Raw genomic sequence first — 65,547 nt, 5'->3', positions numbered from 1 at the left:
TCCGGATCAGAACTAAGTCCGGACCTGTAAGGCAATTCAAGGCCCCATAAAGAGCTGTTACTACTGCAGGAACAGTTAAAGGAGAAACAAAGACACTGTGTGGACACTGATGAATTTAATAAGAGGTGAGAATCCCTCTGTCCTCTCATTCTCCCTCTTCACCAGCAAGGTCTCCCAGGCCTCTGTGGCTGGAGGCAGAACAAGCAGCAGTGGATGGGGATCAAATCAGGGGTCACTGGAACTAACACAATCCTTTCCAGTCTATGGGACAGCAGGGGCAGCATCCCAGGAGCTGGGACAGATGTCACCATCTGTGAAAGCTCATGGAGACTGGGGGGACTCCCTGACCACTGGCAGCTCTCACACAGTGTGTGCACTTTTCAAAATAGCCAATGGGTGAGCAGGGGAACTAAGGGCTGTGCCCCAGACCATGTCCACTGGGACCCCATTTCTGGGTGTCTGGAAGAGAAGGTGACGGGGTTCGCCCAAGGCAGGTTGTGCCTGTCCATCCTCTTTGCTTTCTGTGAGGAAAGGACAGGGTTGTAGATGTGGGGAAAATATTGATGGTCTGTTACCTGGAAGTCAGCAAGGCATTCAGTGTCATCACCTGCAATATCCTTGTGTCCAAGGTAGGATATTATGGTGTGTGTTAGTGTGCAACTAGATGGCTAAAAAGCAATCTGGATGGTTGGGCTTGGAAAGGTGCTGTAGAAAGGGAGACACGGATGGAATAAACTGCCAGGCAGGGTGGCAGGAGTTAGTTCATCTGGTCCTCAAGGACAGTAGCAACAGTCCAGATCAAAACCCACTCTAAACATGTAAAGAGATTTATGCAGGGTGCATTGTGCCTGTCCATCCTCTTTGCTTTCTGTGAGGACAAGTCAGGATTGCTGGATGTGGGGACAATACTTGTGGTATTTTACTTGCAAGTCAGCAAGCCATCCATCATCATCCCCTGCAATATTCATGTGTCCAAGGCAGGATATTATGGTCTGCTTTGCTGTTCAAGTAAATGGCTATAAAGCAAGCTGGATCTTTGGGCTTAGAAGGACAGTAGGTAAAAGGAGAAACTTTCCAGTCCTGAGGACAGTCCAGCACTGGAAGCTGTTTCCCAGGAGTGCGCACTCACTCTGTCCCAGAAAGTGACCAAGATGTGTTTGGATAAAGCCCTGAGCAATCTGCTCTGACTCTGCTGTGAGCAGGAGGTCGGTCAAGACACCTCCTGAGCTCCCTTTGAGCCTGAATGACGCTGTCCTTCCTTCTTCTTCATATTTTCCATTTAGGGACAGCTCTCAGGTTCTCCCTGAGCACAGGAATAATTCAGAGAAGGTCTAGGGCTGCATTACAAGTGCCCCCAAACAGCCCTGACCACAACTTTTGCATCCTTTTTCTGTTGCCCTGACCCAAAATCTTCTTTTTTGTTGTCCTAATGCCTTTCCAGAAAGAACTGCTCATCTTGTTAACCCTTTCAGAGCAGGTTGTTCAAGAGGTGTCAGCATCCATGTAGAGTCTGCACATCAGCCAGACACAAATCCATCATTACAGAAATGGAGACGAGGCTCTTGACCAGCTCCTTGCACCGAGCAATTGGCACAACTTGTCCGCTGAGATTCCAGGGAACATCTGAACTTTAGTAAAGCGAGAATTTTTAGTCCTCTCTGAGCATCCTGGTTCATCTCCTGACCCATGTGGTGCTTCAGGCTGTGAAGAGAATCAAAACCAACTTCTTGACTGTGGTAGTTCCATTTTACATGGTGCCAAATAGGGCAAATGAAGGGGGCTTATAACTCCAATCTCTGCTGCACAGTTGGGACTTCAGAGATTAGAAATATAGGGAATGATGTTGTGTCAGTGCACACCACATGAAGATTCTGGCTTCCTTTGTGCCTTTTCAATAAGCTGGGATCTGTTCCTTGGCTTTCTATGGCTACAAAGGAAACAACTCCCCTATGCCACCTGCCCCTCACACCAGAAAAAGAAAGGAGAAAATGTATGGAAGAGGGATGAACTGGGAGAAATTCTGACCAACAGGTGTATTCCTTCAATAATAAAAAAGGTAGAAGTGAGAGAAAGCACTGTTCTAAGAAGTTCATACAAGAGGCCAACTACTGTAACACAACATATATTTTGAGAAGTGAGAATGACTGCTGGGAGCTTTAGTTCCTCATCATAACCAAGAATACGGAGTGTTCTGTTATGTTTTTAGTGATAGTACCACTATTCAAAAACATCCTTGAGAACGCCGCTGTCATCCCTTGGCTCCAAAGCTCAGCCTGCTCAGTGTTTGACAGGACTGCTTCAAACATCTGTGACCCAAGTCTTTTACCCAAGGAAGGGAAAAACTTCCAGTGCAGGCACCAAACCAGTGCCCAACCTGCCTGGAGAGCCAGGACAGTTGTGCCACACAAGAGCCACCCTGGACAGAAGCTACGGTTAGTGAGAATTGACATTATTTAAACTACAATCATAGAATCACAGTGTTATAGAATCATTTAGTTTGGAAAAGACATGTAAGAACATGGAACTCCAACATAAGAACTCCACATAAGAACTCCAACAATAAACCATGTCCCAAAGTGCCACATCTCCACATCTTTTAAACACCTCCTGCAATAGAAGCTCCAATCCTGAGCTGACAGGACACCACTGGCTGCAGTTGGACATAAGATACTGGTCATGGCTGTGAGTTCAGCCCTGACTGGCAGAATGTCTCACACCCTCACTGAGGAGGGCAGGGGGCTGGGAGATGGGAGCACGTTTCAGTTTCCAGATCCCAGCACAGAGCCCAAACCATCCTGCCCTTGGACTCTGGATCCCATTTCCTGAGATGCAAAGCTGGTGGGACTTCTGTGGATAATCATGTTAAAAGCATGAAAAGTCCTTCAGGTGTTTGTATAATTTGTCTAGGAATGTCAGTTTTTAAAGAAAAATAAAAGTTTAACATGCTTACATTTAAATATCTATAAAATAGTACATCTGTGGCTGCCCCTCTGGCAATGACAATTAAACAGGTATTTGCACTATAAGGCTCCATACCCCATCCACAAGCACACATCTAAGTGGTTCAGATGAAGGGTGGTGTGGCAAACGTCACCCTTTGTGTCCCCAGGTGATGGACACTGCTCATGTGCCTCTGCAGAGAGTGGCAGGAGCTGGATCCCCTTCTCGGGACAGACTCCTTCCAGGAGAGACACAGACACAGGGGAACTCATCGGGGCTTTACGGCATTTCACTGGGCATCAGTTTTGACATATTGGGTGCTGTCCTGTGACTGCCCTTTCTGCACAAATGATCATACAAACACAACCATTTAGTGAATCATGGTCATGAAGGGGCTGTTATGGACAAGAAAGCTCACCATGAACTCTGGAGAGAGCGAGGAAGTTCATAATCAGCACCAGGAAGAACCAAGAAGCTCGAGGCCTCTTCTGAAGAGCAGGAGGCCTGAGCAGCCGTGATTGGCCGTTGTAGGTGTGGGAGAGGGTCAGGGCATGTCAGGGAGAAGCAATGAGATGGCTGATGGCTTCAGTGAACCCTTCCAGCCATGTCTGAGCCCAGCAATGGAAAGCAGTTGATGTCTGCAGGTGGAGGAGGAACAGGAGCAAGATTTTCCTGGGAATACGGAAGGAAGAAAGGCCTCTCTTGGGCTAATCATGTATGGCAGTGCCATTTGCATGCTGTGGGCATGGCTGTGCCTGGGAGATGGGGAACGGCTGCTGCTGGAGTGGCTATGCTCAGTCATGGCCCATGAGCTGACCCTGCTCTGCTCCTCTCTTACACTGTCCGCACTTGGATGGTCCTCAGGAATCATCCATGAGCCTGGTGGATCCATGAGCCTCTTGGACTGATGGGTATGGATCCAAATAGGGGATTCAAGCAAGTTTGGGACTGGTACATTAAGGTGACTGGTGACCATTGCCAGGTGAATGAAAGAAGCAGGATGAGTATGAGGAGCTCACAGGCATTTCCAACTCCACAGAAAACCAGAGCCTTGCAGTTAAAGCAACAGCACTTGACATAAACACCACCCCCAAAACACAAAACACTCACACTGACCACAGGAAAAGCCTTGAAAAACATTGGAGAAAGACCTACCAGGTCCCAGGGGTCAGGGCTCAGCAATTCTGGTGATGAACAAGCATCAAGGGCTGACATGGCATCAGAGCCACCTCCACATGGCCCTCATCACCTGGAACCAGTTTCTCCTAGTCTTTCCTTCACCAGCCTCCAGGGACAGGGACCTGCTCTGGTTGTTTCCTTCTCAACTGTGTCAGCGATGGCCCTTCATGGGGTCCAAACACCCTCAGAAACTTGGGGTTTGTTTCTGCCTTTCACTTCATTAGAGGTTTGTTCATTCTCTCAGTATCTGCAGTTCAGGCTCATGGCAGCAGAGGGCTCACTGACATACAAAATGCTCCTACAAGCCAATGCTCTGTTCATCATCTTCCTAAAGGCTTCAAGTCCGATGTGGATGATTAGAGAGATTTCAGCAATAGCCAAACAGAGAGAATTTCCATAATAAATAGCAATAAAGCCACATTTCTTCTGTTTCCTTCCCTGTTCGCCCTTCCCTCCCTTTCCAGAACAGGTGGCATCAGCAGCCTCCAGTCCATATTGATGTGTTGCGTCTCCTGATAAAGACTGAATATGTCAGAAAAGTGGGTACCTAAATCACCATATGAGTGAGGAGACAGGCCAGGACACCCCATGATGAGTCACACTTTTCTGGACCAAGAGGTGGATGTTCCTGGGAATCTCAGGTGCCACAGCACAGTGATACTTGTGTTCAGGAGTTGGTCAAGTGACCCATCTCCTGTTCTGTAATGGTGTCTGAGGGACTCTGCCGCCTGCCAGGGTCAGCGCTCAGCCTGCCCGGGAGATCCCATGGCAGCAGCTGTGGGGGGAAGGAGCGACCCCCGGCAAGGCAGGCAGGGAGCTTGTGGGGTTGAAGGGGGCTGTGTGGGTCAGGACTGCTCAGAGCTCCAGATCCCCCCACACACATGGCAGAGGGTCCTTCTGAACAAGGATATCAAGACAGAAACAGCTGCCAGGGAAGGAGTCTGTGCTTTCAGTTTTCCTCTCTTGGTCGTCTGGGTGTGCAGTGGAGATGGGGATTTATTTCTGTCTTTGGAGAAGACACTGAGACCCCAGGTCTCGTTAGGACGTGTCTGAGCTGCTCGTGAGCCCCTGCACACACAGAGCTGCCCCTGGGCAGTGCCAGGAGCCGTGAGCAGGACAGAGCTGAGCACACAGCGGGTGGGACGATGTCTGTGACACTGACAGGGAGCAGACCAGGGACAGACACACAGCTGCAGGCAGCACAGACATAGGCAGGGAGAGTTAACTGCTACCAGATATGCCTACGGACGGGATTTAGGAACCCCTCTGTAATCCCTTTTAGTGCAGACACATTTCTCAGTGCAACCCCTGGTCTCCTCTCCTCCCCAGCAGACCCTCTGCCCCAAAGCCATGGGGTCCAGGTCATGAGTCTCCACCTCAGCAGTTGGACCTCCAGGTGAAGGTTTCCTGGAACGGGGTACTCAAAAAAGGTACTAAAAGTACTTGCTCTCCATTTTCATTATGTGAGTGGCAGCAGCACAGCCGGGTCAGGAGAAGGTTCCACAGCATGCCCGTCTGCCTTTCTGTCCTTGCTTTATTTTCTGGTAGCACTGCAGTGTCCTTCCCTGTTTCTCCACCTGTCCCTGGTGCTCTTGCCCTCTGGTGTTGGGGTGTGAGTGTGGGTCACTTTTTGTTCTGATACCAACACATGGGGTCTTGACCCATTGGTGTGTTCATGGAAACCAGATGCCCAAGCTGCATTGTAAACTGTGATGAACTGTTTTTTTCAGTTGGTAGAAACAGAATGAGCGGAAACATCCCTCCATCAGGTAGGGGGTTTTCCATGAGAAACAGCATGTTTATTTTCATCAGAGAAGTCTCCCCTAACAGGTAACTGTCTTTCCTCCTTGCACAGGTCCTCATGCCCACAGCAGCCAATGTCCAACAGCAGCTCCATCACCTAGTTCCTCCTCCTGCCGTTCACAGACACACGGGAGCTGCAGCTCTTGCACTTCTGGCTCTTCCTGGGCATCTACCTGGCTGCCCTCCTGGACAACGGCCTCATCATCACCACCATAGCCTGGGACCAGCACCTCCACACCCCCATGTACTTCTTCCTGCTCAACCTCGCCATCCCCGACCTGGGCTCCATCTCTATCACTGTCCCTAAGTCCTTGGCTAACTCTTTGTGGGATACCAGGGTCATTTCCTACATAGGATGTGCTACACAACTCTTTGTGTTTGGCTTTTTAGCTTCAGCAGAGTTTTACCTTCTCACCATCATGTCATACGACCGCTACATTGCCATCTGCAAATCCCTGCACTACGGGACCCTCCTGGGCAGCAGAGCTTGTGTCCACATGGCAGCAGCTGCCTGGGCCACTGGGTTTCTCTATTCTCTGCTGCACACGGTCAATACATTTTCACTGCCCCTGTGCAAGGGCAATGCCCTGGGCCAGTTCTTCTGTGAAATCCTCCAGATCCTCAAGCTCTCCTGCTCACACTCTTACCTCAGGGAACTTGGGCTTCTCATGTTTAGTGCTTTTTTTTGGGGAGGATGTTTTGTGTTCATCGTGGTATCCTATGTGCAGATCTTGAGGGCTATGCTGAGGATCCCCTCTGAGCAGGGATGGCACAAAGCCTTTTCCACCTGCCTCCCTCACCTGGCCGTGGTCTCTCTGTTCCTCAGCACCGCCATGTTTGCCTACTTGAAACCGTCATCCATTTCCTTCCCATCCCTGGACCTGTTGGTGTCTGTTCTGTACTCAGTGGTGCCTCCAGCAGTGAACCCCCTCATCTACAGCATGAGGAACAGGGAACTCAAGGAGTCTATAAGGAAAGTGATGACTGTTCTCTTTTCAAAAGCTGTCATGAAGTGACCTCCTGCTTCTGCATGTCACTCATAATGTAATGCATTACTAGTTCAACCTGAGTTTTGTAGCTTTTGTGTTTGTTTTATTTTTTTTTGTTTTCTTTTTTTGTTTTGTTTTGGTTTTTTTCTCTTCAGTATTTGCTTTTCTTGCTTTTATTAATGCTATCCACAAGCAAAATTATTTGTCTTCTTATGGCTGTGTCCATATCTACCTGTCTATTGTGTCCCATAGTCTTTGTGTAAATAAGGCGCTGTACTCTCTGTGTGTATAAATGAAATAAAGGACCCGGCACTGCCTTGTTTGCCCAGAATCCTCTCTCTGGGATCTCTGGGGCTGCAGGAACCATGTCTGTGTGCTGAGGGGGAGTGAGCAGGAGACACCCTGAGCTGGGTCTTCCTCCCACCCTGACCAGCAGGAGCCTGCGGACTCACCTCATGGCCCTGGGCACCACAGCCCACTTGCTCTGCAGAGCAGCACCGCCAGCTCGCAGCTGTATGGAGCGTGGGAAGGGGGGCAGGAACAGCTGGCCAGGTCAGCATAGCTCAGCTCTCTTGGGAAAGGGCTCTGTGGGGAGACGGGATGTTCCAGGAGAAGAGTGGGGCACTATATGTGTGCAGGAAAGACATGGAAAGAGAAACCCTTTGCTGCAGGTGGCAGCTTGGGGCAGGTGGCCCTGGCACTGTGGCCGCAGGACCTTCCTGAGGATCCCCTAGGCCAAATGCCTCATGCTGTCCTGGGGAGCCAGTCTGGACCTGGGTCTGCGAGCTGCCTGTGCTGGAGACCCACTCAGCTTGCTGGCTGGATGAACATTCTCACTGTTCTTCATTCTCACTGGTCCCCACTGCTGTGGGACCAGTTCCAGTTCCAGTGTGGCTGCTCTGCGGGCTGGGCTGGGGAGAGGGCAGGGGGTGGCACAATTCAGGAGGGGGTGGGAGGGCTGAACTGGCAAATGCCCCAGAGAAGAAAATACTAGTGAAGGGTTGAAGTGTGTGAGTGTGCAGGGCTGGCACACAGCAGGGTCCTCTCCCAGCCAGGCCTCCTGGGAGAGCCCTGAAGCACCAGCAGAGCAGGGGCTGCTGTGTGCCCATGTTCATGGGACAACCTGGGGAAACTGGCCCAGCACAGTCACCACTGACCAGCCCCTCAAAACCACCATTTCCAGCACTGGCCCTTCACCCCAACTGAGAGAGGTTGTTCATCCCTCAACACAAGGACACTGAATCAGTACGTCAGAAGTAAATGTTTCCATTGTATGGATGAGATATGAGCACGCATATCACGGACATAAGATGAACCTGATTCAGTACAAACACCATGAGCTATTCCTGCAGGTTCCATGAAGACCCGAATGCAGCCCTAGGATGTGCTGCTTGAACTGAGGTCCCCATGTCCATTCCTCATGACGTGGGACATGAGGATGGCCATGCCTAAGGATCTGGACATGCTGGATCATGGGGCTGAGGCCTATTGTCTGAGGCTTAACAAAGCCAAGTGCTGGGTCCTACACTTGGGTCACAACAACCCCAGGCAGCGCTAGAGGCTCAGGGAGGAGTGGCTGTAAAGCTGCCTGATGGAAAGGGACGTGCGAGTGTTGATCAATAGCTGACTGAATATGAGCCAGAATGTTTCCAGGTGGCCAAAAAGGCCACCAGCATCCTGGCGTGTATCAGGAATAGTGTGGCCATCAGGTCTAGAGAAGTGACTGTGTCACTGTGTTCAGCACTGGTGAGGCCACACCTTGAATTCTGTGTTCAGTTTTGGGCCCCTCATCTCAAGAAGGACTTTGAGGTACTAGAGAGAGTGCAGAGGAGGCGACAAAGCTGCTGAGGGGCTGGAGCACAAGTGTGATGAGCAGCGGTTGAGGGAGCTGGGGTTATTCAGCCTGGAGAACAGGAGATTGAGGGGAGACCTTCTCACTGTCTACAACTGCCTGACAGCAGGTTGCAATATGGCGAGTCTTGGTCTCTTCTCCCAAGTAGCAAGTGATAGGACAAGAGGAATTGGCCGCAATTTGCCCCAGGGGAGGTTTAGATTGGATATTAGGCAAAAAGTATTTCCTGGAAAGGGTTGTCAACATTGGAACAGGCTGCCCAGGGCAGTGGGGGAGTCACCAGCCCTGGAGGGGTTTAAAGGTGTTTAGACGAGGTTCTCAGGGACATGGTTTAGTGCGAGAGCTGGGCTGTGGTTGGACTCAATGATCCCAAGGCTCTCTTCCAATCACAGTATTCTATGGTTCTATGATTCTGCCTCAGATGAGAGTCCACAAAGCCAACTCAGTTATGGTCACCTGGCACAACCCTGACATTTGTGTGTGTGACTCCGGGAACAAACCCCACTGACCCAGTGAGATTCACCTCAGTTGCCCTGTGATTCTGGATTGTGTTTTCAAAATGACAGTGCAATCGAGGAGGTCCTGGCATCCGTCAGACCCATCTTCAAGAAAGGCAGGAAGGAGAATGGGGGGAATCACAGGCTGCTCAGCGTGTCTCTGTCCCTGGGAAGGTGATGGGACAAGTCCTCCTGCAGCCATCTGCAGGCACTTGGAGGACAAGAAAGAGACTTGTGAACCAAAATGGGCAGGGGAAAGAAAGGCATGTTGTGTGTATGAAATTGTGCCAGGCCTTGGACATGGTCTCCAGTGGTGTCCTTATATATGGATTGATGCTGTTTGGGCTGAAGAAGTGGATGCTTGGTGGGAAGTTCACTGAAACATCAAGCCCAAATATCATCTGCGATGCAGTGTCCTCTGTGCAGTTAGTGTGTCATCCCCCAGTGAGCAGCACTTGGGCCAAAACTGCTGAAGGTCTTTATTCTCCCTTCTGTGCTGTGATGGAGATGATGCAAAGCTGTGCAAAGACCTTGAAGAACCTCACCTGGTCACCTGCTTTGGGAAGGAGAGTGAAGCAAGAAGATGTTCAGGGCTCTCTTCAAACCTGACTGACTCTATGATTGAACGAATCTTTCCCCTGGACACGTTTTTGAATAGAGAATATTTGCAGGAAAAAAAAAAAAAAAAAAAAAAAAAAAAAAAAAAAAGAGGCAGAAGAGGAGATAAAATTGATGTCAACATAAAAACAACAGTTACTGCAAAGAAAGTATCTCCACTAAAACATTTAGAGGGAAATACATTTGTTTAAATTAATAAAAAAAGCATACTATTATCTGGTCAGGCCCTGGGCTATGGGGAGGGGGATGGATGGGTTCGGTGTTATGAGGTCAGCTGAGTCTCAGGCACTCATAATCCAGTCAGAATCCTGTGGCTGTGAAGGGACGGTGGAGTCAGTTCTGTGTCTGGAGGTGATAGCCCAGCAGCAGGGACATGGCTGGGAAAGAACCTCTGCCCAAGGGCCCACAGGTCTTACCCAGGAAGAGAGACGGGTTGTCATGTCCATCCCACCTGAGAACATGACAGGACATGGGCAGGGACATGGTCGTGTCTGTCAGAGAAGCTGAAAGGCCAGCAGCACTCATGGGATTTAGAAGATCATGGCGAGGTGACTTCTCTCTGGTCAGGTAAAAGACCACAAGAAGCCTAACGGGTTGGGTTCCCTGCATGAAGGGCAGTTTATGAGATGGTCGAGCTTTTCTTGATAGTGGGAAGAAGCAGGAAAGAGAAAAAAGAAGTCTACTTGGAAGGTGAGGACTGGATATGAGGAGGAAGAAATGTCACTGGAAGGGCAGTGCTGTGGTGCAAGAGGTGACCCAGAGGGAGCTGGATCAGCCCATGGTTTGTGTTCCAAAGAGCAGCCGGTGAGGGTGCAGACACAGCAGTGAAGGTGCAGAGATGCTGGGTGAGAGCAGGTGGGAAGCGAGATGGGTGTCTGCAGCCTGCAGGGAAAGAGGGGCAGGGGCAGCACCGTGTGGAACAGCCTGTGGTGGAGATGGAAAAGGGCGCTGGAAGGCTGGAAGGGACCCACAGAACCCAGGTCTGTGTCCCCTTGGCCAGGGCAGTTGTCTCTGCCACTGACCCCAGGAGCAGACATGTTGTCCTCATGGCACTGGGGCCTCGCTGCCTCCTTGCAGCCCCATGGGGAAGCTGGAAGTTGTTGTCCCAGTGTTGTCCTTCCCTGGGCCTTGCACACCCACATCCCACGGTCCCAGGAAGAGCCCTGAGCCGTGTGTGAGGGACAGGATCCCCCTTCCCATTGCCTGCAGCTCATGGCTCCTCCTTTCTGCTGCAGAAAGCAAACCAAGGGGTTTCTGAGCATCAGAGCTGAAGAAAAGACTCAAAGGAGACCTCATGGTGGCTACAGCTTCCTCATAAGGGGACAAGGAGAGGAAGGTACTGATCTCTTCTCTCTGATGACCAATGACAGTCCCCGAGGGAATGGAAGAAGGGTGCGCAAGGGGAGGTTCAGGTTGGACATGAGGAAAAGGTTCTTCCCCCAGAGGTGCTGGACACTGAACAGGCTCCCCAGGGAGGTGTCACGGCCCCAACCTGACAGTGTTCAACAAGAGACTGGACAACGTCCTCAGACACACGAGGTGACCTGTGGGGTGTCCTGTGCAGGGACAGGAGTTGGACTCCATGATCCTTTGGATCCTTCCAACTCAGAACATTCCATGATTCTATGAACCACTCGGTCAAAAGTCCCTGTTTTCATTGTCCAGATGAGATGTAAACACACACATCATGTGCATGTCCACTGTGTGCATGTGGTGAGATGAACCCAAGGGAGCACAAATGCCATCAGCTGTTCTTTGGGGTGCCATAAAGGTCAGTGGGACAGAGATGGTGTTCAGGGGTCTCTTCCAACCTGTGTTATTGTAGGATTCCATGAATCTTTTCCTTGGAGATATAAAATGCCCCAGAGTAAATACAGCAGCTCTTCTGAGGAACGTTTCTCCACTCAAACCTTGATAGGGAATCTATCAGATATATTTGATGAAAGCAGCTTAGTCTGATCTGCTCACACACTGGACCACAAGGAGGGTGATGGTGGGTACGATGCTCTCTCTGAACAGGCCCAGAGGACCTGTTTGCTGTGTCCCAGAAACTCGCCTGGAAGGTCGGGATATGGAGAAGAGGTTTGGTCTGGGAAGGGACAGACAGGGGCTGGTGGAACTGGCTGGTGTGACCGTGAGACGTCTCTCCAACACCTCAGAAAAGTCCTGGCTCTCAGGGAGGCTGCATGGTCCTCTGAGAAAGAAAATAGCAAACATGACTTATCATGGAATCATAGAACAATTGTGGTTGGAAGAGACCCTCAAGATCATCGAGTCCAACCATAACCTAAATCTGGCACTAAACGATGTCCCTAAGAGCCCCATCTGTCTGTGTTTTGAACACTTTCAGGGATGGGGACTCCACAACCTCACTGGGCAGTCTGCTCCATTGCTTCAAAACCCTTTCTCTGAAGAATTTCTTCCTAATATCCAATCTAAACGTCCCCATGTGCAACTTGAGGCCATTTCCTCTTGTCCTATGACTTGCTACTTGGGAGAAGAGACCAACTCCCTCCGTGATAAAACCTCCTTCCTGGTAGTTGGAGACAGTGACAAGGTCTCTCCTCAGCCTCCTGTTCTCCAGGCTGAACAGCCCCAGCTCCCTCAACTGCTCCTCGTGAGACTGGTGCTCCAGACCCTTCACCAGCCTTGTCACCCTCCTCTGAACTCTCTCCAGCACCTCAATGTCTTCCTTGCCATGAGGGGCCTCAAACTGACCCCAGGATTCAAGGTGCAGCCTCACCAGTGCCCAGTACAAAGGGATGATCACTTCTCTAGTCCTGCTAAAGCTCTGATTGAATCAAGGCTTGAACACCTTGGTGTGACCCAGTTGGTGACAGGTTGGACTGCAGACTCCTGAGGTCCCTTCAACCTCAGTTCTCTCATGATCCCATTGTGATGTTGGGCTCTGTTTCAGACTGGAGCAGAGCAGGCGATGATGGGGCAGGACCCACCTGTGCTGTAGGTGACCATCTAAACCAACATCTCAGCCAGGGAACCAGCCAACACCTCAGTGTAACTCGCTCTGGGCAACGTGTGAGGAGTCCTGGGCAGGGCAGGTTCAGAGGGCATGGGGCGCTGTGCAAGACACAACGTGATCTTAGCTTCATGCCTGCAGGCCCATCAGATGTCAGTGGATGTCAATGACAATTAAAATAAGAACTGAAGACAAAGATCCAAAGCAAAGGAAGGTGTCAACATATTTTTTTTTTGTTTCTTTGGTGAGGTGTCTTTTGTTTGGAAAGGAAAGAGTTCTCCAGAAGAGGGGATGGATTCAGGACACAAATGTCTTCAGCTCCAGGGACACAAACACCTGTTGCCAGTGTAGATACCCCGAGAACCCCTGCCCAGGCTCCACCTGCACTGCACGGTGCTCTGGTCTCCCCAGGTCCTGTGTGATAGATGCCAACACCAGGACAGCACCTCAGGTACACTGGGGCGCTAAAATGGCCCTGGCTGTTTATGGTGAGAAGCTGTTAGCTATGTACTAAGGGTTGGAGAATATTGGTTTTCCCCTGTACTTCTATTACCAACACTCTATGATTTCATCTCCCTCGTCATTCAGGAGTTCCCACCTCTCCTGATTCAATGTCCCTGTCCAAGGACAACTTTCCAGCCCTGTCTGGATGTTTGCCCTTCCCAGTGCTCTCAGGTTTCTCCTCCACTTGCTCTTTGGTCATTCAGTGGCCTCTCAACTGTCTGGTTTCTGCTTTGAGCTTCAGGGAGTTACAAACTTGCCCCGTTCTTCAGAGCTCTAATTGACATGGCAGTCAACACGTTCATTGTGTTTATTTCTATCCTCTCCTGTCTCTCTGTCTAAAGCAGTTCTTGTGTGGGTGTCCCTTGTGGATGCTGGACCTCACCAGATCCACTTACACACACAGCTGAGGAAAGTGTTTTGCTGTTGATTGAACTGTGCAGTGTTTGCACAGGAGAGCAGGTGGAGCTGGTGCACAGGAGCTGCAGCATCTCCTGCAGAGCTCAGTGGAGAAGTCTGATGGAGGAAAAGTGATGCAATCTCTGGTGGCCAATGAGGGAACCGGCAGACTGGGGGTGGGGGTGAGGAGCCAGGTTGTCCATACAGTGTCCAGCCTCAAGGACTATTCTCCTGCCTGTCCAGATGTCTTCAGGAGACCCTCGGGATCAATGTCTAGTGTAGAATGCTGCTGTCACTTCTTCTATACACTGGAAAATGAGAGAAAATACCATTGAAAGAAAAAACCCTCCTTTATGAAATCTTCTTTGAAACCTTCATCAGCAAGTGTCCCATTGAAACCTCTACAGTTAGTTCTACAAGTCTGGAAGGTTTCAAAAAAAGTACAGAAAGAAACATCGCTCGTTAGGGCTTTCTGCGTTCTAATGAGCCCCATGGCGTATTTGGTGCTGAGTCCATGAACCTCAGATACCAAGCACAGACTGAAGAATCTGCTCAAGAAGTCCAAGGCAGAACAAACTCCAAAGTACCTTGAAGCATTAATGGGCCCCACTGAGGGCTGTTACTGACAAAGCCTCCCAGGGACTCGTTAGAGCAGATAATTGGAGGCAGTGATTGCATCAGGCACAGGCAAAGTGCAGCAGCTCTGATGCTGAGAAAGCCCTTGGTTTGTCTGATGAAGGACAATGGCCAAGCCTTGAGCCCCTGCCCCTGGAAGGGAGATCCTGTCCCTCACGTGTGGCTCAGGGCTCTTCCTGGGGCTGTGGGGAGTGTGATGCCCAGTGCAGGACAATGGTGTGACACTCCCTGGGGGTGCAAGGAGGCAATGGGGTGCCATGGCCATGTCCACCATGTGTCTCCTCTTAGGCCTCGCTGGCAGGGACATCAGCCATAGCCAAGGGGACAAAGACCTTGGCTCTTGCAGGGACATCCAGCCTTGCCAGCGCACTTGGCCATGTCCACCAAGGTCCATCCTGCACTGTCCCAGGCCTGTGGCTGTTTCCCCACAGGCTGTAGACACCCCATGCGCTTCCCCACCTTGTTCTCAGCCCAGTGTGTCCCCACCTGTGCTGCTGTCTCTACATCCTCACCAGCTGTTCCTTGAAACACAAAGCCATGGCTGATCCAGACTCCTCTGAATGACCACAGCACTGTGCTCAGAATGATATTTCTTGATCCTGAGCTTCACTCTGGACCTCCAGAGCTGCAGTTTCTGATGGTTTTTCTTTCTTATGCTGTTTTCCTCCACCAAAAAAAAACCAAACCAAACGAAACCAAACCAAAAACAAATCAAAAAAACAAAACTGCCACCATCTTGGAAAGTGATTTTTAGAATTTCTGAAGCTACTACTGCCCTTTCTTTTCATGGTGTTACCACAGCCACCAACTAAGACCCTGATAGCTGCTCACATCCTGCCCCTAATCCCCAAAGTGGGACAAGGGAGAGAACTGAAAGGGAAGAGAATAACTCGTGGGCTTAGAAAATAAAATTCATAAGACAATAAAAGTAATTATAAAATATTACTACTAGTAGTGTACAGATACTAAAATATACATAAAATAAATGATACTCAGTGCCATTCCCCACAGACCTCCAGTCATGTGGAACAGCTAACCCAAAAGAAGGGAGCGCCCTGGTCCTGAACAGCTGATCCCAGCAAGAGAAAGCAAAAATGTAAACGGCAGAAAGGCCCAACGGCCAACTTAAACACAACAAAATGTCATAAAACTGAACTAACACTGACCTCCCAACAGAATGAACAGAACCAACCAACGTAGCCAGGAAATCTGAACTAACCAGCTGGAAAAGGCATCTCCAGTTTTATACCGAGCATGACACTAATGGTAGAAAATACCTCGTTGATTGACCTGGATGTCAATGAAGGTACTGTCCTGTCTGTGCCCCCACCTATCCATTTGCACCTGGAGCTGCACTCCAGAGAAGTCCTTGTTTTCACTGACAATAGTCCAGGTAAATTAAATACAAATAGATAAATTAAATTAAGAAAATACACTCAGTGCCATCCCCTGTGTAACTCCAGTCACACGGAGCAGCCAGTCCTGCAGAAGGGAGCACCTTGGTCCTGAACAGCCCATCCCAGCCAGAGAGAGCAAAAGGGCAACAGGCAGAAAGGCCCAAAGGCCAACGGCAAAATGGCAGAACGGCAAAAGGCCGAACTGACATCGAACTCCTGACAGGATGAAACTTGTGAATGGAACTGACCAAGCCAGCTGGAAAACCCAAAGTAACGGATGTAACAAGCCCTAGAAGCCGGCTCCAGCTTTAGACTGATCATGGCGCTAATCATGGGGAATATGTCATTGATGAGCCTGCATGTCAATCCAGGTGCTGTCCTGTCTGTGTCCCCTCCTGCCAATCTGCATCCTCAGCTGGATGGCCAAAGAAGTCCTTGGTTTCCCTGACAACAGTCAAGATCTCAGTGAGTTCTGACATTCGTCTCATAGCAAATGGCAAACACTGTAAAGCTGCTAAAAGACAAAATGAACTCTACCCCAGGGAAGAAACAGCGTTACCTCATTATTCTCATAGTAAATGTAAGCAAAAGACTCTACTGGCTGTGAAGGAGAGAGGTTCAAAATGCATGAGGAAAATTAACCCAATTTCAGTAAAACCAGCACGTTTCCTCAGCCTCCCCTTCACCAGACTAAAGAAGTTTGGGTCTCTCAACATCTCCACACGTGACCCAGACTTTCTCTGGCCACACGACAGCTCCTCCCATTCCTCCAGAATGGGGAACCTCACACTGGGACACACGGCTCCAGATGTGACCGCACCAGTGCTGAGTCACGATGGGCAATAACTGCCCTTGTCTGGGTGGCCACGCTCCTCCCAGTGCAGCCCAGTGTGCTCGTGGGCATGTTCCTGCTCAGCACCACTGAGAACTGGCTGAACATCCAGGCTCAGAGGGTTGTGACCAGTGTCACAAAGCCCAGCAGGAGGTACCATGAGGAGCACTGAAGGACACCATATCCCCACCCAACATCTCCTCCTACAGGTGTCTCTTGGGTCCCTGGAACCACCTCAGTGCCAAGGGGGAGAGCACGGCCTGCATGGGGTGGAGGAGATGGGGTCTGCAATGAGGGTCCAGGGGCAGTTTCTCCTGGTAGTTCAGGCAGCAACAAGCTGGGCTGGATATTTGGAGAGAGCAACTCTTCCTAAGCGCCTCCAATGGGCATGAGGATGGTCTCCAGTTTTCTGCATGCTGCCTTTTCTAGTGGAGATCACAGAGGCTGCCAGCCCTTTAGAGGACCCAGGACAGGCCTTGTCCTTCCTCTGGTCACAGCTGGACCCCAGTTCTCCAGCTTGGCCCCAGCTCAGGAGCCTTGTCTAGGGGTGACGTTTGGGGTAAGGTTGACAAGACTGGTTCATAAGTTTGTCTTAAGGACATGTGATGAGCACCAGGACTGAAGTACCAGAGCAAAAGGATGTTGCTTCTGGGTGAACACTTTCTTCAGTTTCCAGTCCAGGTCTGCTCCTGTCTGATCTCCCCCATCCCTCCTCTGATCTGCTCTGGTGCTCCTGGCCCCATCCTGTGCTCCCCACAGGGCCCCAACCTGGCACAAATGCTCTGCAGAGCAGTTTGGCTGCAGAACTATGGGGTGACTGCACACTGGTTGTGCTGCTCATTGAGGGACACAGATGCAACTGCATGGGCTGCACTGTCACTGAGCTCATTCCTGGGGGTCTAAAGCTCTGGAATGAGTCCAGAGCATTTCTTGGGAGTCATTGGGTTTTCCGCTCATTTCGGTTCAGCAATGCCTTCCTTATCCTTCAGGTTCCCGAAACTGGTGCAGGAAGACGCTGCCTATCCCCTTCTCAGGGACAGAGGTAGGCTGACCAGCCCTGAATTCTTCAAATCCTCCTTCAAGCCCTTCTTGAAGATGAGCTTGACATCTTCCTTTCTTGAGGACCTCAGAACTTGACTCTGATTCACACTGTCCCTTTGGCCTCCTGTTGCCACTCCCAAGGATGGGAGACGCCTCAGCCCTGTGGTGTGTCACCTGCTCTGCACTCATCTGAGATGTCCCACATCATGAGGAATGGACACGGGGAGCTCAGTTCAAGGAAGAAGATCCCAGTGGGTGGTTTCCCATGGGCTGTTACTCCCAACATGAAGTGACCTTGAAACATGGTCTGTCTCACAGGCCTTCATGGAACCATCAGGAACAGCTGGTGTCGTTAGTGTTCACCTGGGTTCATCTCACCTCACATCCATCATGTGCATGCTCACATCTCATCAGAACAATGCAGACATGAATTTCTGACCTACTCATTCCGTGTCCCTCCATGGAGGGAAGAACAACCTCTGTGAGTAAGGGAGAGAGGCCAGAGCTAGAAATGGTGGTTAGGAGGGGCCAGTCCATGACGATGCCCTGGGGCAGCTTCTGTGGGGTGTCCAGTGCACAGGGGCACAGCCCAGCCCCTGCTCTGCTGGTCCTGCAGGTCTCTGGCAGGAGCCTGGCTGTGAGAGGACACTGCTGTGTGCCAGCCCTGCACACACACACTGTTTATCTATACACTGGTGTTTGAATCTGTGGGACACTATCATAAGCATATGATTGAAGATATAAACCATCGTGTATTACCCTGAGGAGATCACCTTTCTCTGTGGAAAGGCTGTTCTGAGACCAGCTCTGTGACACAAGTGCCCATTGCCTGTCCCTGCTTGCGCCCACAGCACTGACACACAGCAGGACGGTGACCAAGCTGCCAGAGCACTCAGGCCTTGCACCAACACCAGGGATGAGAAGGAGAGTGTGGAGTGGAACCAAAACAGCTCTGGAAGAACAAGCACTGCTGCTCCCTGGCAGTGCTGACATGCGAGAGCTCTTTTCCCTTCCACCCATGCACACAGGAACTGTCCCTGCAGCTCCAGAAAGCTCCCGGAGAAAGAATGCTGGTGAAAAAAAGTGGTGAAGGACCCTTTATTTTGCTTGAACACAGAGAACAAGATTCAACACTGACACAGCCACTTGGTGTGAAAAGAAAAGCAGGCAGTGAATTACAAACAAAATTAAAATATTATCATAAAAAATAAAAAAAAACAACCAACCAACCAAACAAACAAAAAACCACCAACAACACAAATAGAGACAAAAAATAAATACTGCACACAGGATTAACCTCCAATGAGATAGAATATAATCTTATGTAGAAGAAGATTGATACAATTTATAGCTTCAGAAGAAATCCAGTCATCAGTTTCCACAGGGCATCCTTGAGCTCCTGGTTCCTCATGCTGTAGATGAGGGGGTTCACTGCTGGAGGCACCACTGAGTACAGAACAGACACCAGCAAGTCCAAGAATGGTGAAGAGATGGAGGGGGGCTTCAGGTGGGCAAATACAGCAGTGCTGACAAACAGGGAGACCACGGCCAGGTGAGGGAGGCAGGTGGAAAAGGCTTTGTGCCGTCCCTGCTCAGAGGGAATCCTCAGCACGGCCCTCAAGATCTGCACATAGGACACCACAATGAACACCAAACACATAAAAACTAAAGATCCATTAAACAGAATAAGCCCAAGTTCCCTGAGGTAGGTGCCCGAGCAGGAGAGCTTGAGTATCTGTGGGATTTCACAGAAGAACTGTCCCAGGGCATTGCCCTTGCACAGGGGCAGTGAAAATGTATTGGCTGTGTGCAGCAGAGCATTGAGAAACCCAGCGGCCCAGGCAGCTGCTGCCATGTGGACACAAGCTCTGCTGCCCAGGAGGGTCCCGTAGTGCAGGGGTTTGCAGATGGCAACGTAGCGGTCGTACGACATGACGGTGAGAAGAGAATACTCTGCACCAAACAAGAAAAATACAAAGAAGACCTGGGCAGCACATCCTGCAAAGGAAATGACCCTTGAATCCCACAGAGAGTTGTCCATGGATTTGGGGACCGTGATGGAGATGGAGCCCAGGTCGAGGAGGGCGAGGTTGAGCAGGAAGAAGTACATGGGGGTGTGGAGGTGCTGGTCCCAGGCTATGGTGGTGATGATGAGGCCGTTGCCCAGGAGGGCAGCCAGGTAGATGCCCAGGAAGAGCCAGAAGTGCAAGAGCTGCAGCTCCCGTGTGTCTGTGAACGGCAGGAGGAGGAACTGGGTGATGGAGCTGCTGTTGGACATTGGCTGCCTCTGGGCATGAGGACCTGTCATAGGAGGAAAAGACAGTGACAAGTTAGGGGTGACTTCTCTGAGGAAAATAAACATGTTATTTCCCATGGAAAACCACCTCCCTGATGGAGGGATGTTTCAGCTCATTCTCTCATTCAGGGGGTCCTGAATCCCCTCTCCAGCATTTCTCGTCCATCTCCTTCTCCCTGCCCATGTCTGTGCTGCCTGCAGCTGTGTGTCTGTCCCTGGTCTGCTCCCTGTCAGTGTCACAGACCCCGTCCCACCCGCTGTGTGCTCAGCTCTGTCCTGCTTACACCTCCTGGCACTGCCCAAGGGCAGCTCTGTGTGTGCAGGGGCTCAGGAGCAGCTCAGACACATGCTAACAAGAACTGGGGTCTCAGTGTCTGCTCCAAAGAGAGAAATAAATCCCCATCTCTCACTGCACATCCAGACGAGCAAGAGTGGAAAACTGAAAGCACAGACTCCTTCCCTGGCAGCTGTTGCTGTCTTGATGTCCTTGTTCAGAAGGACCCTCTGCCATGTCTGTGGGGGGATCTGGAGCTCTGAGCAGCCCTGACCCACACAGCCCCCTTCAACCCCACAAGCTCCCTGCCTGCCCTGCCGGGGGTCGCTCCTTCCCCCCACAGCTGCTGCCATGGGATCTCCCGGGCAGGCTGAGCGCTGACCCTGGCAGGCGGCAGAGTCCCTGCCCGGCACAGCCCTGGGGTGCAGGGACCCTGCTCTGCAGGACAGCCCTGGGCACCCCTGGGTGCTCCCCCGGCTTCACAGCTGTTCAACATGGCCTGACAAGAGCCCCCTCCTTACAGATCCCACAAGCTGTGCCTGTGCCAGTTTCAGGAGATGCCTCCAGGACCTACAGCTGCACTGCCCTGCACTAGAGACTTACCATGGCAAGGGCTGCAAAGGTTTCTCCTCCAGTGAGCTCTCAGTCATCCTCCCAGTCCTGACCATCCTTAATCTCTCTCTGCCTTGCTCGTCTCCTGAGATCCCCAGGCAGAGCCCTCAGCCCTGCTGCGTGTGCAGAGGAGCTGCTCCTGGGCAGAGCTGTCTCTCTGCAGCGCTGCCGCTGCCATGAGCTCCCTGTGTCCCAGGAGCCCAGCCCAGCTCAGCAGCACAGGAGCAGCACAAGGCGCTTTAATGACCCCTCTGGTGGGTTTGGTGCTGAGTCCATGGACCTTAGACCCTGGAGGAAGGTGAAGAAACTTCTCAAGAAGTCAAAGTTAGATTCAAACTCCAAAGTTTCTTGTACTGTTAATGGGTCCCACTGAGGAAACCTACTGGGAAACAATATCCAGGTTTGGTTAGAGAAGAAAACTAGAGGCAGAGATGACAGGTCAGGAAGAGCAAGGTGAAGGCGTCTCTGATGCTCAGTAATCCTGGATGTGTTTCATTAACCAAAGGGCCAAGCCCTGACCCCCAGCCCTGGAAAGTCAGATCCTGTCCCTCCCACGTTGCCCAGGGCCCTTCCTGGGACAGTGTGATGTGGGGCTGTGCAAGGCCAAGGGCAGGACTATGGTCCCACACCTCCCAGGTTCCTGGCTGGGGACAATGAGGGTTTTGAAGCTCATTGACAACATCTTCTTGACACGGGTGACTGAGAAGGCAGTGGGGTGAGGTGCCTTGTGGGACTTCTCACTTACAAACCAGAAAGAGTCGGTCAGGATGGAACAGTCAGGGATGGGAAAGTGGAGCTGAGGCTCCTGGGAGATGAGAACAAGGACAAGAGCAGGATTTCAGGAGAGCAGGATTTGGCCTGCTGAGGGACCTGCTTGGGTCCTGTGGGATATGACCTTGGTGTCTGCAGTGCTTTTCTCTCCCATCTCCTCCCTCCTCTCTCCCACCTGCTGTTGTGCAGCGTTTTTTACCCTTTCTCAAATACAATATCCCAGAGGTGCTGCCAGCATCACTGAGTGGCTCAGATTGGGCAAGGAGTGGGTCCAACTTGGAGCAACTGAAATCAGCTCTGTCTGACATTGGTCAAATTCCTGTTGTCTTCTCGGAGAGGTGACAACTGTAGCACAGCCACACTCACCCCCAGTTCCAAGACTTTGTCACGTAAGCCCAGTACAGGGTGACAATATATTGTGTGCTCCAAATTACTTGATCATGGGGAAGAAATGGATCTTCTGTCGGCAAGCTGAGCAACTCACCAGTGAATTAGTATGTTCCTAAGGGGAACTGTAATTGCCCTGACATTCACTGGCCAGGAAAAGCTGCAGCTGCCAACAGTCCAGGGGATCTTGGGCCAACTGCTTAACATGTCTGCCTGGTGGACCAACAAGGGTGATGTTCACGTGAATCTGGAACTGAGAAACAAGGAAACCCTGGTGAGAGATGTGAACATCAGTGTCCACCTTGGCTGTCATGAGCAGGACACAGTGGGGTCCCAGGCACCAGCGGGGAGGGAGGAAGGCCAGCAGCAGAGCACAGGCTGGTGGAATCCAGAGGGGAAGACTTTGACATACTGGGGGATGGTGGGCAAAGTGGTGACATGGAAGTAGATCTGAAGGGTGAAGGAGCCCAGGAAATCTGATAATCCTTACAGGACAGGCTGCTCCAAGCACAAGAATGATCTCTCCAAGTACCCATGAAAAGAAACATTTATCTCATGAGGCTGCTCCTCTGAACTGATGGAGCTGCAGGGCACAAAGGCAGCACACAGGAGGTGGGAGCAGGGGAAGCTGCAAAGGAGGAATTTAGAAACCTCGTCCATGGATGTGGGGATGATGACAAAGCTGCTCTGGACTTGATACCTGCACGGGAAGGGCAGCAAGATGAGCTGACAGAGCTTCACTTGCAGTAAGAGAATAGACAGGGTGAACGTGAGCCTGCTGCTGAACTTCAGAAGAGCAGAATCAGACAGGACTGAGGTTCTTCATGGCTTCTTTGCCTCCATCTTCAACAGCAAGGTCTCCCGGGACTTGGTTCCTGAAGGCAGGAGTCTGGAGAACACCCAGCAGTGGATGGGGCTCAAGTCAGGGGTGACCAGAGCAAACTCAGACACCGTTACAGAACAGGAGATGGGTCACTTGACCAGCTCCTGAACACAAGTATCACTGTGCTGTGGCACCTGAGATTGCCAGGAACACCCACCATTGGTCCAGAGGAGTGTGACTCCTCTTGAGCTGTCCTGGCCTGTCTCCTCATGCACATGGTGATTTAGGCACCTTCCTTTCTGACATATTCAGTCTGTATCAGGAGATGCAACACATCAATAAGAATTGGAGGCTGCTGATGCCACCTGTTCTGGAAAGGGAGGGAAGGGTGAGCAGGGAAGCAAATAAAAGAAATTTGCCTTTATTGCTATTTATTATGGAAATGTTCTCTGTATGGCTATTCCTGAAATCTCTCCAATCATCCACACCAGACTTGAAGCCTTTAGGAAAATAATGCACAGAGATTTGGCTTGTAAGAGCATTTTAGATGTTAGTGAGCCCTCTGCTTCCATGATCCTGAACTGCAGATACTGAAAGAATGAACAAGCCTCTAATGAAGTGAAAGGCAGAAGCAAACCCCAGGTTTCTGAGGGTGTTTGGACCCCATGAAGGGCCATCACTGACACAGCTGTGAAGAAAACAACCAGAGCAGATCCCTGTCCCTGGAGGCTGCTGAAGGAAAGACTTGCAGACACTGGTTCCAGGTGGTGAGGGCCATGTGGAGGTGGCTCTGATGCCACGTCAGCCCTTGATGCTTGTTCATCACTAGAATGGCTGATTCCTATCGCTTTGGAGCTGGTAGATTTTTCTCCAATATTTTTCAAGGCTTTTCCTGTGGTCAGTCTGAGTGTTTCGTGTTTTGTAGGTGGGATTTATGTCAAGTGCTGTTGCTTTAACTGCAAGGCTCTGTTTTTCTGTGGAGTTGGACATGCCTGTGAGCTCCTCACAACTCATCCAGCTTCTTTCATACACCTGGCAATGGTCACCAGTCATCTCAGTGTTTCAGTCCCAAACTTGCTTGAATCTTCTATGTGGATCCATACCCATCACTCCAGGAGGTTCATGGATCCACCAGGTCCCTGGATGATTGCTGAGGACCATCCAAGTGTGGGCAGTGTAAGAGAGGAGCAGAGCAGGGTCAGCTCATGGGCCATGACTGAGCACAGCCACCCCAGCAGCAGCCGTTCCCCATCTCACAGGCACAGCCATGCCCACAGCATGCAAATGGCACTGCCATACATGATTAGCCCAAGAGAGGCCTTCCTAACTTCCATATTCCCAGGAAGATCTTCCTCCTGTTCCTCCTCCACCTGCAGACATCAACTGCTTTCCATTGCTGGGCTCAGACATGGCTGGAAGGGTTCACTGAAGCCATCAGCCATCTCATTGCTTCTCCCTGACATGCCCTGACCCTCTCCCACACCTACAATGGCCAATCACGGCTGCTCAGGCCTCCTGCTCTTCAGAAGAGGCCTCGAGCTACTTGGTTCTTCCTGGTGCTTATTATGAACATCCTCGCTCTCTCCAGAGTTCATGGTGAGCTTTCTTGTCCATAACATCCCTTTATGACCATGTCTCACTAAATGGTTGTGTTTTATGATCATTTGTGCAGAAAGGGCAGTCACAGGACAGCACCCAATATGTCAAAACTGATGCCGAGTGAAATGCCGTAAAGCCCCGATGAGTTCCCCCTGTATCTGTGTCTCTCCTGGAAGGAGTCTGTCCCGAGAAGGGGATCCAGCTCCTGCCACTCTCTGCAGAGGCACATGAGCAGTGTCCATCACCTGGGGACACAAAGGGTGACGTTTGCCAGACCACCCGTCATCTGAACCACTTAGATGTGTGCTTGTGGATGGGGTATGGAGCCTTATAGTGCAAATACCTATTTAATTGTCATTGCCAGAGGGGCTACCACTGATGCAGAGCACTGTTTTACAAATCTTTAAATATGAGCATATACGTCTGACATTCCTAGACATATTACACAAACACTTGAAGGATTGTTCATACCTTTTAACATGAGTATCCACAGAAGCCTCACCAGCTTTGCATCTCAGGAAATGAGATCCAGAGTCCAAGGGCAGGATGGTTTGGGCTCTGTGCTGGGATCTGGAAACTGAAACGTGCTCCCATCTCCCAGCCCCCTGCCCTCCTCAGTGAGGGTGTGAGACATTCTGCCAGCCAGGGCTGAACTCACAGCCATGACCAGTATCTTATGTCCAACTGCAGCCAATGGTGTCCTGCCAGCTTCAGGATTGGAGCTTCCATTGCGGGAAGTGTTTAAAAGACATGGACATGTGGTACTTTGGGACATGGTTTGGTGGAGTACTTGGGAGTGTTAGATTTACCGTTTGACTCCATGTTCTTAAGGGTCTTTTCCAGCCTAAATGATTCTATGATTCTATGATTTGGGTTGAAACCATTTCAGTTCCATCACCTCCAGCTTCCCTCAGAGGCGGCTGTTGTGTGGCACAACTGTCCTGGCTCTCCAGGCAGGTTGGGCACTGGGTTGGTGTCTGCATTGGCAGTTTTCCCCTTCCTGGGGTAAAAGGCTGTTGAGCAGAGACAGTTGTAGAGATTTGGGTCACAGGGGTTTGCAGCAATCCTGTCAAACTCTGAGCAGGATGAGCTTTGGAGCCCAGGAAAAATGGAGATGCTCTGAAGGATGTTTGTGAACAGTGGTGCTGTCACTAGTAACAGTAACAGGGAACTCCTTATTCTCACTGATGATCATGATGATTTAAATCTCTTTAATTTCAGTCCTAACAGTCATTCTTGCTTTTCCAAGCAGCTGCTACACCTCAGTAGCTGTGTCTTGAAAGAATTTCTTAGAACAATGCTTTTTCTCTCACTTCTTTTTTTGTTTTAATCATTTAAAGAGTACACTTCTTGGACAGAATTACCCCCAAATTGTGCTTCTTTCATTATTTTTCTACCCTTTAATTTTTTCTTATGTGGTGTGATGTGGAGGTTGCATAGGAGAACAGTTTCCTTCTGAGACAAAGGTGGCCAAGGAACAGATCCCAGGTCGGTGCAAAGGCCCAAAGGAAGCCAGAATCTGTATGTGTGTGCACTGACACACACTGTCACCTGCATTTCCAGTCTCTGCAGTCCCAACAGTGCAGCAGAGTCTGGAGTTCTGAGCTCCCTCATCTGCCCTGTGTGACACGTGTAAAATGGAACTACCCTAGTCCAATGGCTGGTTTTGATTCTCTTCAGAGCCTGAAGAACCACATGGGTCAGGAGACAAGCCAGGATACCCAACCAGGACTCACATACCCTTCACGTAGATTTTAGGTGTTCCCTGGCATCTCAGCAGACATGTCACGCTGATATCTGGGTGCAAGGAGCTGGTCAAGTGTCTCGTCTCCATTTCTATAATGATGGATTTGTGTCTGGCTGCTGTGCAGACTCTGTACATGGATGCTGACACCTCTTGAACAACCTGCTCTGAAAGGGTTAACAACACAGGCTGTTCTTTCTGGAGAGGCATTAGGACAGCAAACAGTAAGATCTTAGCTGAGGGCAAAAGAAAAAGGATGGAAAAGATGTGGTCAGGACTGTTTGGGGGCACTTGTAAAGCAGCCCTGCACCTCATGTGGATTACTTCTGTGCTCAGGGAGAAACAGAGAGTTCTCCCTAATTTGTAAACATGAAGAGGAAGGAAGGACAGCGTCATTCAGGCTCAAAGGGACCTCAGGAGGCATCCTGACCAACCTCCTGCTCACAGCAGGGTCAGACCAGATTGCTCAGGGCTTTATCCAAACACATCTTGGTCACTTTCTGGGACAGAGTGGGTGTGCACTCCTGGGAAACAGCTTCCAGTGCTGGACTGTCCTCAGGACTGGAAAGTTTCTCCCTTTCTACAGCACCTTTCCAAGCCCAACCATCCAGATTGGATTTACCCATCTACTTGCAGACTGACCATAATATCCTACCTTGGACACAAAAATATCGCAGAGGATGACACTGAATGCCTTGCTGACTTACAGGGTACAGACCCCCACTGGTAACAGACCACCAATGGTCTCCCCACGTCCACAACCCTGTCCTTTCCTCACAGAAAGCAAACAGGATGGACAGGCACAACCTGCCCTGGGCAAACCCCGTCACCTTCTCTTCCAGACACCCAGCAATGGGGTCCCAGTGGCCATGCTCTGAGGCACAGCCCTTAGTTCCCCTGCTCACCCATGGGCCATTTTCAAAAGTGCACACACTGTGTGAGAGCTGCCAGTGGTCAGGGAGTCCCCCCAGTCTCCATGAGCTTTCCAAGATGGTGGAGAGTGGCCTCACTGTGACATGGTCCTGCTGTCCCAGTTCCTGGGATGCTGCCCCTGCTGTCCCATAGACTGGAGAGGATTGTGTTAGTACCAGTGATCCCTGACTTGATCCCCATCCGCTGCTGCTTGTTCTGCCTCCAGCCACAGATGCCTGGGAGACCTTGCTGGTGAAGACAGAGGACAAGAGACACAGAGATTATCACTTCTCTACCTTCTTAAATTTATCAGTGGCCACACAGTGTCTTCGTTTCTCTTCTAACTGTTCCTGAAGTAGTAACAGCTCCTTGTGGGGCCCTTGAATTGCCTTCCAGGTCTGGACTGAGTTCTGATCTGGACTGTTGCTGTGCTTGGAGGCTGCTGTCCTTGCAGACCAGATGAACTCACTGCTGCCACCCTGCCTGGCAGTTCATTCCATCCGTGTCACAGCTCTGTCTGCAGCACTGACAGCTCCAGCTCCCCAGTCAGGTCCCTGGCTGAGGACATGGCCTCACATCTGGGCTGAGCCACCCGGCACCAGCCCGGCTCTGACCTGCACAAGAAACCTGGTACCAAGTGTCCAAGAGCCCATGTGTGCAAAGGCTTTGAATCAGAGCACAGACATGACATGGGCAAAGACTGATGAATGTCTCTCTAGACCTAGGAGTATAAAACCAGAATAAAATGTCTGAACTCATTCAACTGAAGATATTCCTCCCCCGGATTGGAGGAATTAGATCCTTTGCTGTAATCTTCCTGGTGTCCTGTCTAAGGATGGGACAAGAAAAGTTGATTCTCATACTAATACTTTATTTAATACAAAGAACACAATGATGTGTCTCTTCAGAGGAGAGAGAATCAACATCACTGATTAATTGAGGTTGTTTCAAGGATGTGCCTCTGGAGCCCCAGGGACACCTGGAGGAGCCCAGAGGGGACAGAGAAAGGGACATCATGGGCTGCTCCTGTGCTGCGGAGCTGGGCTGGGCTCCTGGGACACAGGGAGCTCATGGCAGCGGCAGCGCTGCAGAGAGACAGCTCTGCCCAGGAGCAGCTCCTCTGCACACGCAGCAGGGCTGAGGGCTCTGCCTGCAGCACCAAGGGCACAGGAGCCAGGCAGAGAAAGAGGAAAGGAAATGTGGGCGGGAGGATTGCTGCGAGTTCACAAGGAGAGAAATCTTCACAGACAGTAAGTCTGTGGCTGCATATTATTACATCTGTAGATTTTGGTGGAATTTCCTAACGCTGGTACATCAAACGAGATACGTAAGTAAAACTGTTAAAGACTTTCTTGTATAGATAAGGAGGACCTGCAGCAGAGCAGGGATTTCCTCCTTAAACCAACAGAGGGATAACACATGGCAGCTGCCTCCTGCTGAGGATGACTCCAGGTGTGAGAAGCTCTTTGTGCAGGCAGGGGTGGCCAGGGCTGTCCTGCAGAGCAGGGTCCCTGCACCCCAGGGCTGTGCCGGGCAGGGACTCTGCCCCCTGCCAGGGTCAGCGCTCAGCCTGCCCGAGAGAGCCCAGCAACACTGAGGGGAGAAGCTGTTGGGGAAAGGAGCAAGACCTGGTAGGACAGGGTCATGTTGTGGAGAGGGTGCTGTGTGGGTCATCACTGCTCACAGCTCCAGATCACCTGCAGGATTTATCTAAGGCAATGACCCAATGACAAGATCAATGCAAGGATTACCAGACAGATAAGGAGCTTTGCTGAGCCTGTCTTTTCAGTTTCCTCTCCCAAGGGGTGAGGGGCTGCAGGAAAGGATAAAATTGAAAATGAGTTCTCATGCTGAAACAAGTCACTGAGACTCCTGAACTGCAGCTCTGAGTGATCAGCACATATGCCAGAAGGCTCATGACATTCCTTCCCCACCCCTCTGCCTGTGCACAGCACCTGCATCACCTTGGCTGGACCGGTCAGCCTTAGTCTGACCTGTCCTGTTTTCCAGCCTGCAGACAGGAAGATGCCCCCAGGCAGTGCCTGTGAACAGGCAGGATCTGTAGGGCCAGGGGGAGGGCACAGGGGGTGGGATGGTCTGTGAGTACTGACAGGGAACAGACATGGACAGGGAAACACCTCCCAGGGGAGAATCTCCAGGTAGCAGGGAAATGATCAGAAATGAGAGGAAACTGAACCCGGAATGATTACGGGAGGGAGAAGAGAGAAAAGTTCCTGTGACCCCCTGCAGGTCAGATCCCTCCTGTGAGCAGCCCCCTGGCCTCCTGTCCCACTCAGCAAAGCCTCTGCCCTCAGGGCCGGGGGCTCCAAGGCATGAAGCAGCTCCTGTGCAGCCAGAGCTCCAGTTCCTCTGCAGAGCACAGGGGCTGAGAGCAGCTGCCCGGCACTGTTGGTGTCTGGGAGGTGGCTGCACAGCTGGGGAAGGGGGACGCTGTCTGAGTTCCCGGCTGCCTCTGCCCTGGCCTCTCTCACCCCCACCCTCACCGCATTTTCCTTCTGCTCTGGGTCGCTGCTGTTGGGATCTTGTTCTTGCTGTCAGGCTCTCTGGGGATGGCAGTTTCAGCTGCAGAGTCACAGCCTGATCTTGTGGGTCCTTTCCTGCAGGTGTGTCCATGGGCACACGTGTCCCAACTTTGCTCTGACCTGTGGGCTGTGGGCAATGCAGTCTGTGGGGCTGGGGAATGAGCTGTGTGTGTCCTGGGCTAAACGTTGGGTGCTGAGACCTTAGGAAAGGGTGAGACCTGTCATGGTCTGAGGTGGATCCCTCTGCTCTCAGCAGCACCTGGTGGTTTTTCAGGGTAACATGGGAGTGTGATCAGCTCCCATCTCAGAAAGGTGCCAGCCCAGGGCAGCTGGAGCAGGACAGAGGGACAGAGCAGCTGCCCTCACTCTGCACTGACCCACAGGCATCCTCTGGTCTCGCAGGACTCGCTCTGTTCTCCCTGAGTGCAGCAGAAATGCTGAGGGTTTCTGACACCCAACAACACTCCCCAGGGTGGGAGGGGAGAAGGAGCTGTAGAAACCCCAAACCTCTCAAACTCAGTTTCTCAGGCCTGAGGGTGCAGATGCTGACAGTCCCTTCTGCACCAGGAGCGGCTCCAGCTGACAAAGCTGAACACCAGGACTGGCCCCTGCCCACCCGATCACACAGGGTCAGGCTGAGTCCTCAGGAGCGCCTGGGCACAGACCCTCCTCTTCATTGCACACTCATCAAGCATCGACGAGGGCCCAGCCAGGACGTTCTCCTGGAAGAAGAAAAGTGTCTCTTTGTGTGAGGGTCTGTGGGAAATGGCTTTGGTTTTTCTGAGAGAAGTCTCAATCTAAACCTTTTCCTTCTTGCACAGGTCCTCATGCCCACAGGCAGCCAATGTCCAACAGCAGCTCCATCACCCAGTTCCTCCTCCTGCCGTTCACAGACACACGGGAGCTGCAGCTCTTGCACTTCTGACTCTTCCTGGGCATCTATCTGGCTGCCCTCCTGGGCAACGGCCTCATCATCACCACCATAGCCTGGGACCAGCACCTCCACACCTCCATGTACTTCTTCCTGCTCAACCTCGCCCTCCTTGACATGGGCTGCATCTCCACCACTCTCCCCAAGTCCATGGCCAATTCCCTCTCAGATTCCAGGGCCATCTCATACTTGGAATGTGCGACACAGCTCTTTTTGTTTCTCTTCTTGATCACAGCAGAGTTTTGTCTCCTCACCATCATGTCGTATGACCGCTACGTTGCCATCTGCAAACCCCTGCACTACGGGACCCTCCTGGACAGCAGAGCTTGTGTCCACATGGCAGCAGCTGCCTGGGCCACTGGGATTCTCAATTCTCTGCTGCACACGGCCAATACATTTTCCCTGCCCCTGTGCAAGGGCAATGCCCTGGGCCAGTTCTTCTGTGAAATCCCCCAGATCCTCAAGCTCTCCTGCTCACACTCCTACCTCAGGGAACTTGGGCTTATTTTGGTCAGTGCCTGTTTAACTTTTGGCTGTTTTGTGTTCATTGTGGTGTCCTATGTGCAGATCTTGAGAGCCGTGCTGAGGATCCCCTCTGAGCAGGGCCGGCACAAAGCCTTTTCCACCTGCCTACCTCACCTGGCCGTGGTCTCCCTGTTTGTCAGCACAGGCATGTTTGCCAACCTGAAGCCCCCCTCCATCTCCTCCCCATCCCTGGACCTGGTGGTGTCTGTTCTGTACTCTTCAGTGCCTCCAGCAGTTAACCCCCTCATCTACAGCATGAGGAACCAGGAGCTCAAGGATGCCCTCTGGAAACTGATGACTTGATTTCTTCTGAAGCTATAAACTGTCTCTATCTTCTTCTACATAAGAGTATATCTCATTAGAGTTTCATCCTGTGTGCAGTATTTTTTGTAGCTATTTGTGGGGTTTTTTTTTTTATGATAATATTTTAATTCCCTTTGTAATTCACTGCCTGCTTTTCTTTTCACACCGAGTGGCTGTATCAGTGTGGAATTGTGTTCTCTGTGTTTAAGCAAAATAAAGGGTCCTTCACCATTTTTTTTCACCGGCATTGTTTCTCCAGGATCTTTCTGGAGCTGCAGGGATAGATCGTGTGTGCATGGGTGAGAGGGAAAGGAGCTCTCGCATGGCAGCCCTGCCAGAGAGCAGCAGCGCTTGTTCTTCCAGAGCTGTTCTGGTTCCACTCCACACTCTCCTTCTCATCCCTGGTGTTGGTGCAAGGCCTGAGTGCTCTGGCAGCTTGATCACCGTCCTGCTGTGTGTCAGTGCTGTGGGCGCAGGCAGGGACAGGCAATGGGCACTGCTGTGACAGAGCTGGCCTCACAACAGCCTTTCCAGATAGAAAGGTGATCTCCTATGGGCAGAGCCTGAAGGTTTAGGTCTTCTTCCAAACCTTCTCTCAAGAATATACCCAAGAAACTGGCCCACAGATGAAACCCCAATGTACAGCTGAACAGTGTGTGTGTGCAGGGCTGGCACACAGCAGTGTCCTCTCACAGCCAGGCTCCTGCCAGAGACCTGCAGGACCAGCAGAGCAGGGCTGGACTGTGCCCCTGTGCACTGGACACCCCGTGGAAGGAGCCCCAGGTCAGTCACCATGGACTGGCCCCTCACAACCACCATTTCCAGCACTGGCCTCTCACCCACAGACGCTGTTCTTCCCTCCATGGAGGGACACTGAATGAATAGGTGCAGATGTGATGTGCGCACGCACATCATGGATGTGAGGTGAGATGAACACAAGTGAGCACAAACATTCTCAGCTATTTCTTGTGCTTCCATTAAGATCTGTGGCACAGAGAAGGTCTTGAGGTCACTTCATATTGGGAGGTGAGATTCACTCACTGCCCCAGTGAGATTCATCTCAGCTGCCGTGGACTGGCTCATTGCAAGTGCTCCAGTCTGCTCTGTCACCCTGGCCCATGATTCTGGATTGTGCTTTCAAAAGTGACAAAGTGGTCAGAGGGGTTTAGAGGTCCTTGAAAAAGGTAGATATCAAACCCATCTGCATGAAAAGCACAAAGGAGAATTAATGGCTGGTCAACCTGCCTCCATACCTGGAATGTTGCAGGGTCACAGACATGGTGTTCCGTGGTGTCCCAGTAGCCAGATCAGAGATCTCTGGGCTGGAGAATTGGAAGCTGAGTGGAAAGCTGGCTGGACAATCAAGCCAAATGTCATCAGTGGTACAAAGCCCACCATGCAGCCAGTTACTAGTTTCATCTCTCAGTGACCAGCACTTGGACCAACACTGTTAAACATCTTTTTTCTCCCTCTGTGTGATGTGACGAGTGCACTGTCAGCTCCTCTGTGAATGATGCAAATTTGGGAGGAACCCTTGAACAGCCTCACCTGGTTCATCCTGCCTGGAGCAGGACAGTGACACAAGTGGGACAAGGGCTCTCTTCAAACCTCAAGTTATTCTGAGATTAAATGAATCTTTCCTTTGTGCAGAGTATTTTGAAGACAAAATAAGAAGAGGAAGGATAAAAAGAATAAGAGACATAAAACGAGTTCTAATGTTGTCAACAAAAATACAGCAGTTCCTCTGAAGAGTGTTTTTCAACTCAAATCTCTAGTAGGGAATATATTTGATAAATTTGATAAAACAAGTATACTTTGATCTGATCGAGCCCTGGGCCATAAAAAAGGTGATGGATAGTTATGGCAATATGAGTTCAGTTGTGTCTCAGACACTCATAATCCAGTCAGAATCCTGTGGCTGTGAAGGGGACAGTGAGGCCAGTTCTGTCTCTAGAGGTGACAGCCCAGCAGCAGGGACATGGCTGGGAAAGAACCTCAGCCTAAGTCTGACAGATCCTACCCAGGAAGAGACCTTGGAGACAGGTTGTCACATCCATCCCACCTGAGAACATGATGGGACAGCAGCAGGGACATGGTCGTGTGTATCAGAGAAGCTGAAAGGCCAGCGGCACTCATGGAATTTAGGAGATCATGGTGAGGTTACTTCTCTCTGGATAAGTGCAAGATGACTAGAAGAATAACAGGTTGGATCTCTGCTTGATGGGCAGTTTCTGAGGTGGTAAAGCTTCCAAAGTAGTGGTAAAAAGCAGCAGAGAAAAAAACCCAAAGCCACCAAGTGCAGATTGGGAAGTAGACACTGGATATCAGGAGTAAGAAATGTCACGGACAGGCAGTGCTGTGGGGCAAGAGGTGACCCAGAGGAAGCTGGATCAGCCCATGGTTTGTGTTCCAAAGAGCAGCCGGTGAGGGTGCAGACACAGCAGTGAAGGTGCAGAGATGCTGGGTGAGAGCAGGTGGGAAGCGAGATGGGTGTCTGCAGCCTGCAGGGAAAGAGGGGCAGGGGCAGCACCGTGTGGAACAGCCTGTGGTGGAGATGGCAAAGGGTGCTGTAAGGCTGGAAGGGACCCACAGAACCCAGGTCTGTGTCCCCTTGGCCAGGGCAGTTGTCTCTGCCACTGACCCCAGGAGCAGACATGTTGTCCTCATGGCACTGGGGCCTCGCTGCCTCCTTGCAGCCCCATGGGGAAGCTGGAAGTTGTTGTCCCAGTGTTGTCCTTCCCTGGGCCTTGCACACCCACATCCCACGGTCCCAGGAAGAACCCTGAGCCATGTGTTTACATCTCATCTGTACAATGAAAATATGGACTTTTGACCTAATGTTTCATAGAATCATAGAATGTCCTGAGTTGGAAGGACCCACAAGAATCATGGAGTCCAAGTCCTGTCCCTGCACAGGACACCCCACAGGTCACCCCGTGTGTGTGAAGACGTTGTCCAGTCTCTTCTTGAACACTGTCAGGTTGGGGCCGTGACACCTCCCTGGGGAGCCTGTTCAGTGTCCAGCACCTCTAGGGGAAGAACCTTTTCCTCATGTCCAACCTGACCCTCCCCTGGCACATCTTCCTGTCATTGAGTAGAGCAGGAATTTCAAGGATGTTTGAGGAGGTGCCTTTAAGATTTCACAAGTCTATGTTCTATAAAGATACAGGTTCAACTTGTGAAGTACACAAGGTTAAACCTAAATTAGTGTGATTTGTGTTTTCTAAACTCTGGGTACAGTCACTTAAGCGTGTTTACAAATCTCCTTCTTGCCAATCTTCCCTTATATTTCCACACCTACAATTAGTGTCATACTCAGTATAAAGCTCCAGCTGACATTTCTGGCTGGTTACTTCCATCAGTTCAGATTTGCCAGGTACTATGGTTAGTTTAGTTTGGAATTTTTGTTCTGCTGGGAGTTTTGGGTGAGTTTTTTGCTATTCTGCCATTTTGCACTTGGGCCTAGGGCCTTTTTGCTCTGTCTTGCTGGGATTGGTTGTTTGGGACCAAGGTGCTCCTTTCTCCAGGACTGGCTGTTCCGTGTGACTGGAGTTACATGATGGATTGCACTGAATATATTTACTTAATTTAATTTAGTTTGACTTTTTATATTTCATTTTAATTTTTAAATTTCATTTCATTTAATTATATACATAGTAGTAGTAGTATATTATACTATTTTTATTGTCTTATTAAAATGCTATTTCTTAACCCACGGGTTTCTCCATTCCCTTCGGTTATCTTCCATATCGCACTTAATAGGTTGGATGGGTACATGAGCAGCTATTGTGGTCGTAGTTGCTGACTGGGGTAGAACATTGAGAGAGAAGGACAGTCGTGGGTCAAGAACTCTTGAAAATCACTTTCCAAGATGATGGCACTGGGACAGTGCAGGATGGACCATGGTGGACATGGCCAAGGGCGCTGGCAAGGATGGATGTCCCTGAAAGAGCCAAGGTCTTTGTCCCCTTGGCTATGGCTGATGTCCCTGCCAGTGAGGTCTAAGAGGAGACACGTGGTTGTCATGGCCATGGCACCCCATTGCCTCTTTGCACCCCCAGGGAGTGTCACACCATTGTCCTGCACTGGGCATCGCACTCCCCACAGCCCCAGGAAGAGCCCTGAGCCACACGGGAGGGACAGGATCTCCCTTCCAGGGGCAGGGGCTCAAGGCTTGGCCATTGTCCTTCATCAGACAAACCAAGGGCTTTCTCAGCATCAGAGCTGCTGCACTTTGCCTTTGCCTGATGCAATCACTGCCTCCAATTATCTGCTCTAACGAGTCCCTGGGAGGCTTTGTCAGTAACAGCCCTCAGTGGGGCCCATTAATGCTTCAGGGTACTTTGGAGTTTATTCTGGCTTGGACTTCTTGAGCAGATTCTTCAGTCTGTCCTTGGTATCTGAGGTTCATGGACTCAGCACCAAACACACCATGGGGCTCATTAAAAGACAGAAAGCCCTAACGAGCAATGTTTCTTTCCCTAATTTTCTTCACATCTTCAAGACTTGCAGAACTAACTGGAGAAGGTCCAATGGGACACTTAGTGATGAGGATTTCAAAGAAGATTTCATAAAGGAGGGTTTAATCTTTCAAAGGTATTTTCAATCACTTTCCAGTGTATAGAAGTGACAGCAGCACTCTACAATGGACACTGATCCAGAGGGTCTCCTGGAGACATCTGGGCAGGCAGGAGAACAGTCCTTGAGACTGGACACTGTATGGACCACCTGGCTCCTCATCCCCACCCCCAGTCTGCTGGTTTCCTCATTGGCCACCAGAGACTTGGTAAAATAAGTACAGGGGAAGACCAGAATTTATTCTCCTTCCCCATAATTCACTTTTTGGCTTTTTTCTTTTTAATTTTAATATGTTAAAAAAACAACTAAACAAAGATCTCCAATCAAACAAAGAAACCAACCAAACAAAAGAAGCAAAAAACCCCAAAAAACCAAAGCAAAAAAACCCTCAAACCAATTAATAACAACAACCAAAACCAAAAACAAAACAGCAACAAAGACAACAAAACAAACCACAAACAAAACAACAACAATAAAGTGGACATTTCCAGATAAACATCAGTCATCAGGTGTCTCACCATTAACAGCCAGGGCCATTTTAGGGCCCAGTGTACCTGAGGTGCTGGGCTGGGATTGACATCTATCACACAGGACCTGGGGAGACCAGAGCACCGTGCAGTGCAGGTGGAGCCTGGGCAGGGGTTCCCGGGGCATCTACACTGGCACCAGATGTTTGTGTCCCTGGAGCTGAAGACATTTGTGTCCTAAATCCGTCCCCAGTTCTGGAGAACTCTTTCCTTTCCAAATAAAAGAGACTCCCTTACAAAGACTTTAAAATAAATAAGTAGATAAGTAAATAAGTAAGCAAATAAGTAAATAAATACATACATAAATAAGTAAGTAAATAAGTAAATGAGTAAATCAATAAATAAATAAACAAATAAGTAAATAAATAAATACATAAATACATACATGAATAAGTAGAAAGAAAGAAAGAAAGAAAGAAAGAAAGAGCAAGAAAGGAAGAAAGAAAGTTGACACCTTCCTTTGCTTTGGATCTTTGTCTTCAGTTCTTATTTTAATTGTCATTGACATCCACTGACATCTGATGGGCCTGCAGGCATGAAGCCAAGATCATGTTGTGTCTTGCACAGCGCCCCATGCCCTCTGAACCTGCCCTGCCCAGGACTCCTCACACGTTGCCCAGAGCGAGTCACACTGAGGTGTTGGCTGGTTCCCTGGCTGAGATGTTGGTTTAGATGGTCACCTACAGCACAGGTGGGTCCTGCCCCATCATCGCCTGCTCTGCTCCAGTCTGAAACAGAGCCCAACATCACAATGGGATCATGAGAGAACTGAGGCTGAAGGGACCTCAGGAGTCTGCAGTCCAACCTGTCACCAACTGGGTCACACCAAGGTGTTCAAGCCTTGATTCAATCAGAGCTTTAGCAGGACTAGAGAAGTGATCATCCCTTTGTACTGGGCACTGGTGAGGCTGCACCTTGAATCCTGGGGTCAGTTTGAGGCCCCTCATGGCAAGGAAGACATTGAGGTGCTGGAGAGAGTTCAGAGGAGGGTGACAAGGCTGGTGAAGGGTCTGGAGCACCAGTCTCACGAGGAGCGGTTGAGGGAGCTGGGGCTGTTCAGCCTGGAGAACAGGAGGCTGAGGGGAGACCTTGTCACTGTCTCCAACTACCTGAAAAGAGGTTTTATCATGGAGGGTGTTGGTCTCTTCTCCCAAGTAGCAAGTGATAGGACAAGAGGAAATGGCCTCAAGTTGCACACGGGGTGGTTTAGATTGGATATGAGGAAAAACTTCTTCAGGGAAAGGGTTTTGAAGCAATGGAACAGACTGCGCAGTGAGGTTGTGGAGTCCCCATCACTGAAGGTGTTTAAAACACAGATAGATGGGACTCTTAGGGACATGTTTTAATGCCAGATTGAGGTTATGGTTGGACTCGATGATCTTAAGGGTCTCTTCCAACCACAATTATTCTATGAATCCATGATAAGTCATGTTTGCTATTTTCTTTCTCAGAGGACCATGCAGCCTCCCTGAGAGCCAGGACTTTTCTGAGGTGTTTGGGAGACGTCTCACGGTCACACCAGCCAGTTCCACCAGCCCCTGTCTGTCCCTTCCCAGACCAAACCTCTTCTCCATATCCCAACCTTCCAGGCGAGTTTCTGGGACACAGCAAATGCTGTCCAGGTCCTCTGGGCCTGTTCAGAGAGAGCAGCTTGCCAACATGGTGATGGGCTCTCTGTGCACCTCAAAGCTTTCCTGACCATTTTTCTCAATACCCTGCTTGTACCCAACCTTTCTGGTCCTTGAACTGTACATGAGGGGATTGAGCAGGGATGTGGGGATGGAGTAGAAAAAAGACTTTGTCAAACTGTCTTGGGGGGCTGTTCTGGGCATCCCACAGTCCAGGATGAGGGTGCTGGAGAAACCAGTGGCATTGGTGAGAGGTCCAGGAGGAGAAGGCCTTGTGCCTGTCTACACTGGGGTAGAGCAGTGATGCATTCATGGGACGCCCATGTGAACAGGAAGGGGACAAATGGCTCTAAAATGCCTTCCAGCCAGTTCTTTACTCATCGCAGATACACCATCCAGGCCACGAGCTGCAGCTTCTCCAGGAGATGCTGTGGGACACGGTGTCAAAGGCTTCACTGCAGTCTAAGGACACAACACCCACAGCCCGTGTGGCGCATTCACTCCCCACGACAGACTTTCCCTCATCTGCTCAGCGGTCACCTTGTCACAGAAGGAGATCAGGCTGGTCAAGGAGGACCTGCCTTTCATCAAGCCATGCTGATTGGGCCCCATTGCTCGTCTGCGTGTGTGACCTCACAGTCCTTTGCCAGCCATGTTCCTGCTGTTGGCCAATCCCCTGCAGAGGCAGAAGTGACCTCACAGTGCCCTCCACACCCATTGGTTCCTACTGGACAATGAGTTCCTGAGACACAAGTGACCACACGGCATCGTACCCACCATCACCCTCCTTGTGGTCCAGTGTGTGAGCAGATCAAACTGAGCTGCTTTCATCAAATGTATCTGATAGATTTCCTATCAAGGGTTTGAGTGGAGAAACGTTCCTCAGAGGAGCTGCTGTATTTACTCTGGGGCATTTTATATCTCCAAGGAAAAGATTCATGGAATCCTACAATAACAGAGGTTGGAAGAGACCCCTGAACACCATCTCTGTCCCACTGACCTTTATGGCACCCCAAGGAATAGCTGATTGAATTTGTGCTCCCTTGGGTTCATCTCACCACATGCACACAGTGGACATGTATATGATGACCTAGTATTTCATAGAATCAAGGAATCTCCTGAGTTGGAAGGACCCAAAGGATCATGGAGTCCAACTCCTGTCCCTGCACAGGACACCTCACAGTTCACCCCGTGTGTCTGAGGATGTTGTCCAGTCTCTTGTTGAACACTGTCAGGTTGGGGCCGTGACACCTCCCTGGGGAGCCTGTTCAGTGTCCAGTACCTCTGGGGAAGAACCTTTTCTGAATGTCCAATCTAAACCTCCCTGACACATCTTCTGCCTTTCCCTCAGGTTCTATCGTTGGTCACCAGAGAGAAGAGATCAATACTTAACGTTCCTTCTCCCCTTGTGAGGAAGCTGTAGCCACCATGAGGTCTCCTTTGAGTCTTTTCTTCAGCTCCAATGCTCAGAAACCCCTTGGTTTGCTTTCTGCAGCAGAAAGGAGGAGCCATGAGCTCCAGACAATGGGAAGGGGGATCCTGTCCCTCACACACGGCTCAGGGCTCTTCCTGGGACCGTGGCATGTGGGTGTGCAAGGCCCAGGGAAGGACAACACTGGGACAACAACTTCCAGCTTCCCCATGGGGCTGCAAGGAGACACCGAGGCCCCAGTGCCATGAGGACAACATGTCTGCTCCTGGGGTCAGTTACAGAGACAACTGCCCTGGCCAAGGGGACACAGACCTGGCTTCTGTGGGTCCCTTCCAGCCTTACAGCGCCCTTTGCCATCTCCACCACAGGCTGTTCCACACGGTGCTGCCCCTGCCCCTCTTTCCCTGCAGGCTGCAGACACCCATCTCGCTTCCCACCTGCTCTCACCCAGCATCTCTGCACCTTCACTGCTGTGTCTGCACCCTCACCGGCTGCTCTTTGGAACACAAACCATGGGCTGATCCAGCTCCCTCTGGGTCACCTCTTGCCCCACAGCACTGCCCTTCCAGTGACATTTCTTACTCCTCATATCCATTCCTCACCTTCCAAGTAGACTTCTTTTTTCTCTTTCCTGCTTCTTCCCACTATCAAGAAAAGCTCGACCATCTCATAAACTGCCCTTCATGCAGGGAACCCAACCCGTTAGGCTTCTTGTGTTTTTTTATCTGAGCATAGAGAAGTCACCTCGCCATGATCTTCTAAATCCCATGAGTGCTGCTGGCCTTTCAGCCTCTCTGACAGACACGACCATGTCCCTGCCCATGTCCCGTCATGTTCTCAGGTGGGATGGGCATGACAACCCGTCTCTCTTCCTGGGTAAGACCTGTGGGCCCTTGGGCAGAGGTTCTTTCCCAGCCATGTCCCTGCTGCTGGGCTGTCACCTCCAGACACAGAACTGACCCCACTGTCCCCTTCACACCCACAGGATTCTGACTGGATTATGAGTGTGTGAGACACAACTGATCTCATAATACCACACCCAGCCTTCCACCTCCTTAGCACTCAGGACCTCAACAGACTGAAGCATGTTCTATACATTCCTACCCCTGCCCCTCTTTCCCACAGGCTATAGACACCCATATCTCTTCCTCACCTTGTTCAAATATGTCAAATATATTTTCTACTAACACTGTGAGGGAAAAGCACTCCTCACTGGAACTTCTGTACTTCCGTTAACACCTTCCATATCTTTTCTTCTGCATTACCTTTTTTTTTTTTTTTTTTTTTTTTCCCCTATTCTTCCACCTATTCTCTCTCCAGAAACCTCCCCAAGGCAAAAATTCTGTCAAATCACAGAATAACTCAGGTTTGCAAGGAGCCCTTGTCTCACTCATCTTGTCTCACTCTCCTGCTCAGGGTGAACCAGGTGCGGCTGCTCAAGGCCGCCACCCAGGTTTGTATCATCCTCAAAGGCAATAAGGCTTCACTCCGTTACATCATAGAAGGGGAGAATAAAGATGTTCAACAGTGTTGTCCAAGTGCTGGTCACTGAGGGATGACACCAGTAACTGGCTGCACACAGGACTTCGTATCACTGGTGATATTTGTGCTGGATGGTTCAGCCAACTTCCCACCCAGCATCCACTTCTTGAGCCCCATCAGCACCACTCTGGCCAGAAGGAGACCATGGCTGAGCCTTGCAAACGCCCTGTACACAACATGCCTTTCTTTCCCCTGTCCATTTGGGTTCAGCAATCCCTTCCTTGTCACTCACATTCCTGGAAATGGCTACAGGAGGACGTGTCCCATCCCCTTCCCAGGGAGGGAAGCAGGGTGGCCAGCCTGTTATTCTCCCCATTCCTATTCCTGCTCTTCCTGAAGATGGATTTGAGGTCTGCGTTTTCTAAAGACCCAAGAGCCATTCTGGTTTCCTTGACACTTATGAGAGCACAATCTGGAATCACAAGAAAGAGTGACAGAGCAGACAGGAGCACTTGCAATGTTCCTTTTCAAGGCAGCTGAGATGTATCTTACTGATCCAGTGGGATTTGTCTATGGAATCACATACAGAAATATCAGATTCTGTCAGGCATCCATATCTGAGTTGGTCTCAGGACTCCTTGTTCACCCAGGGACTCTCAGAGACAGAGTCTGTCCCTTTTACACACAGCGGCAGGAGTCACAGTGTCCCTCCAACCTCCTGTTGCCACTCCCAAAGGACGGGAAACACCTCAGCCCTGCGCTGTGTCACCTGCTCTGCACTCATCTGACATGTCCCACATCATGAGGAATGGACACAGGGAGCTCAGTTCAAGGAAGCACAACCCAGTGCAGCATTCAGGTGATTTCCCATAGGTTGTTCCTCCCAATATGAAGTGACCTCAAGACCTCGTCTGTCTCACAGTCCTTCACGGAATGGAAAGGAATAGTTGATGGTGTTTGTGCTCACTCAGGTTCGTGTCACCTCACGTACATGATGTGCGTGCTCACATCTCATTTGTACAAGGCAAACATGGACTTCTGAACTATTCCTTGAGTGTCCATCCATGGAGAGAAAACAGCCTCTGTGGATGAGAAGCCAGTGCTGGAAATGGTGGTTGTGAGGGGCCAGTCCATGGTGATTGACCTGGGGCTCCTTCCACGGGGTGTCCAGTGCACAGGGGCACAGCCCAGCCCTGCTCTGCTGGTCCTGCAGGTCTCTGGCAGGAGCCTGGCTGTGAGAGGACACTGCTGTGTGCCAGCCCTGCACACACACACTGTTCAGCTGTACTCTGGTGTTTGAATCTGTGGCCACTTCTGTAGGAATAAGCTTGAGAGAAACTTGGCAAGAAGATATAAACCATCATGCACTGCCCAAAGAAGATAACTTTTCCTTGTGCAAGTACTGTTACTGAGGCCAGCTCTGTCACAGCAGTGCCCATTGCCTGTCCCTGCCTGCACCCAGAGCACTGACACACAGCAGGACGGTGACCAAGCTGCCAGAGCACTCAGGCCTTGCACCAACACCAGGGATGAGAAGGAGAGTGTGGAGTGGAACCAGAACAGCTCTGGAAGAGCAAGCGCTGCTGCTCCCTGGCAGGGCTGCCATGCCAGAGCTGTTTTCCCCTCCACCCACGCACAGGAACTGTCCCTGCAGCTCCAAAAAGCCCTTGCAGGAAGAATATAGTGAAAAACAAGTCACTAAAGAGCCCTTTATTCTGTTTAGAGACAAGGAGAGCACTGCTGCTCATTTAAGCATCCAACAGTTAGAAAAGAAAAGCCAGCAGTGAATTAGAAATGGGGTTGACAACATTATCACAATAAGAAAACAACCAACAACACCAGAAAAAACAGTTGACAGGCTGGGCTTGTAATTAGCTACATTAAAACTCCTGTATAAAAGAAGATGGCCAGTTTATTGCTTCAGAAACCAGAGGGATAAGAGTTTGCGCAGGGCATCCTTGAGCTGCTGGTTCCTCATGCTGTAGATGAGGGGGTTAACTGCTGGAGGCACCACCGAGTACAGAACAGACAGCACCAGGTCCAGGATTGGGGAGGAGATGGAGGGGGGCTTCAGGTTGGCAAACGTGCCAGTGCTGAGGAACAGGGAGACCACGGCCAGGTGAGGGAGGCAGGTGGAAAAGGCTTTGTGCCGTCCCTGCTCAGAGGGGATCCTCAGCACGGCCCTCAAGATCTGCACATAGGACACCATAATAAACACAAAACACACAAATGATAAACAGACAGTGACTACAATAAGCCCAAGTTCCCTGAGGTAGGAGTGTGAGCAGGAGAGCTTGAGGATCTGGGGGATTTCACAGAAGAACTGGCCCAGGGCATTGCCCTTGCACAGACGCAGTGAAAATGTATTGGCCGTGTGCAGCAGAGCAGTGAGAAACCCAATGGCCCAGGCAGCTGCTGCCATGTGGACACAAGCTCTGCTGCCCAGGAGGGTCCCGTAGTGCAGGGGTTTGCAGATGGCAATGTAGCGGTCGTATGACATGACAGTGAGAAGATAAATCTCTGCTGAAACTAAAAAGACAAACAGAAAGAGTTGTGCAGCACACCCTGCGTAGGAAATGGCCCTGGTGTCCCACAGAGAGTTGGCCATGGATTTGGGGACAATGGTGGAGATGCAGCCCAGGTCGAGGAGGGCGAGGTTGAGCAGGAAGAAGTACATGGGGGTGTGCAGGTGCTGGTCCCAGGCTATGGTGGTGATGATGAGGCCGTTGCCCAGGAGGGCAGCCAGGTAGATGCCCAGGAAGAGCCAGAAGTGCAAGAGCTGCAGCTCCCGTGTGTCTGTGAACGGCAGGAGGAGGAACTGGGTGATGGAGCTGCTGTTGGACATTTGCTTTTCCTGAGCACGGGGCGCTGTCATGAGAAAAAAAAAGACAGTGAGAATCCAGGGCAGAGTTCTCTGACAAAAATCAAACCAACTCCCATAGACCCTCCCCTGTCGCACACAGACACTCATTTTCAGCACTGTGGCTGCAGCCCTGCTTGGGGCTGGAAAATGTGCAACCAAGAGCAGGGCCACTAAGTCAGGTTGATAAGTCAGCCCAGCTCTGCAGGAGTGGGGCAGGGAACGTTGGGGATTGTCCTGGTTCTGCTAACACAGAAGGGCTGTCAGCACCTGCTTTCCCAGTGATAGGGAGCAGAGATGGTGAAGGCAGTTTAGGAGTTCCAGGTTTTTTTACATATCCCCCCATATTCACTGCAGAGTGTTGTTGGGTGTCAGAAACCCTCAGCATTTCTGCTGCACTCAGGGAGAACAGAGCGAGTCCTGCGAGACCTGAGGGTGCCTGTGGGTCAGTGCAGAGTGAGGGCAGCTGCTCTGTCCCTCTGTCCTGCTCCAGCTGCCCTGGGCTGGCACCTTTCTGAGATGGAGGCTGATCACACTCCCATGTTACCCTGAAGAGCCACCAGGCACTGCTGAGAGCAGAAGGACCCACCTCAGACCATGACAGGTCTCACCCTTTCCTAAGGTCTCAGCACCCAACGTTTAGCCCAGGACACACACAGCTCATTCCCCAGTCACACAGACTGCATTGCCCACAGCCCACAGGTCAGAGCAAAGCTGGGACACGTGAGCCCATGGACACACCTGCAGGAAAGGACCCACAAGATCAGGCTGTGACTCTGCACCTGAAACTGCCATCCCCAGAGAGCCTGACAGCAAGAACAAGATCCCAACAGCAGTGACCCAGAGCAGGGGAGCAAGAAGGAAAATGCGGTGAGGGTGGGGGTGAGAGAGGCCAGGGCAGAGGCAGCCGGGCACTCAGACAGCATCCCCCTTCCCCAGCTGTGCAGCCACCTCCCAGACACCAACAGTGCCGGGCAGCTGCTCTCAGCCCCTGTACTCTGCAGAGGAACTGCAGCTCTGGCTGCACAGGAGCTGCTTCATGCCTTGGAGCCCCCGGCCCTGAGGGCAGAGGCTTTGCTGGGTGGGACAGGAGGCCAGGGGGCTGCTCACAGGAGGGATCTGACCTGCAGGGGGTCACAGGGACTTGGCTGACGGGTCCAGCCAAGGTGATGCAGGTGCTGTGCACAGGCAGAGGGGTGGGGAAGGGATGTCATGATCCTCCTGGCAGATGTGCTGATCACTCAGAGTTGCAGTTCAGGAGTCTCAGTGACTTGTTTAAGCATGAGAGCTCATTTTCAATTTTATCCTTTCCTGCACCCCCCACCCCTTGGGAGAGGAAACTGAAAAGACAGGCTCAGGAATGCTCCTTATCTGTCTGGTAATCCTTGCATTGATCTTGTCATTGGGGCATCACCTTAGAAAAATCCTGCAGGTGATCTGCAGCTGTGAGCAGCACTGACCCACACAGCACCCTCTCCACAGCAGAAGCACCTTTCCTGCCCTTATCAGGGATGCTCCTTTCCCTCACAGCTTGTCCCCACAGCAGCCTGGGGATCTCCCCCAGACAGGGACCCTGCTCTGCAGGACAGCCCTGGGCAACCCTGGGTGCTTCCCCTGCAGCCACCCTCAGCAGAAGTTCTCGTCATTCCCTGTTCCTGTGACAGTGCAGCAGGGAAGCCCTGCTCTGGAGTGTGTTCTTCTCCTCTACAACAGAGATACTGTGAGCGAGACCTGAAAGAAAAACTGTAAATTGTGCGATGTACCAGCTTAAGGTCTCCCTCCAGTAAATGCAGCTGCATTGTTCTACAGCCAGAGACTTACCATGTTAGAACTGTGATTTGTCTCATTGAATCCTCAGCAACCAGCCACCCCAAATTGCCTTTAATCTCTCTGTGCGTGGCTCCTGTGCCCTCGGTGCTGCAGGCAGAGCCCTCAGCCCTGCTGCGTGTGCAGAGGAGCTGCTCCTGGGCAGAGCTGTCTCTCTGCAGCGCTGCCGCTGCCATGAGCTCCCTGTGTCCCAGGAGCCCAGCCCAGCTCAGCAGCACAGGAGCAGCCCAAGGCCCTTTAATGACCCCTCTGGTGGGTTTGGTGCTGAGTCCATGGACCTCAGACCCTGAGGGGAAGCTGAAGAAACTTCTCAAGAAGTCAAAGTTAGATTCAAACTCCAAAGTTTCTTGTACTGTTAATGCGCCCCACTGGGGGAACCTACTGAGAAACAATATCCAGGTTCGATTAGAGATGAAAACTGGAGGTCAGGAAAAGCAAAGTAAAGATTTCTCTGATGTTGCGCAAACCTGGTTGTGTTTCTTTATCCAAAAGCCAAGCCCTGACCTCGTATCGTTGGAAGTCAGATCCTGTCCCTCCCACGTTGCCCAGGGCCCTTTCTGAGACAGTGTGATGTGGGGCTGTGCAAGGCCAAGGGCAGGACTATGGTCCCACCCCTCCCAGGTTCCTGGCTGGGGACAAGGAGGCCATGAGGCCCCTGTGCTGCAAGGACAAGGTGTCTCCTCACAGCCATCAGAGGTGCAGACAACAGCCACAGCCAAGGGGAGAAGGAGCTCATGTCTGGTGGGGCTTTCAGCCTCTTTCCATCCCGTGATCATCTCCACGACAGCCTGTCCTGTGCTGTGGCATTGCCTGCACCTCTGTCCCTGCAGGCTGGAGACATCCCCCCTGCTGTCCCACCTTGCTCTTGTCTGAGCATCTTCCTTCCTTTGCTGAGATCTCTCCATCCTCCCCAGCTGCTCCTTGAAGCACAAAGCCTTGGGCTGATGCAGACTCCCTCTGCTGACCTGCTCCACCACAGCACTGCCCTTCCATCACATTCCTTTCTGCTCATGGCCAGCCTGGACCTCCCCAGCTGCCCTTTGGCCATTATTTCTTTCTCATGCTCTTTCCCACTATGCAGAAACCTCCACCACCTCTGAAACCGCCCTTCAAGCACTCTCAGGCTACTCCTGCACTGCTGCAGCCTCCCCAGCACTGCTGGGCCAAAGCAGCCCAGGTCCCTCAGCACCCCACACCATGTGCACAAGGTGCTGAACCTGCCTTGGCACAGCCCTGCACTCTCCAGTTCCTCCCTGCTTCTCCAGACTGGGAAGCCGCACACTGGCACACACCCGTGTGTGTGGGTCACACCAGTGCTGAACCGAATGCGATGAGAACTGCAGGTGTCTGGGTCCCCACGCTCCTCCTCATGCAGCCCCGTGTGCAGCTGCCTTGTTCATGGTGAGCGTGCACCACGGGCTGCTGTGGGGACCTTGTAGTGCCCAGGCCCTTCTCCTCAGGGTCACTGAGAACTCGTCATTTCATCTTGTCACAATTCAGAGATTTCTGATGGTCAAATATTAGATATTCACAAGGTCTGGACTCTCCCTGGACTGAAGTTCCATTTGCTCAGCTATTAAATTTGCACGCAGATGGCTTATCCTGATGAGGGTGTCTCTCTTAAGATAACAGGATGAGGAGTTACAGGACACTATAGATATCATCTCCTGGGGAAACAGTGAGGTCTTGGGTGTCTGGTACTCATAATGCCAGAGGTCTGGAGTTTCTGATGTTTCCCTTCATATGGGAGAGCAGCAGGAATGTGTGGAGCTCTGCCTGGGGACAGACAATGTCAGCTGAATGTTGAGGACTCAGCATGAGAGGGCAGAACAACATGGGCAATGTTGTGATGACTGGACATCAGCTACAGACTCACTGATGAGAAATTGGAATATACATGAGGCCTCCTTCAGACAAATGAAAGAAGCCTCATGTTTCCAGGGACGTATCCTCATGGCAGACCTGAGATATTCCAATAGCTACAAGGTACCAGCCATCCAGGAGGTTTGGAGCCCATTGACAACATCTTCCTGACACGGGTGACTGAGGAGTCAGTGGGATGAGGTGCCCTGTGAGACTTCACACTTACAAACCAGAAAGAGTTGGTCAGGATGGAACAGTCAGGGATGGGAAAGTGGAGCTGAGGCTCCTGGGAGATGAGAACAAGGCCAAGAGCAGGATTTCAGGAGAGCAGGATTTGGCCTGCTGAGGGACCTGCTTGGGTCCTGTGGGATATGACCTTGGTGTCTGCAGAGCTTTTCTCTCCCATCTCCTCCCTCCTCTCTCCCACCTGCTGTTGTGCAGCGTTTTTGACCCTTTCTCAAATACAATATCCCAGAGGTGCTGCCAGCATCACTGAGTGGCTCAGATTGGGCAAGGAGTGGGTCCATCCTGGATCAGCTGAAATCGGCTCTGTCTGACGCTGGTCAAACTCCTGTTGTCTTCTCAGAGAGGTGACAACTGTAGCACACCCACACTCACCCCCAGTTCCAAGACTTTACCATGTAAGCCCAGTACAGGGCGACAACATGTCGTGTGCTACAAATTACTTGGTCATGGAGAAGAAATAGATCTTCTGTCAGCAACTCAAGTAACGCACCAGTGAACGAGCAGCTTCCTATGGGGAACTGTAATTGCCCTGACATTCACTGGCCAGGCAAAGCTGCAGCTGCCAACAGTCTAAAGGATCTTGGGCCAACTGCTTAACATGTCTGCCTGATGGGCCAACAAGGGTGATGTTCACCTGGATCTGGAACTGGGAAACAAGGAGACCCTGGTGAGGGATGTGAACATCAGTGTCCACCTTGACTGTTGTGACCAGGACACAGTGGGGTCCCAGGCACCAGAGGGGAGGGAGGAAGGCCAGCAGCAGAGCACAGGCTGGTGGAATCCAGAGGAGAAGACTTGGACATACTGGGGGATGATGGGCAAAGTGGTGACATGGAAGTAGATCTGAAGGATGAAGGAGCTCAGGAAATCTGATAATCCTTACAGGACAGGCTGCTCCAAGAACAAGAATGATCTCTCCAAGTACCCATGAACAGAAGCATTTATATCGTGAGGCTGCTCATCTGCACTGATGGAGCTGGAGGGCACAAAGACAGCACACAGGAGGTGGAAGCAGGGGAAGCTGCAAAGGACGAATTTAGAAACCTTGTCCATGGATGTGGGGATGATGACAAAGGTGCCCTGAATTTGATACCTGTACGGGAAGGGCAGCAAAAGGAGCTGACAGAGCTTCACTTGCAGTAAGAGAATAGACAGGATGATCATGGGCCTGCTGCTGAAGTTCATAAGAGTAGAATCAGACGAGACTGAGGTTCTTCATGGCGTCTTTGCCTCCATCTTCACCTGCAAGGTCTCCTGGGACTTGGTTCCTGAAGGCAGGAGTCTGGAGAACACCCAGCAGTGGATGGGGCTCAAGTCAGGGGTGACCTGAGCAAACTCAGACACCATTACAGAACAGGAGATGGGTCACTTGACCAGCTCCCTGAATACAAGTATCACTGTGCTGTGGCACCTGAGATTGCCAGGAACACCCACCTCTTGGTCCAGAGGAGTGTGACTCCTCTTGAGCTGTCCTGGCCTGTCTCCTCACTCACATGGTGATTTAGGCACCCACTTTTCTGACATATTCAGTCTTTATCACGAGATGCAACACATCAGTATGAACTGGAGTCTGCAGATGCCACCTGTTCTGGAAAGAGAAGGAAGGACGAGTAGGGAAGCAAATAGAAGAAATTTGGCTTTATTACTATTTATTATGGAAATGGTCTCTGTTTGGCTATTCCTGAAATCTCTCTAATCATCCACACCAGTCTTGCAGTCTTTAGGAAAATAATGCACAGAGCTTTGGCATTTAAAAGCATTTTAGATGTTAGTGAGCCCTCTGGTGCCATGATCCTGAACTGCAGATACTGAAAGAATGAACAAACCTCTAATGAAGTGAAAGGCAGAAGCAAATCCCAAGTTTCTGAGGGTGTTTGGACCCCATGAAGGGCCATCGCTGACACAGCTGTGAAGGAAACAACCAGTGCAGGTCCCTGTCCCTGAAGGCTGGTGAAGGCAAGACTTGCAGACACTGGTTCCAGGTGGTGAGGGCCATGTGGAGGTGGCTCTGATGCCATGTCAGCCCTTGATGCTTGTTCATCACCAGAATGGCTGAGCCCTGACCCCTGGGACCTGGTAGATTTTTTTCCAATGTTTTTCAAGGCTTTTCCTGTGGTCAGTGTGAGTGTTTTGTGTTTTGAGGGTGGTGTTTATGTCAAGTACTGTTACTTTAACTGCAAGGCTCTGGATTTCTGTGGAGTTGGAAATGCCCGTTAATTCCTTATAACTCATACAGCTTCTTCATATACCTGGCAATGGTCACCAATCACCTCAATGTCCCAGTCCAAAACTTGCTTGAATCCCCTATTTGGATCCACACCTCATCACTGCAGGAGGTTCATGGATCCACCAGGCTCATGGATGATTCCTGAGGACCATCCAAGTGTGGGCAGTGTAAGAGAGGAGCAGAGCAGGGTCAGCTCATGGGCCATGACTGAGCACAGCCACCCCAGCAGCAGCCGTTCCCCATCTCCCAGGCACAGCCATGCCCACAGCATGCAAATGGCACTGCCATACAAGATTAGCCCAAGAGAGGCCTTTCTTCCTTCCATATTCCCAGGAAAATCTTCCTCCTGTTCGTCCTCCACCTGCAGACATCAACTGCTTTCCATTGCTGGGCTCAGACATGGCTGGAAGGGTTCACTGAAGCCATCAGCCATCTCATTGCTTCTCCCTGACATGCCCTGACCCTCTCCCACACCTACAATGGCCAATCACGGCTGCTCAGGCCTCCCGCTCTTCAGAAGAGGCCTCGACCTTCTTGGTTCTTCCTTGTGATCATTATAAACTTCTTCGCTCTCTCCAGAGTTCATGGTGAGCTTTCTTGTCCATAACAGCTCTTTATGACCATGTCTCACTAAATGGTTGCGTTTGTATGATCATTTGTGCAGAAAGGGCAGTCACAGGACAGCACCCAATATGTCAAAACTGATGCCCAGTGAAATGCCGTAAAGACCCCATGAGTTCCCCTGTGTCTGTGTCTCTCTGGAAGGAGTCTGTCCCGAGAAGGAGATCCAGCTCCTGCCACTCTCTGCAGAGGCACATGAGCAGTGTCCATCACCTGGGGACACGAAGGGTGACGTTTGCCAGACCACCCGTCATCTGAAACATGTAGATGTGTGCTTGTGGATGGGGTATGAAGCCTTATAGTGCAAATACCTATTTAATTGTCATTGCCAGAGGGGCTACCACTGATGCAGAGTACTATTTTACAGATATTTAAATATAAGCTTATACGACTAACATTCCTAGACAAATTACACAAACATTTGAAGAACTTGTCATGCCTTTTAACCTGATTATCCACAAAAGGCCCACCAGCTTTGCATCTCAGGAAATGGGATCCAGAGTCCAAGGGCAGGACGGTTTGGGCTCTGTGCTGGGATCTGGAAACTGAAACGTGCTCCCATCTCCCAGCCCCCTGCCCTCCTCAGTGAGGGTGTGAGACATTCTGCCAGCCAGGGCTGAACTCACAGCCATGACCAGTATCTTATGTCCAACTGCAGCCAATGCTGTCCTGCCAGCTCAGGATTGGAGCTTCCATTGCTGGAGGTGTTTAAAAGACGTGGAAATGTGGCGCTATGGGACATGGTTTAGTGGTGGATTGGGCAGTGTTTGATTTACGGTTGGACTCCATGTTCTTAAGGGTCTTTTCCAGCCTCAATGATTTTATGATTCTCTGATTCTATGATTTGGGTTGAAACCATTTCAGTTCCATCCCCTCCAGGTTCCCGCAGAGGCGGCTGTTGTGTGGCACAACTGTCCTGGCTCTCCAGGCAGGTTGGGCACTGGGTTGGTGCCTGCATTGGCAGTTTTCCCCTTCCTGGGGTAAAAGGCTGTTGAGCAGAGACAGTTGCAGAGATTTGGGTCACAGGGGTTTGCAGCAATCCTGTCAACCTCTGAGCAGGATGAGCTTTGGAGCCCAGGAAAAATGGAGATGCTCTGAAGGATGTTTGTGAACAGTGGTGCTGTCACTAGTAACAGTAACAGGGAACTCCTCATTCTCACTGATGATCATGATGATTTAAATCTCTTTAATTTCAGTCCTAACAGTCGTTCTTGCTTTTCCAAGCAGCTGCTACACCTCAGCAGTTGTGTCTTGAAAGAATTTCTTAGAACAATGCTTTTTCTCTTGCTTCTTTTTTGTTTTAATCATTTAAAGAGTTCACCTCTTGGACAGAATTACCCTCAAATTGTGCTTCTTTCATTATTTTTCTACGTTTTAGTTATTTCTTATGTGTTGTACAGTGGAACTAGTATAGGGGAATAGTTTCTTTTTGAGACCAAGGCAGCCAAGGAACAGATCCCAGGTCGGTGCAAAGGCCCAAAGGAAGTCAGAATCTTTATGTGTGTGCACTGACACACACTGTCACCTGCATTTCCAGTCTCTGCAGTCCCAACCGTGCAGCAGAGTCTGGAGTTCTGAGCTCCCTCATCTGCCCTGTGTGACACGTGTAAAATGGAACTACCCCAGTCCCATGGCTGGTTTTGATTCTCTTCAGAGCCTGAAGCACCACATGGGTCAGGAGACAAGCCAGGATACCCAACCAGGACTCACATACCCTTCATGTAGATTTTAGGTGTTCCCTGGCATTCTCAGCAGACATGTCACGCTGATATCTGGGTGCAAGGAGCTGGTCAAGTGCCTCATGTCCATTTCTATAATGATGGATTTGTGTCTGGCTGATGTGCAGACTCTGTACATGGATGCTGACACCTCTTGAACAACCTGCTCTGAAAGGGTTAACAACACAGGCTGTTCTTTCTGGAGAGGCATTAGGACAGCAAAAAGTAAGATCTTGGCTCCAGGCAAAAGAAAAAAGATGGAAAATATGTGGTCAGGACTGTTTGGGGGCACTTGTAAAGCAGCCCTGCACTTCATGGGAATTACTTCTGTGGCCTGGAATATCCTGAGATTTCTCCCTAATTTGAAAACATGAAGGGGAAGGAAGGACAGCGTCATTCAGGCTCAAAGGGACCTCAGGAGGCATCCTGACCCACCTCCTGCTCACAGCAGGGTCAGACCAGATTGCTCAGGGCTTTATCCAAACACATCTTGGTCACTTTCTGGGACAAAGAGGGTGCGCACTCCTGGGAAACAGCTTCCAGTGCTGGACTGTCCTCATGACTGGGAAGTTTCTCCCTTTCTACAGCACCTTTCCAAGCCCAACCAGCCAGATTGGTTTTACCCATCTACTTACACACTGACACAGATAAGAATTTACTGCCTTGGGCACAAGAATGTTGTGGGGGATGACACTGAATGCCTTGCTGACATCCTGGTAACAGACCATCAACGTTTTCCCCACGTCCACAACCCTGTCCTTTCCTCATAGAAAGCAAAGAGGATGGACAGGCACAACCTGCCCTGGGCAAACCCCGTCACCTTCTCTTCCAGACACCCAGAAATGGGGTCCCAGTGGCCATGCTCTGAGGCACAGCCCTTAGTTCCCCTGCTCACCCATGGGCCATTTTGAAAAGTGCACACACTGTGTGAGAGCTGCCAGTGGTCAGGGAGTCCCCCCAGTCTCCATGAGCTTTCCAAGATGGTGGAGAGTGGCCTCACTGTGACATGGTCCTGCTGTCCCAGCTCCTGGGATGCTGCCCCTGCTGTCCCATAGACTGGAGAGGATTGTGTTAGTTCCAGTGACCCCTGACTTGATCCCCATGCACTGCTGCTTGTTCTCCACATTCCCATATCAAGTCACAGAGGCCCGGGACACATGACTGGTGAAGAAGGAGGACAAGAGGACACAGGAATTCTCATCGCTTTCTTTTATTAAATTCATCAGTAGCTACAAAGTGTCTTTGTCCTTTAACTGTTCCTGCAGTAGTAACAGCTCATTATGGGGCCCTTGAATTGGCTTCCAGGTCTAGACTGAGTTCTGATCTGGACTGTTGCTGTGCTTGGAGGCTGCTGTCCTTGCAGACCAGATGAACTCACTGCTGCCACCCTGCCTGGCAGTTCATTCCATCCGTGTCACAGCTCTGTCTGCAGCACTGACAGCTCCAGCTCCCCAGTCAGGTCCCTGGCTGAGGACATGGCCTCACATCTGGGCTGAGCCACCCCAGCTGTGGCACCAGCCCAGCTCTGACCTGCACAAGAAACCTGGTACCAAGTGTCCAAGAGCCCATGTGTGCAAAGGCTTTGAATCAGAGCACAGACATGACATGGCCAAGGGCTGATGAATGTCTCCCTAGACCTGGGAGTACAAAACCAGGATAAAATGCCTGAACTCATTCAACTGAACATATTCCTCCCCCGGCTTGGAGGAATTAGATCCTTTGCTGTAATATTGCTGGTGTCCTGTCTAATGAAAGGACAAGAAAAGTTGATTCTCATACTAATTCATTGTTTAATACAAAGAACACAATGATGTGTCTCTTCAGAGGAGAGAGAATCAACATCACCTATTACTTCAGGTTGTCTCAAAGGATGTGCCCCTGGAGCCCCAGGGACACCTGGAGGAGCCCAGAGGGGACAGAGCAAGGGACATCATGGGCTGCTCCTGTGCTGCTGATCTGGGCTGGGCTCCTGGGACACAAGGAGCTCATGGCAGCGGCAGCACTGCAGAGAGACAGCTCTGCCCAGGAGCAGCTCCTCTGCACACGCAGCAGGGCTGAGGGCTCTGCCTGCAGCACCGAGGGCACAGGAGCCAGGCACAGAGAGGGAAACGCAGTCTGGGCTGGGAGGATGCTGAGAGGTCACTGGAAATGAAATCCTCTCCGATATGAAGCCTGTGGCTGCAGGGCATTGCATCTGCAAATCTTGGTAGGATCTCAGAAAGCTGTCACATTGCAGAGCCTGCGAGAGATGTAAGTACAGCTCTCAGAGGTTCTATGATCAGAGGGGAGGATGTGCTGCAGAGCAGGGATTGCCTTCTGCACTGTCAGTGACAAGACGTGAATGCTGCGTTCTCCCCAGGGTGACTGTGGGGTGTAAATGTCAATGTGCAGGCAGGGGTGCCCAGGGCTGTCCTGCAGAGCAGGGTCCCTGCACCCCAGGGCTGTGCCAGGCAGGGACACTGCTGCTGGGTTGTCCGTGGGTCGGGGCTGCTCACAGCTCCAGCTCATTCCCGAATACTGACAAGAGGAGATTTCAAGGTGAAGAAGACAAGAGTACTACAAAGATAAGGAACCTCCCTGAGTCTGTGTTTTCAGTCTCCTGCTCTGGGGAATGGGTGGTGATTAAGAATGTTCTTAATTTTAAACAAATACTTGAGACACATGAACTGAAGTAGGTCTTCAAGAGAATCTCGGCATGCCTTGCCTCTCCTCTGCCTATGCAGAACCAGTATCACCTTCGCTGGACACCTTACACTTAATCTGTAATCTGTTTTCCAGCCTGCAGACAGGAAGATGCCCCCAGGCAGTGTCCTGTGAACAGGCAAGATCTGTAGGGCCAGGGGGAGGGCACAGAGGGTGGGATGGTCTGTGAGCACTGACAGGGAACAGACATGGACAGGGAAACACCTCCCAGGGGAGAATCTCCAGGCAGCAGGGAAATGAGCAGAAATGAGAGGAAACCAAACCCGGAATATTTATGAGAGGGAGAAGAGAGAAAAGTCCCTGTGACCCTTGCAGGTCAGATCCCTCCTGTGAGCAGCCCCCTGGCCTCCTCTCCACCCAGCAAAGCCTCTGCCCTCAGGGCCGGGGGCTCCAAGGCATGAAGCAGCTCCTGTGCAGCCAGAGCTGCAGTTCCTCTGCAGAGCACAGGGGCTGAGAGCAGCTGCCCGGCACTGTTGGTGTCTGGGAGGTGGCTGCACAGCTGGGGAAGGGGGACGCTGTCTGAGTGCCCGGCTGCCTCTGCCCTGGCCTCTCTCACCCCCACCCTCACCGCATTTTCCTTCTTGCTCCCCTGCTCTGGGTCACTGCTCTTGGGATCTTGTTGTTGCTGTCAGGCTCTCTGGGGATGGCAGTTTCAGCTGCAGAGTCACAGCCTGATCTTGTGGGTTCTTTCCTGCAGGCGTGTCCATGGGCACACGTGTCCCAGCTTTGCTCTGACCTGTGGGCTGTGGGCCATGCAGTCTGTGGGACTGGGGAATGAGCCGTGTGTGTCTTGGACTAAACGTTGGGTGCTGAGACCTTAAGAAAAGGGTGAGACCAGTCATGGTCTGTGGTGAGTCCCTCTGCTCTCAGCAGTGCCTGGTGGCTTTTCAGGGTAACATGGGAGTGTGATCAGCCCCCATCTCAGAAAGGTGCCAGCCCAGGGCAGCTGGAGCAGGACAGAGGGACAGAGCAGCTGCCCTCACTCTGCACTGACCCACAGGCACCCTCTGGTCTCGCAGGACTCACTCTGTTCTCCTTGAGTGCAGCAGAAATGCTGAGGGTTTCTGACACCCAACAACACTCCCCAGGGTGGGAGGAGAGAAGGAGCTGTAGAAACCCCAAACCTCTCAAAATCAGTTTCTCAGGCCTGAGGGTGCAGATGCTGACAGTCCCTTCTGCACCAGGAGTGGCTCCAGCTGACAAAGCTGAACACCAGGACTGGCCCCTGCCCACCCGATCACACAGGGTCAGGCTGAGTCCTCAGGAGCCCCTGGGCACAGACTCTCCTCTTCATTGCACACTCATCAAGCACTGACGAGGGCCCAGCCAGGACGTTCTCCTGGAAGAAGAAAAGTGTCTCTGTGTGTGAGGCTCTGTGGGAAATGGCTTTGGTTTTTCCGAGAGAAGTCTCAATCTAAACCTTTTCCTTCTTGCACAGGTCCTCATGCCCACAGGCAGCCAATGTCCAACAGCAGCTCCATCACCCAGTTCCTCCTCCTGCCTTTCACAGACACACGGGAGCTGCAGCTCTTGCACTTCTGGCTCTTCCTGGGCATCTACCTGGCTGCCCTCCTGGGCAACGGCCTCATCATCACCACCATAGCCTGGGACCAGCACCTGCACACCCCCATGTACTTCTTCCTGCTCAACCTCGCCCTCCTTGACATGGGCTGCATCTCCACCACTCTCCCCAAGTCCATGGCCAATTCCCTCTCAGATTCCAGGGCCATCTCATACTTGGGATGTGCGACACAGCTCTTTTTGTTTCTCTTCTTGATCACAGCAGAGTTTTGTCTCCTCACCATCATGTCATATGACCGCTACGTTGCCATCTGCAAACCCCTGCACTACGGGACCCTCCTGGGCAGCAGAGCTTGTGTCCACATGGCAGCAGCTGCCTGGGCCACTGGGTTTCTCAATTCTCTGCTGCACACGGCCAATACATTTTCCCTGCCCCTGTGCAAGGGCAATGCCCTGGGCCAGTTCTTCTGTGAAATCCCCCCGATCCTCAAGCTCTCCTGCTCACACTCCTACCTCAGGGAACTTGGGCTTATTTTGGTCAGTGCCTGTTTAACTTTTGGCTGTTTTGTGTTCATTGTGGTGTCCTATGTGCAGATCTTGAGGGCCGTGCTGAGGATCCCCTCTGAGCAGGGACGGCACAAAGCCTTTTCCACCTGCCTCCCTCACCTGGCCGTGGTCTCCCTGTTTGTCAGCACAGGCATGTTTGCCAACCTGAAGCCCCCCTCTATATCCTCCCCATCCCTGGACCTGGTGGTGTCTGTTCTGTACTCTTCAGTGCCTCCAGCAGTTAACCCCCTCATCTACAGCATGAGGAACCAGGAGCTCAAGGATGCCCTCTGGAAACTGATGACTTGATTTCTTCTGAAGCTATAAACTGTCTCTATCTTCTTCTACATAAGAGTATATCTCATTAGAGTTTCATCCTGTGTGCAGTATTTTTTGTGGCTATTTGTGGGGGTTTTTTTTATTATGATAATATTTTAATTCCCTTTGTAATTCACTGCCTGCTTTTCTTTTCACACCGAGTGGCTGTATCAGTGTGGAATTGTGTTCTCTGTGTTTAAGCAAAATAAAGGGTCCTTCACCATTTTTTTTCACCAGCATTGTTTCTCCGGGATCTTTCTGGAGCTGCAGGGATAGATCGTGTGTGCATGGGTGAGAGGGAAAGGAGCTCTCGCATGGCAGCCCTGCCAGGGAACAGCAGCGCTTGATCTTCCAGAGCTGTTCTGGTTCCACTCCACACTCTCCTTCTCATCCCTGGTGTTGGTGCAAGGCCTGAGTGCTCTGGCAGCTTGGTCACCGTCCTGCTGTGTGTCAGTGCTGTGGGTGCAGGCAGGGACTGGCAATGGGCACTGCTGTGACAGAGCTGGCCTCACAACAGCCTTTCCAGATAGAAAGGTGATCTCCTGTGGGCAGAGCCTGAAGGTTTAGGTCTTCTTCCAAACCTTCTCTCAAGAATATACCCAAGAAACTGGCCCACAGATGAAACCCCAGTGTACAGCTGAACAGTGTGTGTGTGCAGGGCTGGCACACAGCAGTGTCCTCTCACAGCCAGGCTCCTGCCAGAGACCTGCAGGACCAGCAGAGCAGGGCTGGACTGTGCCCCTGTGCACTGGACACCCCGTGGAAGGAGCCCCAGGTCAGTCACCATGGACTGGCCCCTCACAACCACCATTTCCAGCACTGGCCTCTCACCCACAGACGCTGTTCTTCCCTCCATGGAGGGACACTGAATGAATAGGTGCAGATGTGATGTGCGCACGCACATCATGGATGTGAGGTGAGATGAACACAAGTGAGCACAAACATTCTCAGCTATTTCTTTTGCTTCCATTAAGGTCTGTGGCACAGAGAAGGTCTTGAGGTCACTTCATATTGGGAGGTGAGATTCACTCACTGCCCCAGTGAGATTCATCTCAGCTGCCGTGGATAGGCTCATTGCAAGTGCTCCAGTCTGCTCTGTCACCCTGGCCCATGATTCTGGATTGTGCTTTCAAAAGTGACAAAGTGGTCAGAGGGGTTTAGAGGTCCTTGAAAAAGGTAGATATCAAACCCATCTGCATGAAAAGCACAAAGGAGAATTAATGGCTGCTCAACCTGCCTCCATACCTGGAATTTTGCAGGGTCACAGACATGGTGTTCCGTGGTGTCCCAGTAGCCAGATCAGAGATCTCTGGGCTGGAGAATTGGAAGCTGAGTGGAAAGCTGGCTGGACAATCAAGCCAAATGTCATCAGTGGTACAAAGCCCACCATGCAGCCAGTTACTAGTTTCATCTCTCAGTGACCAGCACTTGGACCAACACTGTTAAACATCTTTATTCTCCCTCTGTGTGATGTGACGAGTGCACTGTCAGCTCCTCTGTGAATGATGCAAATTTGGGAGGAACCCTTGAACAGCCTCACCTGGTTCATCCTGCCTGGAGCAGGACAGTGAGACAAGTGGGACAAGGGCTCTCTTCAAACCTCAAGTTATTCTGAGATTCAATGAATCTTTCCTTTGTGCAGAGTATTTTGAAGACAAAATAAGAAGAGGAAGGATAAAAAGAATAAGAGACATAAAACGAGTTCTAATGTTGTCAACAAAAATACAGCAGTTCCTCTGAAGAGTGTTTTTCAACTCAAATCTCTAGTAGGGAATATATTTGATAAATTTGATAAAACAAGTATACTTTGATCTGATCGAGCCCTGGGCCATAAAAAAGGTGATGGATAGTTATGGCAATATGAGTTCAGTTGTGTCTCAGACACTCATAATCCAGTCAGAATCCTGTGGCTGTGAAGGGGACAGTGAGGCCAGTTCTGTCTCTAGAGGTGACAGCCCAGCAGCAGGGACATGGCTGGGAAAGAACCTCAGCCTAAGTCTGACAGATCCTACCCAGGAAGAGACCTTGGAGACAGGTTGTCACATCCATCCCACCTGAGAACATGATGGGACAGCAGCAGGGACATGGTCGTGTGTATCAGAGAAGCTGAAAGGCCAGCGGCACTCATGGAATTTAGGAGATCATGGTGAGGTTACTTCTCTCTGGATAAGTGCAAGATGACTAGAAGAATAACAGGTTGGATCTCTGCTTGATGGGCAGTTTCTGAGGTGGTAAAGCTTCCAAAGTAGTGGTAAAAAGCAGCAGAGAAAAAAACCCAAAGCCACCAAGTGCAGATTGGGAAGTAGACACTGGATATCAGGAGTAAGAAATGTCACGGACAGGCAGTGCTGTGGGGCAAGAGGTGACCCAGAGGAAGCTGGATCAGCCCATGGTTTGTGTTCCAAAGAGCAGCCGGTGAGGGTGCAGACACAGCAGTGAAGGTGCAGAGATGCTGGGTGAGAGCAGGTGGGAAGCGAGATGGGTGTCTGCAGCCTGCAGGGAAAGAGGGGCAGGGGCAGCACCGTGTGGAACAGCCTGTGGTGGAGATGGCAAAGGGTGCTGTAAGGCTGGAAGGGACCCACAGAACCCAGGTCTGTGTCCCCTTGGCCAGGGCAGTTGTCTCTGCCACTGACCCCAGGAGCAGACATGTTGTCCTCATGGCACTGGGGCCTCGCTGCCTCCTTGCAGCCCCATGGGGAAGCTGGAAGTTGTTGTCCCAGTGTTGTCCTTCCCTGGGCCTTGCACACCCACATCCCACGGTCCCAGGAAGAACCCTGAGCCATGTGTTTACATCTCATCTGTACAATGAAAATATGGACTTTTGACCTAATGTTTCATAGAATCATAGAATGTCCTGAGTTGGAAGGACCCACAAGAATCATGGAGTCCAAGTCCTGTCCCTGCACAGGACACCCCACAGGTCACCCCGTGTGTGTGAAGACGTTGTCCAGTCTCTTCTTGAACACTGTCAGGTTGGGGCCGTGACACCTCCCTGGGGAGCCTGTTCAGTGTCCAGCACCTCTAGGGGAAGAACCTTTTCCTCATGTCCAACCTGACCCTCCCCTGGCACATCTTCCTGTCATTGAGTAGAGCAGGAATTTCAAGGATGTTTGAGGAGGTGCCTTTAAGATTTCACAAGTCTATGTTCTATAAAGATACAGGTTCAACTTGTGAAGTACACAAGGTTAAACCTAAATTAGTGTGATTTGTGTTTTCTAAACTCTGGGTACAGTCACTTAAGCGTGTTTACAAATCTCCTTCTTGCCAATCTTCCCTTATATTTCCACACCTACAATTAGTGTCATACTCAGTATAAAGCTCCAGCTGACATTTCTGGCTGGTTACTTCCATCAGTTCAGATTTGCCAGGTACTATGGTTAGTTTAGTTTGGAATTTTTGTTCTGCTGGGAGTTTTGGGTGAGTTTTTTGCTATTCTGCCATTTTGCACTTGGGCCTAGGGCCTTTTTGCTCTGTCTTGCTGGGATTGGTTGTTTGGGACCAAGGTGCTCCTTTCTCCAGGACTGGCTGTTCCGTGTGACTGGAGTTACATGATGGATTGCACTGAATATATTTACTTAATTTAATTTAGTTTGACTTTTTATATTTCATTTTAATTTTTAAATTTCATTTCATTTAATTATATACATAGTAGTAGTAGTATATTATACTATTTTTATTGTCTTATTAAAATGCTATTTCTTAACCCACGGGTTTCTCCATTCCCTTCGGTTATCTTCCATATCGCACTTAATAGGTTGGATGGGTACATGAGCAGCTATTGTGGTCGTAGTTGCTGACTGGGGTAGAACATTGAGAGAGAAGGACAGTCGTGGGTCAAGAACTCTTGAAAATCACTTTCCAAGATGATGGCACTGGGACAGTGCAGGATGGACCATGGTGGACATGGCCAAGGGCGCTGGCAAGGATGGATGTCCCTGAAAGAGCCAAGGTCTTTGTCCCCTTGGCTATGGCTGATGTCCCTGCCAGTGAGGTCTAAGAGGAGACACGTGGTTGTCATGGCCATGGCACCCCATTGCCTCTTTGCACCCCCAGGGAGTGTCACACCATTGTCCTGCACTGGGCATCGCACTCCCCACAGCCCCAGGAAGAGCCCTGAGCCACACGGGAGGGACAGGATCTCCCTTCCAGGGGCAGGGGCTCAAGGCTTGGCCATTGTCCTTCATCAGACAAACCAAGGGCTTTCTCAGCATCAGAGCTGCTGCACTTTGCCTTTGCCTGATGCAATCACTGCCTCCAATTATCTGCTCTAACGAGTCCCTGGGAGGCTTTGTCAGTAACAGCCCTCAGTGGGGCCCATTAATGCTTCAGGGTACTTTGGAGTTTGTTCTGGCTTGGACTTCTTGAGCAGATTCTTCAGTCTGTCCTTGGTATCTGAGGTTCATGGACTCAGCACCAAACACACCATGGGGCTCATTAAAAGACAGAAAGCCCTAACGAGCAATGTTTCTTTCCCTAATTTTCTTCACATCTTCAAGACTTGCAGAACTAACTGGAGAAGGTCCAATGGGACACTTAGTGATGAGGATTTCAAAGAAGATTTCATAAAGGAGGGTTTAATCTTTCAAAGGTATTTTCAATCACTTTCCAGTGTATAGAAGTGACAGCAGCACTCTACAATGGACACTGATCCAGAGGGTCTCCTGGAGACATCTGGGCAGGCAGGAGAACAGTCCTTGAGACTGGACACTGTATGGACCACCTGGCTCCTCATCCCCACCCCCAGTCTGCTGGTTTCCTCATTGGCCACCAGAGACTTGGTAAAATAAGTACAGGGGAAGACCAGAATTTATTCTCCTTCCCCATAATTCACTTTTTGGCTTTTTTCTTTTTAATTTTAATATGTTAAAAAAACAACTAAACAAAGATCTCCAATCAAACAAAGAAACCAACCAAACAAAAGAAGCAAAAAACCCCAAAAAACCAAAGCAAAAAAACCCTCAAACCAATTAATAACAACAACCAAAACCAAAAACAAAACAGCAACAAAGACAACAAAACAAACCACAAACAAAACAACAACAATAAAGTGGACATTTCCAGATAAACATCAGTCATCAGGTGTCTCACCATTAACAGCCAGGGCCATTTTAGGGCCCAGTGTACCTGAGGTGCTGGGCTGGGATTGACATCTATCACACAGGACCTGGGGAGACCAGAGCACCGTGCAGTGCAGGTGGAGCCTGGGCAGGGGTTCCCGGGGCATCTACACTGGCACCAGATGTTTGTGTCCCTGGAGCTGAAGACATTTGTGTCCTAAATCCGTCCCCAGTTCTGGAGAACTCTTTCCTTTCCAAATAAAAGAGACTCCCTTACAAAGACTTTAAAATAAATAAGTAGATAAGTAAATAAGTAAGCAAATAAGTAAATAAATACATACATAAATAAGTAAGTAAATAAGTAAATGAGTAAATCAATAAATAAATAAACAAATAAGTAAATAAATAAATACATAAATACATACATGAATAAGTAGAAAGAAAGAAAGAAAGAAAGAAAGAAAGAAAGAGCAAGAAAGGAAGAAAGAAAGTTGACACCTTCCTTTGCTTTGGATCTTTGTCTTCAGTTCTTATTTTAATTGTCATTGACATCAACTGACATCTGATGGGCCTGCAGGCATGAAGCCAAGATCATGTTGTGTCTTGCACAGCGCCCCATGCCCTCTGAACCTGCCCTGCCCAGGACTCCTCACACGTTGCCCAGAGCGAGTCACACTGAGGTGTTGGCTGGTTCCCTGGCTGGGATGTTGGTTTAGATGGTCACCTACAGCACAGGTGGGTCCTGCCCCATCATCGCCTGCTCTGCTCCAGTCTGAAACAGAGCCCAACATCACAATGGGATCATGAGAGAACTGAGGCTGAAGGGACCTCAGGAGTCTGCAGTCCAACCTGTCACCAACTGGGTCACACCAAGGTGTTCAAGCCTTGATTCAATCAGAGCTTTAGCAGGACTAGAGAAGTGATCATCCCTTTGTACTGGGCACTGGTGAGGCTGCACCTTGAATCCTGGGGTCAGTTTGAGGCCCCTCATGGCAAGGAAGACATTGAGGTGCTGGAGAGAGTTCAGAGGAGGGTGACAAGGCTGGTGAAGGGTCTGGAGCACCAGTCTCACGAGGAGCGGTTGAGGGAGCTGGGGCTGTTCAGCCTGGAGAACAGGAGGCTGAGGGGAGACCTTGTCACTGTCTCCAACTACCTGAAAAGAGGTTTTATCATGGAGGGTGTTGGTCTCTTCTCCCAAGTAGCAAGTGATAGGACAAGAGGAAATGGCCTCAAGTTGCACACGGGGTGGTTTAGATTGGATATGAGGAAAAACTTCTTCAGGGAAAGGGTTTTGAAGCAATGGAACAGACTGCGCAGTGAGGTTGTGGAGTCCCCATCACTGAAGGTGTTTAAAACACAGATAGATGGGACTCTTAGGGACATGTTTTAATGCCAGATTGAGGTTATGGTTGGACTCGATGATCTTAAGGGTCTCTTCCAACCACAATTATTCTATGAATCCATGATAAGTCATGTTTGCTATTTTCTTTCTCAGAGGACCATGCAGCCTCCCTGAGAGCCAGGACTTTTCTGAGGTGTTTGGGAGACGTCTCACGGTCACACCAGCCAGTTCCACCAGCCCCTGTCTGTCCCTTCCCAGACCAAACCTCTTCTCCATATCCCAACCTTCCAGGCGAGTTTCTGGGACACAGCAAATGCTGTCCAGGTCCTCTGGGCCTGTTCAGAGAGAGCAGCTTGCCAACATGGTGATGGGCTCTCTGTGCACCTCAAAGCTTTCCTGACCATTTTTCTCAATGTCCCACTTGCACCCAACCTTTCTGGTCCTTGAACTGTACATGAGGGGATTGAGCAGGGATGTGGGGATGGAGTAGAAAAAAGACTTTGTCAAACTGTCTTGGGGGGCTGTTCTGGGCATCCCACAGTCCAGGATGAGGGTGCTGGAGAAACCAGTGGCATTGGTGAGAGGTCCAGGAGGAGAAGGCCTTGTGCCTGTCTACACTGGGGTAGAGCAGTGATGCATTCATGGGACGCCCATGTGAACAGGAAGGGGACAAATGGCTCTAAAATGCCTTCCAGCCAGTTCTTTACCCATCGCACATACACCATCCAGGCCACGAGCTGCAGCTTCTCCAGGAGATGCTGTGGGACACGGTGTCAAAGGCTTCACTGCAGTCTAAGGACACAACACCCACAGCCCGTGTGGCGCATTCACTCCCCACGACAGACTTTCCCTCATCTGCTCAGCGGTCACCTTGTCACAGAAGGAGATCAGGCTGGTCAAGGAGGACCTGCCTTTCATCAAGCCATGCTGATTGGGCCCCATTGCTCGTCTGTGTGTGTGACCTCACAGTCCTTTGCCAGCCATGTTCCTGCTGTTGGCCAATCCCCTGCAGAGGCAGAAGTGACCTCACAGTGCCCTCCACACCCATTGGTTCCTACTGGACAATGAGTTCCTGAGACACAAGTGACCACACGGCATCGTACCCACCATCACCCTCCTGTGGTCCAGTGTGTGAGCAGATCAAACTGAGCTGCTTTCATCAAATGTATCTGATAGATTTCCTATCAAGGGTTTGAGTGGAGAAACGTTCCTCAGAGGAGCTGCTGTATTTACTCTGGGGCATTTTATATCTCCAAGGAAAAGATTCATGGAATCCTACAATAACAGAGGTTGGAAGAGACCCCTGAACACCATCTCTGTCCCACTGACCTTTATGGCACCCCAAGGAATAGCTGATTGAATTTGTGCTCCCTTGGGTTCATCTCACCACATGCACACAGTGGACATGTATATGATGACCTAGTATTTCATAGAATCAAGGAATCTCCTGAGTTGGAAGGACCCAAAGGATCATGGAGTCCAACTCCTGTCCCTGCACAGGACACCTCACAGTTCACCCCGTGTGTCTGAGGATGTTGTCCAGTCTCTTGTTGAACACTGTCAGGTTGGGGCCGTGACACCTCCCTGGGGAGCCTGTTCAGTGTCCAGTACCTCTGGGGAAGAACCTTTTCTGAATGTCCAATCTAAACCTCCCTGACACATCTTCTGCC

General features: G+C 50.8%; 3 protein-coding genes and 1 pseudogene across 4 annotated transcripts; 2 read left to right on the top strand and 2 right to left on the bottom strand.

The window, feature by feature from the left end:
* Positions 1–18,398: 18,398 nt before the first annotated feature.
* LOC308050750 (olfactory receptor 14J1-like) lies at positions 18,399–19,939 on the bottom strand (the record flags this gene model as incomplete). The annotated part of the gene is made up of 1 exon (XM_080360890.1): positions 18,399–19,939. One exon carries the CDS (start codon positions 19,937–19,939, stop codon positions 19,007–19,009), a length of 933 nt encoding a protein of 310 aa, XP_080217016.1. The 3' UTR covers positions 18,399–19,006.
* Positions 19,940–30,466: 10,527 nt separating this feature from the next.
* On the top strand, positions 30,467–31,381 carry LOC308050674 (olfactory receptor 14J1-like; annotated as a pseudogene). Its single transcript has one exon. The product of its transcript is annotated as an olfactory receptor 14J1-like (transcript).
* An 11,559-nt stretch (positions 31,382–42,940) lies between these two features.
* On the bottom strand, positions 42,941–43,873 carry LOC308050673 (olfactory receptor 14J1-like; the record flags this gene model as incomplete). The annotated part of the gene is made up of 1 exon (XM_080360827.1): positions 42,941–43,873. One exon carries the CDS (start codon positions 43,871–43,873, stop codon positions 42,941–42,943), a length of 933 nt encoding a protein of 310 aa, XP_080216953.1.
* A 12,681-nt stretch (positions 43,874–56,554) lies between these two features.
* On the top strand, positions 56,555–57,469 carry LOC308050672 (olfactory receptor 14A16-like; the record flags this gene model as incomplete). Its single annotated transcript, XM_080360826.1, has 1 exon — positions 56,555–57,469. The coding sequence occupies one exon, from the start codon at positions 56,555–56,557 to the stop codon at positions 57,467–57,469; it is 915 nt and encodes a 304-aa protein (XP_080216952.1).
* Positions 57,470–65,547: the final 8,078 nt, after the last annotated feature.

Source organism: Nesoenas mayeri (assembly GCF_963082525.1).
Source record: "Nesoenas mayeri genome assembly, chromosome: 29".
NCBI lineage: Eukaryota > Metazoa > Chordata > Aves > Columbiformes > Columbidae > Nesoenas > Nesoenas mayeri.
This window is presented reverse-complemented; position numbering and strand designations above follow the sequence as displayed.